Source organism: Poecilia mexicana, unplaced genomic scaffold (genome assembly GCF_051168715.1).
Source record: "Poecilia mexicana isolate PSO_F unplaced genomic scaffold, ASM5116871v1 scaffold_19, whole genome shotgun sequence".
Classification (NCBI taxonomy): domain Eukaryota; kingdom Metazoa; phylum Chordata; class Actinopteri; order Cyprinodontiformes; family Poeciliidae; genus Poecilia; species Poecilia mexicana.
The window spans coordinates 12,021,888-12,089,914 of record NW_028263388.1 but is presented as its reverse complement, the minus strand read 5'-3'; the positions used below and the strand labels follow the sequence as shown (position 1 = coordinate 12,089,914).

The following is a 68,027-nucleotide window of genomic DNA, read 5'->3' as shown; positions in this document are numbered from 1 at the left end:
AGCAGAAGATCAAGGTGACGCTCGAGTGATATTTACTTAAAGCAGCACATCTTCATTAAACCACCAAGTCACAGTCAGATACGCAATAGTATTACACAGTTTTGAATGTTTTCTGTTGATTTCAATAAAACAAGTAAAAAGACCATAAAAGACTATGATAAACATTTGCATTTTATAATGCAAATGTTTTGATATTTCCTGTATTTCTTTATACCAGGTTTGACAACTATGTAAACCCGTTTTCTGCTTCTTCTAGAGCATCCATTGGCAAATATTTTCCGTTCCAAATCAAAAACATATCTCTGGCAACATGTCTGACCCTAAAAGTTTCATTTGTTACTGTTGTCCACGTCCGCTGCCAATAGTTGTATTACCAGGCATTTTCTGCAAAATAATTTGTTGGCGTTTCATGGTGGCAGTCGTGATCTTTGCCTTGGAAACCACTGATTTACAGGAGTGAATTTGGAGCAATAAGATCCTACTCTACCTCCTAAAATCTCTTTAACACTCACCTCTTCCAAGAACAATTCGTCACCTAACACCTTCAGCACGCTAATTCCCACTTACTCCGCGCTTCTCTACCTGCACAGTTTCCACACGGATTATTTTCAGTCACTGTAAAAATAAACTACACGCCCGGCTTATTTTGCAGCCTAGAAAGTATATTTATTCAATTCTACTTTAAACCAATGAGCATTGGCAATAAAAACAAATCATTTTATATTAACCAAAATAGGAAACTGAAAGAACAGCTAATTTTGTGTGGGATAAAATACTAACTACCATAGGAAGGTTTTCTATTTTCTGCTAGCTAAATTAAGAAATGCTTTAAGCTTCCTAAAAAAAAAAATTAAAAATCAAATGTTATATCTGCCAAAGCAGCAGTGAATTTATAACATAAAGCATGATGGTTTACCTTGGCAAAGTTACATTGACCATTCCTGTTGGCAGAATCTCCAGTGACTTTCCCCAGAATTTATTCTTCCACCTTTGATCTGTTGACACAAGGCAACGCATTTATACACATGTGAAGGAACAACGTTTTATAAACAGATGTTAACAGAACGGTTACCTTGCCAAAACGTGAAGTTTTCTGACTCAGCATGGCAGGCTGAGATGGGTGGGTGGTGGCATACCTGGTACAACAGGAAGAAGTGATTAAAAAAAAAAAAAAAAACTTTGACAAATACAACATATACACAAATCTCACTTGTTAGCTTTTTTTTAAGGGGTGAAATTAAACTGCAGCCGGCTGAAGAATTCATATTAATCTGCTGCAAGTTTTTAAGGCAATAAATCATTTTAAGTGAACCAATAGGACTTGGTTAGACAAAGCAGACAAATAAAACCATGGGTTAGACATTTTAATGTCCAATCATAATTGTATTAAATCTGCTGCAGAGTTCAAATATCCCTTTTAAATCCTTATGTGGAAAAGAAGACGCAGCTACCTGCTCACTGACGAAGCGGAAACCTCGATCATCTCTGACGCACTCGAAGGTTTCTCCCAAAACTGGATTAAAGGGCTTGTAGCGGTTCCTGAACGTTGCAGTGGAATAACCAGAAATAGCAAAGGCAGCGACGTAAACCTGGATTTGTGAAAACAAAAAGGAATTAGGCTCCTTTAATTTTTTTTCAAAGATAAATTTGAAAATGACTACCAGTACATTTATTTCAACTAACTGAAAAGGAAAGAGACTTCTTTCCTTTCTTTCTTTTAAATAAAGTCAAGGTTAGATGGTCATTTTGTTTTACAACTGGTGCAAGATAAAATCATCTAAAATAGACCAACGCATTGCTAATACAAGCTATCCCTTAATGCCATGACAAGTCATATTGAACTATGAAACACAGAACTATTCATTTTGTTATAATTTCTTCTTTGTAACATTGACACATTCAACTCATGATCTTGAGAAAGATGGACAAGATGATTTTGTCAGCTAATATTAACACTTACACATGTTTATTTTTTATTTTTTGCACACAATCATCCTGCGTACGGCCTTACCATCCTCTGGTATGGGTCTGGTGTGTTGCTGGCCGTGTCCAGCAGCTCGCTGTACTCCAGCTCTTCACACAGCCTCTGCAGCAGGTTAACTGGCTCATTGAGAGCTGCTGGCATGGAGACCCGAGCCAAGTCTTTACCTGAGGAAAAAAGGGACAGATGCCTCAAAAAAACATCACGTCAGTTGTAGTTTTTTTCCTCTTTGCACTAGTAAGCGCTACTTGCCTATGTTATTGTAGAGAATAGCCATGAGGCCGACGTGGCTGTTGTCAGGGCAGGGAGCCGGCAGAGTCGTTCGGCGGCCGGTGCTCTTGGGAACAACATTGTTTGGAGTCCTGGAAATACTCGCTCGGTACTTCCTGGTCGTCGACGCTGCGCGGTGTGAGAAAATATTAATTAATGTTGATCTCACATTTAGTTTTTTCGTTTTATTTTTATTTTTTTTTTGAGGCTCTGAAACAGAGGGGTAGGATCTGTGCTAGAAAAACACAATGAAACGTGAATATATTTTTGTTTTACTGTGATGGAAAGCGTTCAGATCTCTGGTTATGTTCTTAACAAAGTAGTGGCTCATATGATGATTTCATAGTAGGATAACCTTGAGTAATGAAAATAACTAGTTTTACGATGCCATTTGCTCTTGTTTTCTGGTTTTATTTTTCACTTTCATTTCCCCACTGAAGTACAATAAAGGTTATTTTTTATTACGCTCTGTTTGTTAATTATTTTGAATACACTGACATTAGCAAAAAGAGGCATCTGCTACATGCAGTAGTTCTTAAATGCTTATTGTAAACAATATACCTTTCTAAGAATTGGGACCATAGCACACTTATATTAGCTGGGTAATTAGTTGAGCTCATCAATTTGTAGCTTGCCAATGTACTTTTAAAACCATGTTATTGGTTGATGATGATCAAATGATTCTTTAAGGGTTGTCCCACTATCAGGCCCTTGGGGACGAGGGTAACGGCAGAGGTAACGTTAGTTCAAAATGTTCAGCCGTACTCACCGTGTCCCTCCTCTGGTTCTGAATTACTGGTGCTTCCGTCGCTGAGCCCGGACTCATCAGACACCTCAGAAGAGCTGCCACAGAGGACGTCGTCGTTGGCATCGAAATACTCTGCCGCCGAATCCGTTACTGAAGGAGGCCCGTGAGACGGCGCAGGCTGATGACGATAGACGGAGAAGCAAGAAGGAGCTCTAAAACCGGTCCTCGAAACAAGTAAGGCAGGAAAACACGGCAGAAGGTGTTTATCGTACCACAGCTAACGTGTTAGACTGGTGGAGGTTGTTGGCTTCCCAGGCTTCTTGCAGTTTTTGCCTCTCCAGGGACAGAGTTTCATGCACCGACTTCAGGGAAGAAAGCACTGAAGATGCAGACAAGAATAATTTAGAAACACATAACATTTCAGTGGATAATACTAGAGTATTTTCCATGGACTTTCTCTGGCCACCATTGAACATGTTGAGCCTTAAATAAGTCCTTCCATGTCTTCAATTTGTTAATCTCGGTGAAAGCTGAAGATTAACATTCGTGGTGCTGTTTGCATCTGTTTGTCTGACCTTGAGTTGACATGGCGCAGATGTCCTGCTGAATTTTCTTGCCCTCGGGTGATAAGATAGTGGGAGGGGCCACCTGGGAGTAGACATAATCGGGGATAGAGGGCACTGACACGCCGAGGTGGGACGAGCTGCTCAGGTGACTGGAGGACAGCTGTGAGGTGGACAGGAGAGGACACGTTATGGTAGAAATACTGGTTAATTTAACAGTTCGCCTGTTGTCTGTCAGTTTGTGCCTGGTGCTTCGATCCGTTATCCTGCACAGAAAGTGTGTGCTTGAACCCACATGCACCCTGACAGACAGCTGGAAAGAATCTGGGCTCTGTGTCAAACTGGGCTCACATAGTATTTGTCCACTTGTATTGCGCATCTGAAGCCAAACGATATTTGCATGAAGGTTTCTGACTCATGAAAGCTTCTAATGTTCACAATCAAGAACATTTTAAGGTTTTCCTAGTTTTTAATCCAAAAAAACATTAATTTTACCGGGACTTTATGTGAAAGACCAATACAAAACAGAACAGACGGAAAATGATGCATGGTTTCCAAAATCAAGACAAAAATCTAGAAAGTGTGGTGTGCATTTGTGTTTATCCCCTCAAGACAAGCTATGCTAAACCAAGCTAGCTGAGTATTTGGTATAAATATTACTTGAAGCGTAACCTCCAGATAGATCTTACAGCAATAAAGCATCAATACATTTGAGCTAAAATTATACTTTTATTGCAAAACATTGACTAGAAGGTGCAACTAGAAGCAGAGCAAGGCATGTAAACAAAACATTTCTCCCACTAACTCTGGTGATTGTGACACTTTTGTGACAATTAGTTGAGCCTAATTGGATCGGTGTATTCATTTTACAGTTTTGTTTTATATCAAATTGTTGAATTAGTTATTTATTCAAAATCAAATAGGATTTACATGAGCAGCTATTATTGGTTGTCTTTTGCAGGTCAGCATTCTTTAAAGAACAATATGAAACATTTTGGTGTCTGTTGTGTTTTTAAGCCAAATCCACCAAATTACAGTGAAGTGATTTCATTGTATGAATGAGTATGATATGGAAATGCATCGCATTTGTACATCTACCTCAAATTTAAGTTAAAAAAAATTATTTGTGTTGCATTTTGATCCAGTTACATTCAATTCTGCAGCTATTACTTTACAGATCAGGCAGATTGATAATCTGCCTGTCGGCAACTCACCGACTTGGAAATCCCCCGAACAGGCTTTGAAATGAATAAAAGAAAGTTTCAAACAAATACAATCAAAATCCAGACACCCAAAATTGTAAACATATATACATGTTAAAGTGGTGCATAAAGAGAAAGAGAGAGTGAATTTACAGACCATTCTTACCATTCCCAGGGCCTCCACTCTGGATAGTGTGCGAGAGTGACCCCAAATCTTTCCTGCCTTTGTCTTCTTTGGCTTCTCAAGTGACAGATTCTGTTTAAAGAAAAAAAAAGATTGGATAGTGCTCTATGTCTTAATTAAACCTTAATTACAGCAGCTGTATAGATCAAGTGGTCAGCCTTTGAATACCTGTGTGCTGATGATGCGTTGCAGGTCTCCGTTAGTGAAATTCTGGCCCACCTCCATGGCCTGAAGCCTCAGAATTAAACGGTTCAGCTCTGACAGGTCCAGATTACAGCGATTTAACTCTGAAACAAATGGTTCTGTTCAGTCAGTTCTAAATTATGATTCCGACTTCAATAAATATGTCTTCAGTAAGACTTCTACTGTAACTTATTTATGTATGTATTGTAATCTCCATTTATTTATTTTTTTTAATCCCATATTTAAGGTGAATCCGATATGGAACGGATTCACTTGATCCCCTTTCTAATCAAGAAAGTATCTTTTTCCTTCATAGTTAAAGTTTGATGTTTTATTTTCAATTGTGGTAAGTAATAATAAAAAAATCTGAAACAAATGGTTTTTTTTTAGTTAGTCTTTAGGTTGCGCAGTGCTAAATAAGTTTTATTCATAAAGGGTGAAAGCAGCCTTGGTTTGTAACGGTTGATGACCTCTGGTCTTTGGTCTTTTCTAGCTGACTGTGCGTAAAATACCTTGAACACATGTGTCTGGATTGTGGCTGTGCCGCAGCCAGGCCGACACCTTGGAGTTCACAGCAGTGTTGGCTGACGGTAGGACCCCCGATCCTCCCGCTGAATTTTCAACTCCTGCCAAACTCTGGTACCACAAAAACGGACACAAAAGAAAGTGAAAAGCAGCAAACGTAGGACTCGTTTTTAACCTCCCGGAGAGAAGGCGCTGTTCGGGTTGATTCTAGCGATTTCATAGTCACCACGTCTCCATTTCTGTGAGCTTGTCCGGTCTGAGTCGCGTTGGACAGCGTCTGCAGGAGGCCACCGTGAGCGTGAGTTGTCTCGTTCTTTTTGTACAGGCGGTGTGCTTGCAGCTTCGTCACCCAAATGTAGAAGAGATCGTGGCTTTTTGCCTTGAACATAAAAAGAAGTCTTTTGTCTTTTAGCTTGGACCGCACTCTGCTGTTTTTGTTTAAAACCAAGCAGCAACAATTTAATGGCCATGCTTACCTTGATGTGATAGAGGATGTCCCCAGCGTCCAAGTCGATCCGATTAGATTTTTTGTTTATCGACATAACGGCATGACTAACATCTAGTGAACCCTGGACTCGACCCTTGGAGACCTGATGGGGAAAAAAGATTTAAGTGTTTTCAAATCCTGTAGCATAAAACTTCCTTATTTTCTAGTGTTCAAGTTAGTACTGGCATAAATTTTAAACTGTGCAAAGGCAGATGTCAGAAAGGAAACATGTGAATGAATGTGAGAAGAAATGTGAAGATAATTGTGACAAAAAAAACACAACAAAAACTAAATTTTCTCCTTCTCATATTTGTTTTTAGCTTTGAAGCAAAATCCAATAAAGATAACTATGTTAGACGTGTACCAGACAGGCGTAACATTATAACCACTTACATAAAAGTGTGTTGGTCTCCCGTCTTTGCTGTCAGATATTAATGAGGATTATCTTTAGCTTGATACCAACATTTCAAAACATGTGCAAGGAAATCAAGTTTGGTGCCTCCATAATATATTTAACCTTTGGCGATCAAAACCAAAGTAACCTTGCGGTCAGAGCACCTTCTTCCACGTGGTGGTTGCGTCTCCTGCACACTGCAAACATGACTTCTTATTTCTTTCTTTAACAAAGAGGTTTCTTATGGCCATTTGTATGATACAAAAAAAATCCCACCAGATTTGAAAAGAGCATGTGACTAGTTGTCATGTCGACAGATTAAATTAAACACTAATTTGTAATTCGAGAGGGTCAGATTAGAGGGTTCTGGATTCTTGTATTTGTTGAAAACCGTGGATCATTTTCCTTCCACTTCGAAATCATGCACAACTTTGCGTTGGACTATCGCACAAAATCCCGATAAAATATGTTGCGGTCTGGTTGATATGATGTGGCAAAAGGTAAACAAGTTCAAGGTTCGTGAATATTTTTTGGCTAAACACTGTATTGTCAGTATTTAAAGGCTTAAATGTTCACTTACATCTTGTTGGTTTTTGGAGTACCGTAAGATTCCTGCTTCCAGAACAAAATATCTCTGTAAAATAAGGAAAATCTCAGATAAAGCATAATAGTGAGGATAGTGAGACTGTATAATTATTACATTTATTTGCCCCTCACCTTGTGCCAGCCTTTCAGAGGCCACTTCCTCCTCTTGAGAAGATACCCCTCACACATTCCTGGAGGACTCATATCCTGAGGACACTCACTTCCTGCTTGCATCTCTACTTGAAGGTCATCAATTACTTCCCAGTCTTTGATAACCTGTTGACACGTAAAACAGGAAAATCACTTGAGATTGTGTGTTTTTAGTTCAGGAAGGATCCGATTCTCCTGGGATAAACGCACAATTTCTGCAATTGTTCCAACAGTTTTATTTATTTTATTTGTATTCTGCACGAAGACTGAAACTGACCTGTGACTGACCTGTCTGGAGTGACGAGACGACAGAGTGCTGCTGCTCTGAGAGAGGGCCGGCTTGTTCCACGGCGGTGACGTCTTCTCCAGACCACTCGCCAGCGATTGGCTGCGATTGAGTGAAGGTCCATTCAAGTCCATGTCCGTCCTCACGCTCCTCTTGACCTCACGCTCCTCTGTGTGTTTAGAAAGACCCTCCACAATCTGCTGAAAGCCTCCTGTGGTCAGAAAAAGTGAAGTAGAAATAGAGAAAGGATTAACTTCTTTAAAAAAAAATTGTCTTGTTGCAGGCATGACAAAAAGGGAGAAAATCCAACATGAAATTTGGAGATTGTTTAGAAAGGAAAATCTGAAATCTGTTCCCATGCTTGAATTACTCTGACATCCTTAAATAAAGTATGATGTAACCAATTGCTTAAGAAGTCATAACATTAATATATGAAGTTTTTGTCATGCATTCGAAAAACTGTGTGAGTTGGAAAACAACCTGAGCAAACACAGTAAAACACAGAAGCGGCAGCATAACAGCAACCAAATGTGGCTTAAAAAATATTTATTCCTAAGATTTTCATCAGTAAAGAATTGGGAAACTCATGTATTACCCTCACCCCTTTGTGTGAGTCACTCACATAAAACCAAATAAAAAAATACATTGCGCTTTGGGATTGTAAAGTGACAAAATGTAAGGGTGAAGGCCTATTTATCCAAGGCACTCATGAATTTCAAGCATTAGCTTTTTTTTACAGATAACAGTGTCTAAAGAAACAATATTTTTCCCTAAAAAAAAAATCACATTTTGCAGCAAATTAAATGTACGAAGCCAGTTGCGGATGGCGGTGGCCGGTTGTTAATCTGGTGTTGTATGTGACACGATGGTAGAGACTGCCTGCAAGAGGAAGATTAACCTTTGTCTAATTAGATTTTCAGAAGATGCTTTTAGCTACTTGGAGCAATTCGATCTCCGCCCAAAGAACTCTGACACAACAATAAAAATGAACCTTTGCATCGAAAGACGGCAACAAACCATTTCACAAGGTAGCTTGGTTGAAATTTCTTTAAATCGTGCAATAAGTTGCAAACTTTTAAAAAAATTGCATTTTAAAACAAATCTATTCTAATTCTAATCCTTTGTAGGTTCATGTTTTATTTATTTAATGTATTTGTATGAAGAGCTAACTGCTAGTTATCCAAGGCAATTATTATGCATATTTATGCATTTTAAATGATTTAGATAGATTTCAGGACATCTTTGTAGATTTTTGTCAGTTTTGTGTATTTCTGTGTTGATTTTGTTTTGTTTTGTTTTGTTTTGTTTTGTTTTGTTTTGTTTTGTTTTGTTTTGTTTTGTTTTGTTTTGTTTTGTTGGGGTGTTTTTGAGGTGGGGGGTTTGTTGGAGAAGAAAGTGGAGAATACAAGGCAACTTCGGACGTGTTATGTAAGGGCAGAAGGATGACCACAGTAACTGACCTCAGTAATGAAAGCATCACGGGGCGGAAACAGGATGAAAGGATTTGGAGGATTCTGAGCTCACTTACTCAAGAGGAAGAGCAAGAAATACACTCTGTTTAATGTTTTATTATTATTATTATTTGTTGTTCTCTAGAAAATTTCATATAAACAATAGCTCAATTATGGTTATTTATTTGGAAATTTAAAATAATAATAATTTCTAGTTTTGTAGAGCTCTCTGACAACATTCAATGAGTGAACTAACATCATGTCTTATAAGAGGAGGCATTTTTTCCCCCTGCTGACCATCAGGAGCTGATATTTGTAATGTGGAAGTCATGGCCAAGAAGTCATCCAAGGTGGAGATGGCCTACTGCCAGAGGGTGGGGTTAAAAGGCTCAGGTTATGACAGCTATAATCTCTTTCTTGAAATACAGACTGAGACAACTTCTCTCGTTATTAATCCGTGTTCATGAATTACTCTGGAAAATTCAGTCCGACTAGTTTCGCAGATTTTGCAAACGTCAAAAAATTACGTTGCTGATTTGGTCAGGCCGCGTTTAAATGTTCCGTCTGTGTTTATTTCTTTGATCTATTTGTGCGTTTTGGTTTTTCTATTCATAAAAGTTGAAAGTTAAATGTCTTCCGAGATGAGAGAGTATTTGTTCTTGTGCGTATATAATTTTGACAAATAAAAACTTCAAAATGTACTCCAACGGACTGATCAAATATCTGAAGAGGACAATAAAGCAGGTGTAGCCAAACATAAACTAATGATTATTATTATCATTATTTAGAGAAGTCGGCTTAATTTGCCTCCTCTCCTCGGATGAAGACCTATTAAAATGTCACTGAAGAGGTGAACGCTTGGATCTGTTCAGATTAGCGCTATGGTGACCTGCTGTTCCCTCTTATGGTGTTTTGTATATCAAAAGCGTATTTTTAAAATATATTTTCGAAGGTGCTTACCTGAGTTTCACGTCCGACTCTCATCATCAGATGCTTTCATCCAGAAATACAAAAAGAAAAAAAAACCCCGATCTAATCAGTTAATTAGAAATCTGGAATAAACCATAGCTTGAAGTAGGAAGGGAGAAAAAAAAAAGACCTGTCTGAAAATGTTCAAATAAAGAAGTCAAAATACATGTTGAATCCACAGATTACCGACGATTCTGGCCACATAATCTGGCAGGCCGTGCCCTCTCTGCAGGCGGGGGGACGCGGGTTGCGTCCAAATCCAAGCAGGACTGCGCGCGGCAGGGAGCGCGCGCCGTACCCAACGTGTCCTGAGCATTATCCGTATTAGCTGGTATTACAGCGACTGTCTGAAAGGGACGTAGGAGAGCAGAAATGCGGCTCCGCTCACTCTGCACAGCCAGTTTACACAGCATGAAGCCACAGGAATGAGTTGGATCATGGATTGGATTTATGGAAGTTATCCGTCATTTTTAACGCGCAATTACGCGTTAAAAATGCCAAAGCAGAGCGATTTCCTATATACAGGTGCTGGTCATAAAATTAGAATATTGTGATAAAGTTCATTATTTTCCATAATGTCATGATAAAAATTAAATTGTCATATATTTTAGATTCATTGCACACCAACTGAAATATTTCAGGTCTTTTATTGTTTTAATTTTGATGATTTTGGCAAACAGCTCATGAAAACCCAAAATCCCTGTCTCAAAAAATTAGAATATTATGAAAAGGTTCTCTGAACGAGCAATAAAAATAATCATCTGAATCAACAAAGTAACTCTAAACACCTGAAAAAGATTCCTGAGGCCTTTAAAAACTCCCAGCCTGGTTCGTTACTCAAAACCGCAATCATGGGTCAGACTGCTGACCTGACTGCTGTCCAGAAGGCCATCACTGACATCCTCAAGCAAGAGGGTGAGAAACAGAAAGAAATTTCTGAACGAATCGGCTGTTTGCAGAGTGTTATATCAAGGCACCTCAGTGGGAAGTCAGTAGGAAGGAAAAAGTGTGGCAGAAAACGCTGCACAACGAGAAGAGGTGACCGGACCCTGAGGAAGATTGTGGAGAAGGGCCGATTCCAGACCTTGGGGGAAGCAGTGGACTGAGTCTGGAGTAGAAACATCCAGAGCCACTGTGCACAGGCGTGTGCAGGAAATGGGCTACAGGTGCCGCATTCCCCAGGTCAAAGGTCAAGCCACTTTTGAACCAGAAACAGCGACAGAAGCGCCTGACCTGGGCTACAGAGAAGCAGCACTTTGGACCACTGTTGTTCAGTGGTCCAAAGTACTTTTTTCGGATGAAAGCAAACTTTGCATGTCATTCGGAAATCAAAGTGCCAGACTCTGGAGGAAGACTGGGGAGAAGGAAATGCCAAAATGCCAGAAGTCCAGTGTCAAGTACCCACAGTCAGTGATGGTCTGGGTGCCATGTCAGCTGCTGGTGTTGGTCCACTGGGTTTTATCAAGGGCAGGATCAATGCAGCAGCTATCAGAAGATTTTGGAGCACTTCATGCTTCCATCTGCTGAAAAGTTTTATGGAGATGAAAATTTAATTTGGTCTGGAATCGGCCCTTCTCCACAATCTTCCTCAGGGTCCGGTCACCTCTTCTCGTTGTGCAGCGTTTTCTGCCACACTTTTTCCTTCCTACTGACTTCCCACTGAGGTGCCTTGATATAACACTCTGCAAACAGCCGATTCGTTCAGAAATTTCTTTCTGTTTCTCACCCTCTTGCTTGAGGATGTCAGTGATGGCCTTCTGGACAGCAGTCAGGTCAGCAGTCTGACCCATGATTGCGGTTTTGAGTAATGAACCAGGCTGGGAGTTTTTAAAAGCCTCAGGAATCTTTTTCAGGTGTTTAGAGTTACTTTGTTGATTCAGATGATTATTTTTATTGCTCGTTCAGAGAACCTTTTCATAATATTCTAATTTTTTGAGACAGGGATTTTGGGTTTTCATGAGCTGTTTGCCAAAATCATCAAAATTAAAACAATAAAAGACCTGAAATATTTCAGTTGGTGTGCAATGAATCTAAAATATATGACAATTTAATTTTTATCATGACATTATGGAAAATAATGAACTTTATCACAATATTCTAATTTTATGACCAGCACCTGTACACTCAGTTCTTCATTTTTGGTGCATCTCTTACATTTATTTATGTTAAATGTGATTGTGCCTCACAGCAAATGAAAACCCAAAATTGAGATTTCCTAAGGCCATAAAATAAAGTATTTTTAATATACTAAATATATGTAATGATCCTGATTTGACCTACACAATCAGAATAATGTCTTCTGACTTGACAATTGTCCAGAAGACACATAGAGGGTGAGACAAAAAAAAAAAAAAAAAAAAAAAACAGGTGGTAGCTAAAGACGTTCATAGAGTTCAAAAATAATAATGGAAAGTCATGCATGGGGAAAAAAGTTGCAGAAAAAAAATGTAACAAGGGCACGGCCACAGCCTTGAGAGAACTGTGGAAGGCCATTCAAGAGTCAGGGGAGATTCACAAGGACTGGACTATAGCTGGATTAAGAGCTTCAAGAGCCTCCACACACACAAAGAAGTCATGATTATTTTACTTCAGTTCATATAAAAATACTGTCTATTTTTTTGGTAACACTTTATTTGGCAGGGTGTGCATAAGACTGACATGACACTGTCATAAACATGAATAACATCTGTCATGATGATGAAAGAGTTTTCATGAATGTCTATAACTGTTGTCATGAAGTGTCATTTGGTAAATAATGACACTTAATGCAAAGTTGCATTAAAATTTGCATTAAAAGTGTCAACTTTGCATTATTTAGTAAAAAATGGCACTTTTCATGTAAAGTTGCATTAAAACTTGCATGAAAAGTCCATTAAAATTGTCAACTTTGCATTAAAAGTGTCATCATTTAATGAATGACGCTTCACGACAACAGTCGTAAACATTCATGAAAACTCCCCCAGCTTCATAACAGGTGTTATGCCATGTTTATGACAGTGTCATGTCAGTCTTATGCAGACCCCGTCAAATAAAGTGTTACCATTTTTTTTAACCATTGGGTGTTACTTAATAATTACTCTAAGACCAGATCCTGATAATTAAACTGACCCAGATTAAAGTCAGTGTTTATTTTGGTGGAAGCAGATTGTTTTAATGTTTTACATTAAATCTCCATCTGGTGGAAAGCATCTGTAATGAATGTTATGAAATAACATTTAAAAACAATCCTGCTAATTCACACCTTTTGGGATTAGGAATATGGCACATAAATAACATTGCAAAGCTAAATTTAAACGAATTTTGATTTTGAGCATATCCCTTTTATTTACATACAAACAACCTAACATTAAGAGCTAAATTTACATTTTTGAAGCACTGTCTTTCAAAAATTCCACCGTGAGGCTGAAGCCATTCACGCAGCCGCGACTCGACTCCCAACAGCACTGCTACCCCGAAGTCCGGCACCAAACAGCTGCCGTTTCAGTTCCTCCTCATTCTAACTAGAAGTAAATCTGCAAGGCAAAAGTCCAGTGGTGTTTCTGTGAAGATCTATGAGGCTTCCTCCGCTTTAGGCGTTGCCTCGGCGCCGCCATCCGGGCTCTGCTGTTTGATGTACTGCTGCAGCAGGGCGGAGAGATGAGCCGGGTGGTGCTGCAGCATGAAGGCTGTGCGGGACGTCAGCATAGTCAGCCCGCTGACCAGCTCGCCCTGGACGACGGTCAGCGATGGCAGTTTGGAGTATCTGACCACGCCCTGTGCACTCAGCAGTGTGTTGTCTATGCAGGCGCCTGCGGAGAGATGAGAAGATGATGTGGTTTAGAAGGGAGGCCGTGGTGCTGAAGTTGGTCTGCAACAAAATTCAGGAATTCGACAAAAATGCCGTCGTTTGTAGTTAATGCTCCTCTAAGACCTACAGTGAGGGGCTTGATTCACTAAAAAAAAGTCTATGAAATGTACTAACTTCCTCTTATTTCAGATTGACGATAATTGTGTTTCAAAGCTTAAATGCTGTGAAATAATCAGAAGTTATTTCTCATTTAGAACATCAATTTCAAATCCAAGCTTTAATTCCTGGTAGAAGCTTTGTGATACGTTAATATTTCCACACGAAAAAAAAATATTTTCATAACAATGCCATCTATTTTGCAGATAGCATCATCTCCTTTTATGTTTATTATGGAGTAGCAGTGAAGACCTCTCAATTTACTTGAAGGCATATTAATCTTGATGAATGTAAACATTTGACTTTGCAGAAAATAAAAACATTTTTTTATTCTCATTTTGGCATTCAGCAAACAGAAACCGTTTTGGTGACTGATCTAAATGTGTATTTTAATAACATTTAATGTAAATATGTAATTTCAATTGTTGTCCCCATACAAACTAAACATTTTTGAAGATAATACAATTTCAAAAGACAGAAAGCCCTTTTTGGAAGTGGCCATTTCTCCTACTTCTACTTTCTTGTCAGGATATATCCTATCGTGGATGTCCATCAAAACATACAGCAAGGCAGTTCTTTGGAAGCACTTATAAAAAAACATACCTAAGAGTGTCATCTGTGGGCTGACCCTGAGAGCAGACAACATCTCTTTCACCTTCGGCTCTTTGCTCACGAAGAGAACGGTGGGGCCGATGAACAGAGGAGCCATGTTGCTATAAACTGAGTTACTCAGGAACGACAGCATTACCTGGGGAAAAAAAAAGAAAAGAAAAGCTGAAAAAAGTCAAAACATTCAGACTGGTAAATGTGAATCACATTTTCCTGAAAGAAACATATTTACAGTTTTCTTTCTGTGGTATGAATGCTACTTTTGCTTCATTTTTCTCCAAACGTCTGTACAAAAGTGCAAAAGTGTGCTGCAAGTTCTTTGATACAGTCAGTATCAAAACTGCTAAAACTATCCACTTTAAACATCACAGCGAGATGTTAAACTCCTTAACGCTGTTTTAATCAATACAAAGTATCAAAGCGAATCTATGACGTACCAGTCACGGTGACTAAGAGGAATCCTAGTTACCTGGTTGGGGAAAAACTTAATTTTGATGTCGTGTTTGCCAAGTCTGTGTCTGAGCATCAGCATGTCATCAACTCCACAGGGGTTTGTCTGGACCACAGCGATCATTTTGCACTCCTCAAACACTTCCTCCAACTTCTTCTTCAGGAGTAAAATAAACTCATTATCCTGCAGGAAACAAAGATAAGAAATTTAGCAGAGGAAACTGCAAAAGATTGGGTCGTAAAAAAGGAATAAATTCAGAGATTCTACCCATCAGTCGGTCAGAGACAAGAATTAGACAACTTATCCTTTACTTTTGCTCAAATACAGAAAATCTGCATCATTAAGACTAAGAACTCAGACTATTTGACTATTTTCAGTGAATAAATGTGTCTAATATAAACTGTAGCATAGTACCACATGTACAAACAACATCCTCTTTAATGTCGCAGGTAATTCTAGATAGAAATTCAGTGAATAAAAAAAATTATTCCATCCAGGTCTTAAAGTAGATTGGCATACTGTTATAAAGAATATTCTCCAACATGCCTAATGACAGTTTATAAATAAATTTCTCCAATTTCATTAAAACCAAGTGTCGTTGTTGCCTCAATTCAGCTGCAGCTGCCGTCGGGGTCTCACCTCCTGGACGTGCTTTTTTTCGGACGTATAAGCCCCCGGGGGAATGGTCCTCGCTGGGGGAATGTACCGTGTGACAGCAATGAGCTTCTGTTTGAGAAAATGAAGGGGTTTTTTGTGACGGGTCACAGCCTTGGACCCGTGCCGGACGCTCTGAATCAGAGGCAGCCACCCTGAAAGCCACGGAGCTGGTTAGAAGACTGCCACAACACCGGAGATGCAAAGTTAGCATCGGCTAGCCACGCTGCAAATCTGCCACCGTTTAACTAAAAGGTGGCAGACACTAATAACAACAGACACTTAGATTAGCAGTAAAAATACATTTCTAACACTTAATGGGTTAAGTCTGTTTTTTAAAAAGCAATTTAAGGTGTTTTTACCCTGGTTTCGTTGTAACTTCAAACACAAGGTCGCCGACATCTTTAACAGGAAATACGTCATTTAGAATGCGACAGAGGAAGAACTGTTGCGTTCAATTTCACGTCAGTAAAAATAAAATCTTCCCTATTATAACTCTGACTCGAGCTAGAACTAGTTAAATCTCAACACGGACCATAAACATTTATAATTGTGACTAATAATGACCCAAACTAAATTCTAAACATATTTTTTATATTTCGAATAAAAACATAAAAAGAAATTCAGAAGAAATTTTGCAGAATTTCTTCTGAAACTGTCAGCTTTTCATAAGCGAATTCTATTTACATTCTTTTTATGTTTATAAACATTAGCTTGCAAAAGTGTTTTATAAAAAATAAAAGTAATTTAATAATTTATTTTCTTAAGTGTTTCGAGTATTAAAATGAAAAGTGAATAATTTTTTCAAACAAAAAGGCATACAGTGACTTTTTAGCATTACTTTAATGAATGAGTTGCAGAGTTGTGTTAGAAAAGAGAGTAGAGGTTTCAGACTAAAGTAGGCAAAATGTGTTTCCCGTCCTTCCTGAAAAAGATCACTTTGCTCACCTTCTTTGAAAAAGGTGAGCAATTTATCCTTTTAATTCTATTTTTTCTTTTCAAACCATTAATCAACCCCCATTTCTATATCTCAATTATTCTACGTTTCTTTTGTGTCAGTAGATGTATTCATGTCAATACAGTAAAAAATATATATATATTTTGCCCAATACAGAACAGGCCATGGCAAACAAGAAAACCCATGTCATTTGAACGCCTCACAACGTATTGACGTGTTTTTTTTTCCTTCGGTTTACTTTATGCATTTAAACCACATTATATTTATGTCCTACCTAAATTAGGACTGAAGACATTTTTTTATATATATATCCACATTATTTTACAAAAAATAATGTAAAATGATGTGCAGAAAAGCTGCACGTTTGCATAATCCCTTACGTAAAGGTTACGTCAGAGTAGTTTTGACAAGCATGAGGCGCATACTCAGTGTGAGTTTATTGAGACATTTTAGCCCGTTTGGTAGAAATTACCCTTCTCGTACTAGCCTGTCTGTTGGGGCGCGGGGCGCTTTTGCACTAAATTTTTGCAGTAAAACGACAAGTGACGGCAACACCATGGATTTGAGCAATATGAGGAAGAAATATAGAGGGGATGAAGAGGTGAGCAGCATTCTAAGCAGAAACATTATGTATTGTGTTGAGCAAATCAAGGCAGAAGTCACAGTCTGGAGGTGCAAGGTCACAAAGCAACTACTTTGCATCGTGCTAAATTTGTAGTGAGAAAACTGGAAACAAGTACACCTGCAAGGATTGTATGTCTCAATTCGTAAAGCTCCCTCGATGCTTTAGACTTTGACCTATGCCCAGTGCCATCTACTGTTTAATGAAAAAGCAGATCCCAAATGGGTCAGCCATAAGAGAAGTGACTCTTTTGGTCGACTCTAAACAGTGAAAATGACTCATTTGATTTGCATGATGCACATATTGTTAAAACAAATGTTGATCCTGGAGACATTAGGTTGGTTCAACTGTGAACAAATTAAGGATTCTTGCAAAGCATCCTTAATTCCACATTCATTCATTCATTCATTCATCCTTAATTCCACATTCATCTAACTTGACATGTTCCTACCAGTGGAACCAGTGGTGTTTAAGTACCTACATATCATCCATCACTAGTGTTTTTTCAGGTGTCTTTTGTTTTTTTAAGTCTTTCAGGAGAGGAAGACTTAAACGGACAACAGGAAGTCAAAATGCTGCGCAACAAAATTTATGTTTTTTTTTTTCTTTATTACTGTTAAACCTGTCTTTCACGGATTTGCTGGATTTGAGAGTGTTTTGGAGATCTTACCATTTAGGTCCACACTCTCTTACATTCAGGGACTGTCAACATTGCAAAAGACATCTTAGACCTTCGGCTCTAAAATAATTTGGCCTTTGCTTTAACAGTAAGAGACCGGTGTCTGTAAAGCACATTGGAGCGTAATATAAATCAGTGGTTTTCAGTCCTCAGGACCTAGTGACCTTCATGTTTTAAATTTTCTCTGCTCCACCACATCAGAATCGAATGAGTCCGTTACCTCATCAAAATAACTGCTGCAGAAGCACACCCATTTATTTAGATAAGGCGTGTGGAAGCTCAAAACACCTAAAACATGCAGGACAATGTGTTCTGGGGACCAGGATTGAAAACCATTGATATAAATAGTCGTACCACTCATGACAGGAAGGTAATCAGACATGATATACTGATTGGTCCATCTGTAATAAGAACATATCTGTTTTCTTTCTAAAATTGCTTCCACTTTACACTGTTTTTGTGAAAGAGGGGCTTCCTTTGAATCAAGGTTTACAAATATTTTAAAAAATAATGGCAATATAGTGCAAAATTTTAACTGTCTTTAATATCTTATATTGCCAAATGACTACCTTTGTACTTTTTCTGACTTCAACTCTGAAGGCCTCTGGTACTACTAATGGCTGAGCTTGAGCCAGCTTCACTCAGTAACAAGGTCCACAACACAGTCTGTTGTCTGCATAACCTAGAGCTTACATATGGTTCCTTTGCTGGCTGCGAAAAGAATTGGATTTTTGAATTTCTCACTTATCTGATCACAAGTCAGGCCTGATCAAACTAGAAATTCTGAATGACCCGATTTCTCTCTGTGTGTGACATTTTCTAAAATGTGCTTCCTTGTTTGTTTGTTTTTTGGAGGGGGGTTTTGAGCTGCCTAAATGAGTTATTTTTTATGCAGTGCTTTGAGGAGAGTCAACTTGGATCTTTGGATCCCATCAAGCAGTTTGGAAACTGGTTTGATGAAGCAACAAAGTGCCCTGAAATTGGAGAGCCCAATGCTATGTGCATCGCCACAGCCTCCAAGTAGGCAACCCTACCGTCTCCCAGCGACTTTAAAACTTTAAAGACTAATACCTTCTGTAATTGTGTCTCATCGCCTCTGTGTGACCAGGGATGGACGTCCATCTGCGCGTATGGTCCTCCTGAAAGGTTACAGCCACGAAGGTTTCCGCTTCTTCACAAACTACGAGAGCAGAAAGGGCAAAGAGTTGGTATGCAGCTGTGTTGTTAATCCTTATAAAGCCAAAAATTGAATAAAACTCAACTGGCCCCAAAATTAATTTCTCTTCTGTAAACTCATGATGTTTTCTTGCTGAGCAGTTTGCTAACGTGCTAATCTAATGCTAGCATGCTTTTTTCGGTTTTGATTTGGCCCATTATAAATTTGGTTTTTCACATAATTCAGTCTGTCATATGAAGACAAAACTTTCAGAAAAAACATCTTTTCTTGCATCATGAATGCAGCATATTGTTTTAAATGCTGCACAGTTTAATAATAATGTTATAACTGCACTTTGAACATTATTGAACTTTCTTTTCACAGTAGAAATGGTAGAAATAGATGAATTAGAAATTTGCATTTCAAATTAATCTATTCAGTGATTTGAATTTCTTAAGTGATTTTTTTTTGTAGACTTTAGTATAACATTCAAACAAATTAGGTAATTTGAACTACTAATTATTTTTTCACAGGGTTTTTTATTTCACTTCATTTAATGTTGATTTAAGATGCATATTTTCTGGTTCCGACTGACTTTTCGTTGGCAGGAGAGCAATCCATACGCATGCCTGGTTTTTTACTGGGAACCACTTCACAGACAGGTAAGAGGCACTCTAAAATAACTCTCTCACATATTCTGCTTCCCAGTTTTCCCAGCCACTGGTGGTCAGTTTATTGTCATTTTAATTCAAAGATTCGTATTGAGGGCTCAGTGGAGAGGATCCCCTACCAGAACTCCTGTGATTATTTCCACTCACGGCCGAAGGGCAGTCAGATCGGGGCCGTCGTGAGCCGACAGAGTACACCGGTCCCTAACAGAGACGTGAGCGATGAGAGAGCCGCTCTGTGTTTTAGCTCATGCATGTATGTAAAACATCTGTAGGCTGATCTTGAGTACTTTTTCAGTATTTGAGGCAGAAAAATGCTGAACTGGAGGAGAAGTACAAGGACACAGATGTGCCGATGCCAGACTACTGGTGAGAATATTTTTTTTTTAATGACTATTTCCAAATAATGAAAATAATTAACAAAGTTAATTATCTAAATGCACCAATTAATCAGTGGACTAATCAGTGAGCAACAGGTTGAAAACTGAAAAGTTAGAATTAACCAACAGCATGTACTTTGGTACAACCTGCAGCATACTTACTCTCCTTAACGTGTTTATAGACTTTTGTAGAAAGGAAATGCACATTGGCAAGTCAGGCCATAAAAAGCTTTACTGGTTATTTATTTACAAGGGAAAAAAAACTTCATTTTCGTTTTTATTCCACCATTCAATAAACCTAAATAAGGAACATGTTATCCGGATTAAATGAAAAGGTAACTTGGAAGACTATCAACTAAGACGCTTTCGACTGCGTGGAAGGAAAGCTTCATCAGATTCCTTATTCTCATTATACAAAAAACTAAAATGAAATTATGTTATGTTCCAATTAGCGCAATAAAAACTGATAAAAGTGGTTCTACAAAATATTATCTTCCTTCCATTTCAGCACTATGTGCTGTTTTGTGTAGGTCTATCAAAAAGATACTGACGTCTGTGGTTGTAATGTGGCAAAATGTGGAAAAACTTCAAAGGGCGCGAATCTGTTTGCAAGGTGCTATTCATAAAAAGTAACTTTGCAAAAGTCCCCGTTTGAACCGCCCGCAAGAAGCGTATCAGCATGATCTTTGCGGTGTTCCCCCTTCACACTCCAACTGCGCCCTGTGATCTTTCAGGGGCGGCTACATGGTCAAGCCTCACGCGATTGAGTTCTGGCAGGGTCAGACCAACAGACTCCACGACCGCATCGTTTTCACCAAGGTGAAGGACGGAGAGAAACGGGGGGAGTTCCAGCACGAAGCCGAGGGAGGCTGGGTGTACCAGCGACTCTCTCCGTAAGAGCCCGCCTCCACAGACGCTCCGTCCAGAACACCGTGAACTTAAAAAGTAGCCAACGTCTAAAGGTACTGGTGGGAAACCATTTGATGTTTGTTAAATCTGTGTCGACCGTGCCCGTAAGACTCTTTGACTCGAACCATCTGAACCTGCAACGCGAAACCTCATGTTTTCTTTTGGCTTTAAAAAGAAACGAGGAAAGTTTGCCTCCTCAGGCACAAATGAGTCGCAGCTGGTTGCTTCCTCAAACTTCAGTGTCTTCACTTCTTAAAAAGAGCACAGTTGTCTTTCGAGTTCAAATTCAGCTTACGGGCTTTTGCTAAAGTATTCACACCCCTCCTGTCTTCAACATTGTCTCCTGTTAAACGTTTGGTGGAATTATTTAGGCTTTTATGCGATAGGGAAACCCAACGAAGTGCATATCGTGAGGTAAATGTTTACAGGTAAAGATTTTAGAAATGTTTTGTGCGTATCTTTTCGGTCCCGGTTGAAGATAACCATAGCAACCATCATTTTTTTCAGAGATGGTTTAATTTTGGCCTTAATGGAGCAGCTCATCTTCATGTTTCTCTGACCCAAATCCCAAATAAAATACAGTGAAGTTTGTGGATATAATGTGGCAAAATATGAAGAAGTTGAAGTGGTGTGAATACTTTTTCCAGGTTCTGTAGCTAATGTCATGATTTCTGTCTAGAATAATATTTTGTAATGACAGAGAGAAAACTGTTTTGAAGTAGATTTCTGATTTCAGTTTTATGTTTTCTTGAAAAGATAATTTCTAAAATGGGAGTTTGCAACGGTTTTCCAGATCCATAATCATGTTGTTTTTTTAGATACATGATCAAACATGTAATAATGCCGTTAAAAAGCCTACAAACAGACATGACTAAAAAAATGTGACCTGTCTTTAAAATAAAACAGCGTTCACATTCGGTCTATTAAAGTGAGGGATAAAGTAATTGTTGCAGATTATATTTGCCTTTTAATGTTGAGATTAAAAGTGCCAATGCTGTCAGCTATTGTCTCAGCTATTATGTTATTGTGTGTCTTGTACTAATTGATAACCATTCATTGTTAAATCTGAAACTGTAATAAAAGTTTAATTTTGAACAAAAGCCTGAGTGTGTTCGACCAGCAGGTGGCAGTAGAGTCATTATTAAAGGAAGAAAAAAAACAATACCCATACATCTGAGAAAAGATAAGAGCACAAAATGCTCAAATGTCCATTTAGATCCACATTTAGTTCATGAAGATGCTTTAGCAGAGCTGCATTATTAAATGGAGAGCAGCAGTCAAGAGCTGAGTGTGAGTTACTAGTGTCTGCTTACCATGGCCAGGTCAACGAAACCTACCAGCAACTGCTGAGGGGGAAACAGCAAGCTGCTTTATAACATGACACAGAGATCTCACCAAGATCAGCTTGCTAACAGCAGCAGCCATCAGAGTGTTTCCTCCTGAGTATATTAATGATCTTGCATCCAGAAAGGCACCTTTTGCATAGGAAGGACACAATGAAATTGTTTTACTTTAATAAACATTGACATAATGAAATTATTTCAGCAAAAAGTATCTCTACCAGAAAGCTGGTAGCTGGTATGTTTCTTTAGCTTTTCACATGTTTGTTGATTTGTAAAATTGCGCCTGAAAAAGTTTATTACGGTGGTATTAATTTCATCGATTAAATCAACACTCTGAGCCAGTTAACCGTTGGATCTTAAAGCTCTTATTTTGTAAGTTTCTGTTGCTAGCAGTGAAAACTTGCTAATGTCGATTTGTATATTTTGAAAGTGGATTATGTAGAGACTGAAAAGGTTTTAAGCTATTACTTTTTTAACTTCCTGCAGTAGGTTGCTGTGCTACTTGACTAATGGTAGCAAGTGTGCAAACAAAACAAATGGAGATTATTTTTTAGATTAGCTCTATTCTATTTATTGTCCCACTGTGGTTGGGGAAAATAAATCAATTAAAAGGAACAAACAATCACAACTGTTGTTTTATACTGCAATATGTTTTGAAGTTTCATTAGCATGTAGCTGTGGTAGTTTGCCAGATCTAGCTAGCACTTAAACAGGAAAATTGTGGTGGTCAGCATTGAGCCACGAAGTTTAATCTGTGTCTTATTTGGCACACGTTAAACTGGAGTCTGCCTACAATCAGTGGATTATTTTCTATAATTTACCAACAGAGAAATAATCAAGACAATGAGGCTAAAGTCTAGATTTTACTCAACCACTGAAAGCCCAGTTGACACATAATGACATTGTCCTATCTATAACAATTCACTAGAATAAGTCCTCACTGTCTTTTGATCCCTAACCAAATTCTCATTCTGCCACAAATCATCTAATGTCCTCTGAGAAACTTAAAAGCATAAAAACATTTCCAATCAATCTTGAGTTAATTTTTCATTTTACCTCATGCTGTCACTTAAACAGGAGCACTTTTGGTTCCAGCTGTAATATTTTAATTTCTATCCTCCTCTGATAAAGAAAGCAATACTAAATGAGTAGTAATAATAGTCTCTACTTAAAAATGGTCCATTTGATGCAGCTGGTATCTTTCTGCATCATTCACACTGTCAACACAAATGACAAGCAGAGACTTAAATTCAGCTGCTTTGTATTTGTCTACCTTCTTTTTTTAGTAAAAATCAAATACATTTTTAAAATAGGACTCGTTGCATTTTTAAAACCATTTACTTTTCTAACTTCTCGTAGCACCTGGCTGTGCTATGAAAAGCATTCATGGTGTATGTGGAACTCTTCTCAGGTCAAAGGCACAAAATGGAGGTTTAGTGCACATCTGTCTAATAATCTCATCAATTTTCTGATTCAGAAAAATAAGGGAAAAAACATTTTAGTGTCATTTTCTCTGAAACAGTATTATAAATTATACAACTTGTTTAATTATTCAGCTTGTCCCTTGTAAGAAAATGTGGCTGTTGTTTTCTATTACCAATAAATACCAATGCAAATAACTTTTTCTAGTGCTTTGTCAGTGTATGTGAAATAAAATTTGATTAAAAAAAATGTTGAAACAATTTATTTTAAGTTATAATTTAATGTTACCCCCAAAAATCTTTACAACAGTCATTTACAAAATTTATAAACTTGCATTTGATTAATAAAAAACATTCTAAACAATTATTTTTCCAGCACAGTAAAAATGGATAAAAAGCCCTTCACAAGTTGATAAATCATTTTCTCAGAGTTTTTATTACTTATTTTAGATATTTACCTAGAAAACAATAGTTAATACCAGGTAAATACCTTCTGGGGCTACTGTGAACATTTAATCATTTTTCTGACATTCCGTATTTTAATCAAGTTTTGCATGTTTTTTCATTAAATTCAAGCAAATGGACTGTATCTTTTGATAAAAGGTCCTTTTTAAATCATTAAAATACATCATTGTTACACAAGACGAAGGAGATTAAGCTTAAGCTACTTCATTTCAGCTCTTACTTTAAAAAAACACACCAGTGCAAACATTAAAAAAAATGCTTAAGAACATTTGGACAGTTGTTTTTAGAATTCAACATTTACAATAATGAGAGAAATGTTTCCAGAACCGGTCCATGATTCAGTTTGTGAATAAATTAACGTCGATTTCAAGATACCGCCTGTTTGTTTTAGTTACTGTTGCCACTTGGATGCGGTACGGTGTGGCAGTAGCCCTTTGTCTGAGTGATTTATGACACCTTTATGATCATGTAGATGCAGTTTGCTATTTGTCCGCCTTGTTTTTATGATTTTCACTACTGAGGTTGTGCTCTGCGAACAGACTAGGGTTTTCTGCCAGCGTGGATCGGACTTTCTTCTTTTCTTTGAAGCGACCGGAGTGGGACACTTTGACGTGACGGCCTTTGGTGGCAGATTTATCCACAATCTTCTCCAGCCTCGCGTTGAACTGGCTGTCCATATTGTCTGAAGAGATGCCTGCTTGGTCTTTGTTCTCATTGTTGCATCCGTGCTCTGCTGGGATTTCATACAAAACCTTAGGTTCAGATTTCTTCTTGCGTGAGAAGGTCAGCTTCCACCAGCTTGAGTCAGCCATAGCACCACGGAGTCTGGAGGGACGGCCCTGCAAGAAGCACGACACACCGTTAAGACGGCCGTCAGCGTTCAGTTAAAGCTGCTTCTTTCTTTAACGCTGTTGTGACAACCAAAAGATAATGAAAGAGAATTATACTACTAGACATTTCAATGACTTCATGTTTCTTTCTGGAAATTGAGTTAACATCATTTGTAATCACAGAAGTATTCAAAGTTGAAGATATTGAAACTTTTTACGGCCAGAATGAGTGAACAGATTCTAGTTTATCAGCCATTTTTGGAACAATACAGTAAACACAAACTGCTATGTGCAAAATGTCTAAAGCACCTGCAGATAAAGAAGTGGCGGTTCAATCCGTACATTAGTGGATTTAACTGCCAGCTACACCAAACATGCCACCAGCACTTTCGAAGTATACAGTAGCTGGTCTTGCACATTTTATTGTTGAAGTGAAACATTTTTCATAAGATAAGAATAATAAAACAGATCACTAAGAATCCCTTCTGAATCAATACCACATGACAGTTTCATACTGTTAATTTCCCAGCTTCCTATTGTTGGTGTTAACATATGTAAAAATAAAAAAAAGGAAAATGAGATGCTTTTAATTGTTTTATTTTTTTTTTCTTCTTTTTGTTTTCTGTAAATTTTCCATTAATGCTGCATGTCAGTGGCAAACCAGTACTTTCCTAACTATGCACAGCAGCAAATCGTGGTGTATCATTAACACTAACTTGTGTGTAAACAAGAAAAACGAGTGGTAAACTGTATTTTTTTTTCTTTTCTCCTCTGGTAACATACTTTAAAAATAATCGTAATCCCAAAATGTTTGACTCGGATAATTTAAAATGCAACAAATTGTAGCAGCTTGCTGCTGTTATGCTAATGTTATCATGAGTAAATAGAAAAAGTGTAGCTGAGCTAGCTCTATTTTTTTCCTTTTTTCCTCTATTAGGCTGCCAGATAATGTAGCATTCAAGTAAAAAAAAAAGATTTGCTGGTTGGTCATGTTTGTCATTTTTGCTTAAATGTGTGTGTACAAGCAATAGACCAATAATAAGGACAATACAAACAAAAAGTATCTATATCATTGAAACTCTGGCCTCCACTTTCTGAACTATCGGCTTCTAATAAAAGTGGAGCCAGAAGAGTTTGACTATTTTACGCTGAATTGCTTAATACATTGAAGAATAGCTAGAAAATGGTTTAAAGACTTTAAACACCACTTCTGTTGCAGCTCAGTTTAATTGTTTTCCATGTCGATCAGTTCAAAAGTACAAATAACAATGTGCTCCCATTGTGTACACAGCGTTCTGCTCAACAGGCCCTTTCTTAGAAAGCTGACCATAGCTATTATTGCCCTCTTTCACCTGCTGCTCATCTCTTTGGTTGGAGTCGCGGCGATACCGGACACCTTGGCCTCAGCTGATAAATTAATGATTATCCGAACAGGATCCTCTGTTACTCCCGTGTGATCTGATACGAAAATGCTTCTCACTGATCAAGAAACAAGCTGCCAGTCTTTGACTTGCAGAGCAGAAACTTATGTAAGGACGTGCTGCTACTGTTGTAACATCACAATTGTCTGAATTAAGTGTCTTGTCGGTATACATGTATGGTTCTGTGATTTATCTTCATATGAATTTACTCTGTTTTTGCTTTTCCGTCACACTTGAATGGCTCAGGCTATAAAACACACTCTAATAACAAAGATAGCAGGAGTATAAATCCAAAATAAACAAGCTTCAAATGATTATTTCATTTTTCAAGGAGCAAAATTCAAACCAACCTGGTCTTGCATTAAAAACTAATCCACTGTTAAATCGTGGCTTAACAGCAATAAACCACTTTTTTTTTTAACGTTTAAATAATTTTCTCTGACCATACCCAGTTCTGATTGCTCTTAGACGTGTGGAACTAAGAAATCACTCATCTGGCATGAAGAAAGCATGTGAAAAAAAAGTGGACACACCAAGTGCGTTCTCAAGAAATTAATGAATAAATGAATAAGTTGCTGTTATCTGTTAGTCTGTAAAAGTGTAGAAAAGCCTTTTCCACAGGGCTAACGCTTCATTAAACTAAAGTGAAAGATGTTTTCCACAAAATTACTTCAAGAGGGCATCAACAACTCATCCAGGAGGAGACAAAAGTCCCCAAAACAACTTGTAAAGTAGTGCAAATCTCACTTTGTTCTTGAATCCAACATGATTCCAGAATAAGTTAAAAGCCTGGGTAAAAATTAGGAAATCCCTTGTAAAAATAAGAATTTCTGTAAAAGTGAATGTTACACTGTCAAACATGATGGTGGCAGTGTGATGGTCAGGGACTGCTTTGCTGCTTCAGGATCACTTAATGTGTTGATTCTACTCCAGTCACGAGATCGTGACACTAAAATCAAGTGCATTTGGTTTTATACATTTAGACAATGACCTGAAGCACACCAGCAAGTCTACAAAAAGTGAAGCCAGTTTTTTTCAGTGGTCTAGTCGAAGTCTGGACTTAAATCCAACTGAAACGGAGAGACCTGACCTTAAACACACCATTCATGCTTAAGACTCTTCAATGTAGTTTTTTTAAGGCAAGAGTGAGTCAGAATTCCTCCACACTGATCACGATTGGAGTTCACTTGGGTCTTTTTTCCCCCCTAAATAGATTAAATTTTCTTTTGAAAATTGCTTTTTGTATTTGCTCACATTATCTTTGTTCTGTATGAGTTTTGTTTGATGATGTGAAAAATAGAAGATATCTTGGAGGGGGACAAACACTCGCCCACCGCACTGTAGATACACAGGAAACAATAACCTCCACAATCCACCATTGCCTGGTAACCAGACAGCTAAAATAAATAACTGTTCAACAAAAACAATCATTAACTGGGTAATCTGAGTGGATGGATCATAAACTGGTTTATGGAGCACTGTTTTGAAATGGCCCTGCCTATAAAAAGCCTCGCACTGTTTGGTTGCTGTTTTCTTTTCACAAAGTCCTGTCTTGAAGGTTTTCTTGAATAGTTGTTTTAATCAACCTTATGTATTAATTTCCTTATTGATTTTTAGGTAGGTTTATAGGATGCATCAAGAGTACTGAACAGTATGTCAGGTTGCCTATTACATCAAAAGAACCGTATGTTTTTGCAGAGCTTGTCTGACTCTGTGAAGAAGTAAGAATGGCTGAGCATTGCTTCATTTGCATTAAATCTGGAGGTGTGTGAATAACAAAGGAGTTTACTAAAACTTTGCTGCAAAGCATCAAAAAAAGGTTAAAAAAATAATAATAAAAAAGAAGTGATCCATGCTTCACGTTTTTGTGCCTGTCATATTTCCCTCATAACTCACAAAGGCACGAGTTGCAGCATTTTTAAATTCACTGATTGGTGTTTGTTTAAAGGTGAAAAGTTTTAAGAAACCAAGTCACGTTCAGGCAGTGATAGATTATTATTTACTTCCATTTTTACATAAAACAAAAACAGTTCAGCAGTTTTTATATGAAAAATAGAAATCATCAAAGTTGGAAGAGTTCAAACTGAGGAATATCTTGGGCATATTTAAAATTTTAGTGAATAATTATATTTAGCAACTTCAACGACTTCAAACTTTTGGTTTGAAGTTGTTGATGTACATATATATATATCACTTTAGTTTAATGAAGCTTTAGCCCTGTGGAAAAGGCTTTTCTACACTTTTACAGACAGACTAACAGATAACAGCAACTTATTCATTTATTCATTAATTTCTTGAGAACGCACTTGGTGTGTCGACTTTTTTTTTCACATGCGTTCTATATATATATATATATATATATATATATATATTTATTTATTTATTTATTTATTTATTTATGTATATCTAAAATTTTTATGTTCAGTGTGGAAAAATCATTTTTCAAAAGAAAACTATTTTCTGCAACAATGCCTTCTCTTGGATAATGTTTGATGAAATTTGCTACATGACAATCCGACAGTCGTCCTCAAATGAACTCCCTTTTATTAAAAAGTGACTTTTTAAAGTAAAACATGAGTGACTTTAGGCTGCAAAGATTAAAAAAAAAAAAATAAAGCAGAAAATGTTGTGTTTGGGTTTTATTCATTCTAAATGTTTCTCCATCTTATTTGATACGTTCACTTCTGTTCACCCGGTCCGGTTCTGGTTTGCCAACATGAAGAAGTCTGAGCTGCTCCTCAAAGAATGAACTTCTGTCTGAAAGGCTAAACCTGATAAATACTTCAGCTCCTGATCAATCAGATCGGCACTGGACCCCAATCCAGTGTTTCTCATGTCGTACGTGAGAATTTCAGCCTTTCCTGTCAGCTTGACTAACTATTGGTTACAATAATAAACTGAAGTTATTAATTAGAGGCATCCTAATTGAACAAACGAAAAAGACCTGTCCATCTCATCTCAGCGCATTAAAGACATTTAACAGCCACTTGGAGCTCATCCCTCATTCCTGGAGAGATGTTGCTATAGCAATGACTTTAATTGCCTAGGAAACAACAAATGTGCAAAAACGAATGAACTTACGACGCTCTTCATCTTGTGTAAGAGACCTTGTAAGGCAGCTCTGGAAATAAATAAATCCCCTCGTTCAAAATGGAAAGCTTTTACAATATGGTGGAGCTGATTTAGGGAAGAAAGAGCAATTCATCTTATCAGTAACATAAAGGATAATTAATAATAATAAATCTACCATTCTGTCAGTTTAGGCAGAGTGCCTTTGTCCTGTGTCTGAGTACACCCGAAACTGGGCTGACTATGAAATCTGAAAGTTGTTTGGAAGCTGTGCAGATTGTAGCCCCGGCTTTATGAGTTTCATAAGCGCAACAATGTCCCTTTCATGAGCGCTTAAAGGAAGCAAAGAGGCGTACAAATCTCTCTTTGGTGTGGTCATTTTTATCATGAAGCACCTATGCAAATAAAGAGCCTGTGCCCTTTCACAGAAACTCTCATCTGACTCTTATCTGGATCATGTGACACTCGGCACCTGGCACGGAAAGTCAAATCGCCTGAGGGGTAAAATAATTCAGATTTCATTTTTGGACCTGGAGATAAAACTTCTGATTTGCAGCTCAGCGCTGCACCTGTCTGGGCCTCATTTCGCAGTCCGACCCGGTGTTGCATAATAACGTCGGCGTTCAGTTTGAGGCACTCACGTAACAGATAGTCGTAAACTAAGAGAGGCTTGGCCATAATTCTGTAATCTCTATTGTAGTTGTTAAAAAGACGCCTGGCAGCATTTTCTTTTACTTTCTGTTGAGCATTTTCTGCACGTTTCTTTCAGCGAGTCTTGTTTGACTTATGTGTGACCTTTGAGACAAAACGTCCTGTTGACTTGAGCCCCCTCCGCCCTCCACCTCTGCCGCTCATTTTTAATAAGTTACCGTATGTTCTGCTGTGTGTGTGTGTGTGTGTGTGTGTGTGTGTGTGTGTGTGTGTGTGTGTGTGTGTGTGTGTGTGTGCGTGTGTGCGTGTGTGTGTGTGTGTGTGTGTGTGTGCGGCTGAGCAGATTTTTCCAGAGGTCTCAGCAGGGGGAGAAAAAGGGGAGCAAATTTGGAAATGACTAACCAGCAGCGCCACGTTGGAGCAGCAGAGACGGAGACACGGGGGGCCTCCAAGGGCCTCCGAGGGCCTCCTCCGCTGCTTTCACAACGAAGCAGGCTCACTTCTGGTTCTCAAGTTTTGTCTGGTGAAAAAACACACCCCTGACTCATGGCAGAAAAGTTGATAAAGGAGGGGATTTCATTTTTTTTTTTTCTCTGCTTATCGCAAAGTGTATTTGTGATAATAAACGGAGACGTTTCTTTTACGGCGGCAAAGTCCAAAGTATCATCTTCGCTTTTATGGCTAATCTTGTGACAACCGAGGTAGGCGTCGCTCTTGCTCAGTTTCAACTCTTCATCGTGTTAAATCCTAATATTACTCGATATGTTTGGTTTCCACCAAGTAAGGCTTGAATCTCTAAATGTAAATTTGCCGTCAATCAAATATTTGGGCCTGAAAAAAAAAAACAATACTCAGAGAAATAGAAATAAAATCTAATTTTAACAGCAGCCAAAAGATAACTTACATTGTTTTGTAAAGCAACCCTAAAGTATTTTTCTTCCAAAACCCTCATGTTATTTTATCACTGAATGCTTAACATTATTAGTTTTACAGCAGTAAAAAAAAGTAAAGAAAATTCCTAAAACTAAATAAAATAAAAAATAAAAAAAACAATTGAAAACTTAAATTACATTTTCTTCAATATTTCATTTTATTTTGAACGGCTGAACTTTACAGTCTTACAGTTTACATAATTGGAACCATTATCGGTTTTGGTGCTTTCGTTTATGTAACCGAAACCTCCTCTAACAGTACATCGCAGACTTCTTACCGTCGCTCGTTGCAGACATGAGTCGGGTTTCATGCGGACTCGTTCTCTTACCTGGGGGGACGACGAGCTGCCTGCCTGAAGGAGAGTGTCTCAGATATGGAGGTGTCCCACCATGCTGGTGACGGTCTGTCTTCTTGCTGCAGCTTTTGCGACTCTCCTGTCTCGTCTCCTCAGGTGATCGTGAGCAGGTGCATCATCTCTCCCCCTCTCCCTTTCTCTCCAGCCTTTTTTTCTCTCGTGTCTTCCACTTAAGAACACACCCTTCTCAAACACACATAAACCTAAGCCCCTCCTAGCTGAGAGAGCACAGCAATGTTGTAACATTGTCACCAAGCGACCTTCAGTGTTGCAGGGTGCAATGAAAACCTTTTTTTAGTCTCACTTTTAACGGGAATAGTGTTTTATGTGAAGGAGGTGGCTGTCAGCGGGATAAACACTGATTTATCTCCGTTTCAGGGTGATTATGAGCTGGAAATTGGAGCAAAGTGAGACGGACGCAGAGCTGTTTTGCATGGCTTTGTGTAAAATCACAGTGAGTGGATGTCTTGGTGACCATTCAAATGAGCTGAAGTCAGGCCGCATGGCTCAGAGTCTCTGCTAAATGTGGCCGTAGGGATTTAAACATCATCTTTCCATGGCTGCCTGACGTCAAAAGACAACTGCAGTAGTTAATGTTAATCATCTGATTAACTAACGCAAAAATGTACGTAAGAGTGCGTCATTTTTTGTCTCAGACTTAGATGTTTTAGATCATGAAGCAAATCTTGATATGACACAAAGATAACCTGAATTAGATGCAAAACTGAGTTTTCAAATAATAATTTTATTTACTCAGGAGGCAAAAATAAAAATAAAAAATATTCAAACCCACCTGGTCACAGGAGTGGTCAGAAAACAGGTGATCTAATCTCCGAGAACTCAGTAGCAAGCGAGGGAAACTTACATCAGTCCACATGGGTGCAAGTATTATCAAAGTAGTTAAGTAGTTATTTATCTTGATAAAGAAGATATAATATCTACTTCTTGGACACCACACCTCTTTCTAATGCCACCGTGAGCAACTGCCCATGTGGCCCATATCAAAAACTGCCACTGCCTGGTCCTATATGAAAAAGTATATATGTATATTTGTTTTACATATTTGAGTCTCATGATAGGCTGTTCTTCTGAAATGTTTTTTTTTTTATTTCGGATGTAACAGGATGGACATCTTGCAATAGATTCTGTTTTGCTCTAATTAGTTCACAGAATAAAAAACATTTACATGAGAAACATGTCTAAGTTGTTTTTGGTCAACAGTGGTTTTCACCTTGGAACACTCTTGTGGATGCCATTGTTGTTCAGTCTCTTGCTTGTTGCTCCACATTGACCTCTGACCTTAACTAAGGCAAGAGAGATCTTCTGGGCTTTGGGTTTTATGGGTTATTTTGTGACCTGCTGGACGTGTTCTTGTTGATGTGTGCTTGGAATAATTTTGTAGGCCAGACTCTTCTGGCCTACTCTGCTGCTTGTTTTCTCCATTTTCTGGTTAACACCTCTCACTGTCACCAGAGTCCCAAAGCCTTGGTGATGTCTCCGCAACCCTTTCCGAACTGATGTCCAAACTAATGTCTGTCAGTGACTTTGCTTCTAATCTATTTTTCTTGAATTGCAGGGCCAAATTGTGCTGCTTTTAAAAATATTTTAGCCAACTTTAAGTTGCTGTAAGTTCTGAATCAATTTCTCGATTCTACAGGTTTGGCAGTAATCACAACTGTGCCAGGCTATTTAATAAACCATTCTTTCCAAAAAAAAAAAAATGCAGCTAATGTGTATAAAACAATCTACCACTGATTTTCTGTCCATGTAGCAGTGAAATGTAACTTCTACATTTAAGTTATTAAAAGTTTTAGTTTGTTAGTTTTTTGGGGTTTCTTTTTGCTTGCGGCTTTTATTTTCAATTTTTTCTATGAAGTGGCTTGTGTACACATGATGGTGTACAATTTTAAAACTTTAAAAAATACCTGACCTTCACGTCATTTAAATTTAAGCATTAGTGAAAGCCGATGGAAGCCTATATCTGCCACTCTGATGTAAAATTAACTTGTCTCATAATTGAGATAACTAAGTCATAATATATGAGATACAAACAAACAAACACACTTTTTTTCCTCAAAGTAACAGAATTAGGCTTCTACATCACCTGAAACATTTAGACTAACAAAGCAGCTGATTAATTTTAATATAAAATGTTTTTTTTAAGAATATTAAACAGATATTTGTCTCCATCTAGTGCTAGGTTTTAAGTATTGCGGTCAAGCGGTTTCAATATATCCACCTATCAGCTGCGGCCGTCAGTATACTTCAACATCATTGGTTAATTTTTGACAGCTAACAAACGTCGCCGTCTCTGATTGGTGAAGCTTCTCCTAACGTGTCATATCAACACTGAAATCCTGTTGAGTTTCGTAAAAATTCCAGATATTAATGTTTAAACATTATGAAATAGTGACATTCTAGAAGAGTTTTCGTTTTGAACAATCGGAGAAACAATGGAGGTGAGTTAAAAAAAGCACTTTCTCAGAGTCGACTCTTAATAGTAGCCTGTTAGCTAACACGTCAGCTAGTTATAATACATCCAAAGTCCAGGGATTAACTGAAAGAATATAACCTTTTCCTGAAGATTTATGGTGCATTGTTCTTTACATTTTGCTTATCAGTCCTGCTGCAGAGATGACAATGAAAAGGTAAAAAGTGCTGATGATTTGGTTGTTGTTTTTTTCTTTCCACCAGAATATCCAAAATCTCCCCATCGACATACAGACCAGCAAGCTGTTAGGTGAGACATCCCACGGACAGCGCTCTGTGGAAGTCATTTATTATTATTTTCTTCATACTTTCCTATCTTTTAAAGTGTACGCCATGAACTTTATGAGACTTTCTTAAGTCCTGACATTTTTTTTTTAATTTGGCTGCTTTTTCGTCTAATTTCAGTCCAGAACCTGTGTTTGTAGTTCAAATAATTCATTTTCAGTAAAGAAAAAATTAGAATTTTCTAGGTCTAAATAAGTTTGAAAAGACCAAATTTCCATGCTGTATTCCCTATCCCTTTGTATTATAATTGTAATTATTCATGCATCCGTATGTGCAGAAAGCCATTGATTTCGTCAGTCACCTATCTGTCTGTCCATCCATCCAAAAGTACTAAAACCCAACCATTCCACCAGTTTTTGAAGTTTGCAAACTTCATCACTCAAAGTTGATTGTTGCTTTCTCATGACAAGTTCTTTCTCATTACTAGTTTTTTATTAGAGTTTATATCTCAAACAATACAATGTTGCCCCAGGACTGAATTGAAAACAAGTCACTTTAAAGACTCAAAATGTTTTCAAAGTTTATTTTTCCCCTTCAAACCAACTGTGAAATATTTTTTAAAAGTCTGAAGGTTTGAATGCAAAGACTGTCAACAAGTGCTGGTTTATGTGTATTTTGTTGCAGGAATAAATCCAGCAGTAAATATGCCGTTTAACTATAACTTCTGTATGTGACTAGTATGACGCTAGATTCTTTGACATAAATAATTTGAAATATTTGTGTTTTCAGACTGGCTTGTGGATCGGCGTCACTGCAACATAAAGTGGCAGAGTACGGTGAAAACAATCAGAGAAAAGATCAACGCTGCCATTCAGGACATGCCCGAAAACGAGGAGATCAAGCAGCTTCTCTCTGGATCCCGTAGGTTTCTTATGGATGCCTCCAGACTTTCCCTTTTTCCCTCTGTCACCAACGACATGCAGTTGCTGTAAAGAAACTTTCTTTCAGACAAAAAAATTACAGTGCTAGATTTATATTGTAATTTAGGAAATGAGGAGGAGGAAGTTGAGTAAAAAAAAGAAGCATTTCTTTGCTTGAGGAAGCTAAGAATAACTGCTTTTAACAAAAACTAATTTGAAACACTAAAATTCTGGCTGCATTTAGATGGAGATTGTAATTTCTGCTGCAGTTCTAACCAGATTTTTTTTTTTCCCTCAGCACATTCTTCTCAAAAACCATCATCATATTTACCTACTTTGTGTTAGGAAGTCATGCTGTAATTTTACAAGTCTTATTTTTCTCTGTATAATCAATTAATCTTTTGCATGACGCTATTGTAACTTCAAAAAATACCGTCTGTCACAACACTCAAACTCAATAGCTCCCTCTGTAGTTTTCTCAAAACACGTCATCCATATATGGTGTTCGCTTCATGAGAGGTGCGGCTACATAAGCTTATGTTGTCCAAGGAGATATTCACATTTGTTATTGTCTTTGAAAAATCTGGAAAGGCAGATTATGATTTTTACAATATCTCATAATTTCAATATTCAAAGATTTTATTACTCTAAATTGTGGTATTTACCCTTTAAACACTCAAACAGAAGGCATAGATTTAAGAGCTCCTACCATAAAGCATGAAAGCTATCTGTTTGCCTGTTTTTGTACGTCCCTAATAAATCCCTGTTCCTTTTTTTATGTGTTTCCACAAACAGACATCCACTACTTTCACTGTTTGAGAATAGTGGAGATACTAAAGGGAACTGAGGCTTCATCAAAGAACATCTTTGGCAGATATTCTTCTCAGAGAATGAAGGTAAAACGACTCAAACGACCTGCTGCTGTCAAACTTTTGCTTTATTGCATAGTGATATTTATTTGTCATAAAAAATTAAAACTTTGGTCTGTTTGGCTTACAGGACTGGCAGGAGATTGTGTCGCTCTATGAAGCAGATAATGTTTATTTAGGTGAGTGCATTTCAAAAAATAAAATCTGTTGTCTTTAGTGCAGAAGTTTTGCTTAGTTTGAAAACGGCAGACAGTTTTTTAAGCGCACATGTCGAGCTGCATGGAGATGAAAAAGCTTTAAAGATGCATCGGTAGCTTTGCTGATTTCTAAAACCTGTGCCACGTGTTCCAGCGGAGGTGGCCAGCTTGCTGATCCGAAACGTGAGCTACGAAGGGCCGGCTCTGCGGAAGCAGATCGCCAAAGCTAAGCAGCTGCAGCAGGAGCTCGGCAGGCGGGAGGTGGAGTGCCAGAGCTCAGCAGCCGAACTGAGGGAACGCTACTATGCTGCCTGCAAGCAGTATGGCATCACTGTGAGTGCAAGGATGAACAATGTTCATATATTAATTCAGTGCTAACAAGTCTTGTAATTATTATGGTACACATTTTTTTTTTTTATGTGTCTTTTCTGTCAGGGGGAAAATGTTCAGCGAGAGCTTCAGGCTCTAGTGAAAGACTTGCCTACAGTCCTGGAGGAGGTGGGGAGGGATGCAGCAAAGTTAGAGGAGCAAATCCAGCTTTATGCTGCATTCACAAATTTCGTGTGTGACTGGTGGGTATATCATCGAGATGCAATCAGTTTACAACTCGCTTTGTGCAAAAATCTTGAGTCATCTCTTCGGGATTTTGAGGAGCTTTTTTTTTCTTCTTCTTCTTTCCAGACTACCTATAAAATAGCCTTGATCAATAATTATTCAGGTTTTCTGAAGATTGTCAGAGTTTGTCTTTGGATATTCTGCTTGCTGTTTCACTCTTGTATTATGAGCTTGCATGTTGTTGCTCGAAGGTCCGAACCGGTCCTGCCCATGCTGACGTTCTGCCAGAAATCGGGGAACGTGACGTTTTATGAGTGGAGGACGGGGAAAGTCCCCAGTCTTGTTGAACGGCCGGCGGTGGAGGAAGCCCCTTCCGATGCAGCGACAGAGGACACGGTTGGTTTCATCGATATCATTTTACAGAGTCGTGTGTTTTATCTGACATTATCACAGTGTTAGCTGTTTTTGTCTTAGGGAATTTTTAATTTTCTCTGTCATAGTTGAGTGAATTTTTTTCTTTTTGGTCCAAACGAAGTTAAAACGTTACTTTTCCACGTTTATATTGTAACGTCCCGTCATTAACCTATTACATTAATAACTGCTTCAGATTGATTGGGGAGATTTTGGTAGTAAACCATCAGATGATCTGGGCGTGACCGCCGGCATCACAGTGGAGGAAGGAATCGATTGGGGAATCTCTCTGGAGCCGACATCTGAGGTCAGACAAACAAGCATAAGCTGAGTGATTTTTAGGTTTAGCACATGATTACTCTGCAGGCTGCGCTGAGTCATCATGTGTACAATAACAGAACTGTCCACACTTTGTAAAAATACATGAAAAACACCAATTCATTCTTTATTGCCGCAGCTTGATCTCACTGTGACAGGTTTTTTGTTACTGATGGGAAGAATCAATACCATGTGAAGGAGTTTGTTATTTTTATGAGTACCAGAACTATTGTCAGTCGTGCTGCTAAGCTTTGTAGAAAAAAGAACATTTCATTATCTTTCTTTAGAAATGAAAGAGATCCCAGTTGTTTGGCTGTTAATGAAGACAGATTAAGCTTTTCGCTACACGTGAACACGTCAGTGACTGTTCTGGTCTGCTTCATCAGAAAAGCGGTGCAGGCGGCATCGACTGGGGTGACAGAGAACCAGCCCCACTTGAAATAGAAATTGTCGATACAGGCACGGACTGTAAGTTTGTTCTTAAATGACGACCACGATGAAAACGCAGGAAATAAGTTGCAAGAACCAGAAAACAAAATGTGTTTTCCTTCAGGTCCCGAGGGCGTGGCGCGGGGTGACGATGCTCTGAGCATACTGGAAAACTCCCAGTCACGCAGCCAGTTCATTGATGAGCTCATGGAGGTAAAACAGTATTCTGTCGTCCACAGCTAAATCAAACTAATGAGCTCGCTGCCGGTCTTCAGTGTCGTCTTTAAATGTGTTTTTAATCAGTGATTCTTCAGCTTCTAGGAAGGTCTTTTAATGGTCGACTTTGGCTGAGTTTAGTTTTTCACACTTTCCAAATTTTTATTTGTCAAATATAAAAAAGTTAAAACAATCATTTTAATTGATTTCAAAATTATGCTCTTCTTTCAACTGATTCTTTATTCCACAATGATGCATAGCACTTATTCTAAGTGGGTCGACGACATAAGTTCCTAATAAAGGTATTTTTGGTTCAAATGTGAAAGTATTTAGAAAAAGTTCAAGGCGTAAGGATATGTTTGCAGTCTAATCTCAAGGTGAATCATCAGCGTTTTCTCCCTGATGATTCTTTTTATTTTAGTATTTTACTATGTTTCGCTCTGGTTTTGTGTGCTGCTGCAGCTCGAGGCGTTCCTCACCCAGCGGGTCACCGAGATGGCGGAGGAGGGCGACATGGTGGCCATGAGTCAGTTTCAGCTGGCTCCTTCTATCATCCAGAGACAAACCCGAGAACACGTCCGAGAACTGCTGTCCCAGGTGCAAGAGCTTCTGGGCCGGCTCACCTCGCTCCGCATGCAGCACCTGTTCATGATCCAGGCCTCACCGAGGTACGATGATCAACATCAGATAGGGTTTTGGGTTTTTTTTTTTTTTTGGGGGGGGGGGGCGGGGGGGGTTCCAGATAACTGAATAGAGCCAACCAAGTGAGGTTTGCCTAAATTTGAGCTCTGGCTGATTGAAGCTGTCTTACAGTCTTCTTTTAACATGATTTCACTTGGGCTGCTGGGATGGCTAAACTAAAATGAAGTCAGCTAAAAGTAATGTCAACAGCTGCAAGTTGTGAAAACTGAATCTGAAACGAAAGCTCACGCTGTATCTCTGGGTCATAACATTTATTTCCTTGTGCTTTTTGTTAAACGCGTTCAGGTATGTTGAACGTGTGTCAGAAATGCTGAGGCAGAAGCTGAAGCAGGCAGACATCCTGGTGCTGAAAGCTGCCACCATGGTTGAGCGGAGAGAGGAAGCGCTTCAGGAGCAGTCCAGACTGGAGCCTTGTGTTGACCTGCTGGCAGGACGCACCCGGGAACTCCAGAAACTGGTATGAGATTACTTTCCCCATTTATTTATGCTCACAGGGTGTCGGTGCTTTCCCAGGGGGGAGGCCACGGAAAGTCACAGATCCTCGTTCAAGTAAACGAACGAGATAAACGGTAAACTGCAGTAAAATGAATACGCCTTCAAGCTTCTCTGTAATCTGTTGGTTGTTTTGTTTCTGCAGATTGAAGCCGACATTTCAAAGAGATACAACAACAGACCAGTCAACCTTATGGGGGTGAATATTTAGTGAACCCTGCAGATGTATTATGTTCTGATCTGCTAAGAGGAATAAACAATATTTAACTTAAACTTCTGTGGTTTTGTATTTTGTAAATTGTCAAAACAATTAAAGAATTGCTTAAATAAATAAACACGACTATAGTTTTTTTTTTTTTTTGCTGTTATTGTAACCAAGATTTTCAGTGGAAGCAGTAGAGCAACTTAGATGCAGTGTGATATCATGTGGTGTTACAGACAACAGCTACGGTAATCTCAGTTAAAGCAGGGATGAATGGGCACATCTTAGTAAATAAATATCATACAAAAGTTTGTTTTCTTTCACTAATTTGCTTCAGAAAGTGAAAATCTATCATTTATTCCACATAAATTTATATATTTTTTTATTTATACATTCCTTCCATAGAACTTTCCATTTGTGACGAGCCAGCTCCTTTTGTGATGACCTTTTATGGCCTACCTTATACACACTCATGTTCCCATGATGAAGACAGTCAGGCTAATATTCTGGCTTTGGATTTTTTTGCGTTTTTGCATGTTCTCTCCATGCATTCATGAGTTCCCTTCAGGGCCTCCAGCTTCCTGCCATGGTACTGTCATGTGCCTGTTAGGTTACTTGGTCTCTGATATTCCCTTAAGCATTTGAATAGCCTGGAGCTCTATCCAGGACAATCTAGTTATCACCCAAAGGACTGCGGGAATACCCTGACCCTGCAAGTGCAAACACTGAATGGATTTGAGGTTTTACATCAACAGTAAGCCATATTCCTCTAAATTAATTGGAATAAACATTGGAAATATGAACTAGTTGATGCATATTAACTATGTTTACTGTATCAACTACTTATGAGAGATACAGTAAACATCCACAGCAAATTTGAACGTTTACTGAGCACATTATGATTATTGAGATTGATTTCTGTGGTGCCAATTTACATTGTTTTGTAGCTTTCACTTTCACTCGGTACATTATTGCTTTGTAAAAGGTTGTTTTTTTTTCTTAATACAAATGCATGTTGACCACGAGTGGACGCTTAAAAAAAATCATTGAACCTTTTTGATTTTTTCCTGGTTTAATATTTTTTAAATACTATATTATGATATCATAGTTACACAAACGAGGTTATATTTAGTTGTTTAATAGTTCTTTTACAAACTAAACCAGACTTTGATAACACTGGGGGCGGAGGGGATTTTCCGTCAGCTGATGAAAGCTTACCACTAGAATGTTCTACGCATGCTCCGTGTGTACGCGTGTTTTGGGCTAGGCTAGCCGCGGTAGCAAGTGATTTTGCAAGTCATGGTGGGCCATTCAGTAAGGATAGCAACTCAGTGGAACTTGTAGTGACTAGCGGATTAAATCACTGATCTGGTGTGTTAGTCGACATGTGGGCATGAAGACACGGTTACAAAATCTTCATGCGTAAGTATACAATTTAACGGTTTTAACAAATTATCACGTTGACCGATACATGGGCTTCATTGTTTAACGACACAACATAACGAAGCGACACATTATTATAATAGTATTTGTGTATCAGAAGCCGGGTGTAATTTGTTTTCAATATCAATTCATTTTAAAATTACTTAAATTAGTTTGCTGTAAACTAGCTCATAAGGCTAACGCTGTGTAATTTTTGACTTCCCGTATCACTGTCGCGTCGTTCACTAAACCCCGCCTACAACGTATTCTTATTGGTCTGGACTCGCTGGAGTCATGTTACATCATAGTAGTTGAGGCCGTTGAATGGCTGAACTGTCATGTCACTCATATTTTCCCCACTTGTTGCTAGGGAGATTGTTTGACACTAGCTAGGGAGAAAGTAAATATTAGCAGAGGCACCTGCCACTTTCTGGCGAAAGAGAAATTGAAGTAAAGCAGCGAAAGGTTTTAAAACAGTTACTTTATGTAGCGTCAGAAGGAGCTTATAGACGTGTGTTAGCGGTGGCTGGTCGTGAATCAGTGGGCATCTACCAGCTGGAAGGACAAAGATAGGCGCAGCTGTGCTGGAGGAGGAGGGAGGGACCCCGCCGGCCACCCAGCGTCGCCGTTGGTGGGTGTCAGAGCCAGTCGAGCTAGCTATCTGGACTCCCTCGTTCACCTTCAGCAGCAGCCAGAAGAAGTAGTTGTCCTGTCAAGGGTGGGGTGAAGCCTGAATCTCTGTGTTCATCTTATCTTTTCTGCCGAATGTCTTAAAATGAAGATCAACAGCGTGGTGCGATCCGACATCAGTCCTCCTGTTCTGTTAGGATGAAGTGGTTAGCAAGTCCTGTTCTTTCTTTCTTCTCCTATAATGTGTTTAATGCAAGTGTGGGTAGGTAAGATGTCTTAAGTGTTTGAAAGCTGAGTGATTGGAGTGTGTGGACTGATGCAACAAGGAATTAAAACGTTAACAAGCTTTACAATGTATAGATCTACAATTTAGGCCTTAAAAAGTCTTTAATATGTCTAGGTTTTTCAGCACATCTCTTAAATTAGTTAGCTAATTTAAGAGTTAGTTTTGCTCCTACATTGGTTTTGTTTTATGGTATTGAGAAATGCTTTAATTTCTTAATATTGGCGTTTTCACAATAGAAAATTTTGAGTGTATTTTTACAGAGTACCAGGATGCTTAAATATTGACATGTTAGTTATTTTTGAAATTACTTTTTTTCTACAGCAAATCAGTTGATTTTTGGCATAAATATTCCTCCTTAAAAATTCTTAGTCTAGATTTTCTATAATAAGAGTGGCATTAAATTCATCTGTCAAATGTGTATGTTAATTCACCCTTTACTACTTCCATATTGTTGTCCTTGCATTTTTTTTTTCGCCTTTAACTTGATTGCAGTAGGTCTGGAATGCTATAATTGTTTTATGCTGTGACAAAACTACAAGGCTTTTAGTTTTAGTTTGAGCAAACCATTAGCCACATTACATGACTTTAGTGTCTGTAACTCAACTAATGTCACTGATTAGCAAAAGGAAACAATCAGCAAAAACACTTTTATATGAAGGACCAATCACTTTTTTTAAGTGAACCCAGTATTTGCCACCAAGAAAGTAAGGATGGTGTGATATATTTACATTTTAATTTCACTAATGAAGACAAAATTTAAACATTGGAAATCAGTTTTCTTTCATGCAGAAAGAACACTGTGCCCTGAAAATGTTGCTTAAAGGAATAAAACGTAATGAAATGGTATTCTCGATATGATTCCTTCAGGTTATTATCCAAAATTCTTGAAAATTCAAATAGCAAATACAAAGTTGTTTTTTAAGCCTGTTCAGTGATCACCAGCTGGGTGATTGAAGCACAAACAGCAGCTGCAGACATGTTGATAAGTGACACCCTGCCTTTAAAAAGTCCTATGTTGTACATGTTAGATTATAATTCATAATTATTTTTTGTCTTAGAATTGTTTGTTCATTTATTGCTCCACCTTATTAAAGGAGAATTGCTTGAGTGGCTTTGATTTATTCATTTTGGGGTAGTTCTGACTGAAGAATTTTATGCTTTGACTAAACCAAACCTCTCAGACCTTCAACCTTCCCTCTGAAACCGTCGAGTTTCGGCCTCATAGACGACCTTTTTGTAATTTGAATGGGTGGTGAAATGAAAACCTTATGTTCACTAAAGTTGTATATAATTTTTCTAAGTTAACCTTTGTTTTTTTCTTTTGTTGTTGTTGTTTATTTAAATTTATGCAAATTTAAGTTACATGGGTAATTTTGCAGAAATTCTATAAAATGTAATTTCTTCTATTTGGCAGGAATGGGGAGATGATAACTCTTTGAAGAAACTCTACTGAGAAGTGGAAACCTTATCTTGGAACCTGAGCCCTTTTTAAATTATCTCTCAAAGACGCTTTTGCCTTCCTTAACCACTTCTATGTTCTTGTATCAGTTTTCATCCCTTAGTTTTAGCAGAGAGTTATTGATTACAAGTGGTCGCCCCCGTTTTTGTTTTACTTTTTTACTTTCATTTTTTTGTTCCTTTGTAAAGAAATGCTTTACCTGAAAAAGTACTTCACAGAGGGCCTGATTCAGTTCACCATCCTTCTGAGTCTCATTGGGGTGCGGGTGGACGTCGACACGTATCTAAGCAATCAGTTGCCCCCGTTAAGAGAGATCATCCTGGGGCCCAGCTCAGCCTACACACAGACCCAGTTCCACAACCTGCGCAACACGCTGGACGGCTATGGGATCCATCCAAAGAGTGTGGACCTGGACCAGTTCTTCACGACCCGGCGGCTGCTGAACGAGGTGCGCCAGCTGGATCGCCTGTCCGTGCCCAGTACCGAGCTGAACACCTGGCTAGTGCATCGCGACTCTGAGACGGCGGTGTCCGCAGGCGGTCAGTCCAGCCCCGGCATAACCCTGGACAATGGGGCCGGCCTAGAGGACATTAACAACATCGACGCTACCCCGGCCATGAGGGGAGGCGGCGGAGCACCTGAATCCACGTACGACCTGAACGCAGCGGACAGCAGCCTGGGAGCCGTGGCCCCAGACGGAAACCAGGAGCAGGGCAGCAGAGGCGGAAATGACGACCTCACCAAAGAGGTACGACGCCATGGTTACGCGTTTTATGGTTAGACTCAAGAGGATATTTTTGTTTGTTTCTTTTTTTTAATTTAGAGATATTTGTGCTGTCTTGTGAGGCATTCAAGTTAAATTGTTGCCTTCAATTGACACAGTAACAATTATGGTCAAAAGTCAACAAAAACCCGAAATTCAGTTTCCAAGAGCATGAAAATTTTATGTAAGCGCAATAAAATTTAACGGTGTGGAAATGAAAATGTAGGCCTAATGAGATGTAGTAACGCAGTGGACCAACACAGCAGAGGACACCCCAGATCCTGACCGGCTGCAGAAATATCCCACTGGACGTCAGTCAGCATTCTGTGGCTCTCCCTTCTCCCTTTGATTTCCAAATTGTCTGGATTTTTGTCCGTCATTTCCCACTCACTGCATGTCCTCCTTCCACTACATTTTCCATTTATGTACTTGTAGCTAACTCTTCTTTGTGAATCGTGTCAATGACAGTCGGCTGGACCGTATTCAGTTCAATGCTCTTCCCCGTGATTTTGGTGATGTAAAAAACACCTTTTTTGAGAAACACAATTTTGGGTTTTCATTCACTGCGAGAGACAACCATAAAATTTGACACAAATAAGACATGTTGAAACAGATCATTTGGTATTGATATTGATTGATGACCTAAAATAACCATTTTCATATTTTAGCTTTTGAGTTGTGCCTGTAAGTACAGGATGATACGGATTTTAAAAACTTATAAAGTAGCATGATTGTTTATTTTTGTCAGTTTTGGTTTATAAAATGTTGCATCTTTTGTGATTTACAAAAAAAACCTAAAAATATAAGCTGATACTTAACATCAGTTTTTTCTCTACCTTCCAGATTTCCTGGCTGTTTTTTTTAATTATTATTATTTTTTTAATCTATTTCAAGTCAAACCAGTGGTGTCGCATTCAGCTGTTGGTGACGTTTGCATCCTTACGGGGCAACTTTAGCATTCAGTCCAGTTAATTTAGCTCTAAATCTTTAAATTTCCAGCTTTTTTTAATTTACTTGTCTCACTGTGCTTCATTGTTTTTGTTCCCCATTCAAACACAGTGATACAGTAAAACATTCATGTTACACATAGCTGAAGATTTCTGTTTATTCTTTTGCTGGATCACAAGAATAACCACCGTGCAAAAATGTTTATATCATGGTTGAACCATCTGATTCGTGTTACGTGACCTGCCCTTTGAAGAACTCGTCAGCACTGAAAAACACATTTTATTTGAAAAAAAAAAAAATATATGGAAAAGTAGGTCATTTACAGCTTGATCTAATAACGAAAATAGTGACACAACCAAAATCTGTTCAAATCCTCTGATCATAGTTTCACTGGTGCGCAGAACAGTTTTTAAGAGTTTTCTTTGTTTCTGTTTTAGGACATTGACTTGATTGACATCCTATGGCGACAGGACATCGACCTTGGAGCAGGAAGAGAAGTGTTCAGCTACAGCAACCGTCAGAAGGACACGGAGGAGGAGAAGCCCAGCCCACAGGACAGCAAAGATGCCAACGATGAACAAGAGAGCTGGAGAAATGGGATAAACTTACAGGGGTCCCAGCCGGTGGACGGAGAGACCGGAGAGAGCATTCCTGAGCAGGTACGTTAAGACACGGCAAAAACAACAAAAAACGAGTAAAGCATTGATGGATAGGATATTTGTCGGTTGAGTGTGAGTTTTTAGTAAATGTGGAACCGTCTTTAAAGAAGTTCTTTCAATATTTGTTGTTTTTCTTTTCTTTTTTTTTTTTAAATCTTTGGTGACTGACAACTGGCGTTCGTTTCTGAATTTTTGTTGGACTTCTGTACCAGATATTGCAGAAGGTTTGATACTCCCACTCATATTTTGTCACGTTACAACTACCTAACGTGATTCTACACTTGCTCTCTGGTTGTGAAAAACCAATCTGCATTTGGACCAAAGTTGATGTTGTTTGCGGGGTCAAGCGTTTTAAAAGTGACACGTCCCCTCCAACAACTGTTTGGCATGAATGTTGCTAAAATTAGGCTGGGCTTGGTGTGAGATTCCCACAGCATGATGAACTGGAGTAAAAATACCAAAGATCAGAGGATAAAAAAAATGTTTTAAAACAAAATGGATAACAGGGTTCATTTTGAATCATTTGTAATTTGCTTCTTTTCTTTCCAAAAGGGGCAGTTATGAGAGAGACGCTTTTTTTTAACGTAAAAGTGCAGAAGCACTAATGTAGCACACCTGTCTGTGTTTTATTGTTGTTAGCCGCCAGTTCTTGGCTCACAGACTTCACTGTCACTGCAGGAGTGCTTGAGGCTGTTGGAGGCCACGTTCCCTTTTGGAGAAGAAGCCGAGGTAACGACGTAACGTCTGCAGCTGAATTTAAGTTCTGTGAAACGCTCCATTGTAACGTCAAACGTATTTTTCTCTATTACCGTCTACGCATGCTTTGATTAGTTTCCTGTCCCGGTCGGTAACCAGGAAGCGTCCATTTCCAATGAGGAAGTTCCCTCCACCTCCCAGGGCCTCGCTCTGGCTCCACAGATGCCCGCAGCAGAGCCACAGTTGGACCTGGAGCAGCAGTGGCAGGACATCATGGCCATCATGGAGCTGCAGGTAGGCTGCGTTTGGCTGTTTTTAGGATTAATGAGATTTAGTGTCTTTGATTTTAAATAAAAAAAATCAGCGCTGTAATGACGGGTTGATTGGAGACGAGTCTAGCTTTTTATTACTAGAAATAAAAAATAAAAAAAATACACTACACATTTTGCCTATACATTGGGTTGTATAAGTTACAACCCGATGTAACTCCGCTAGATTGACACGGCAAGAGCGACTTTCTGTTGTTGTCGTCGAGCTTAGACTAAAAAACAAAAACAATCGACGCAAAAAAAACAAAACAGTGTCTTATAATTGATAGATCACTTTTTCACAAAAATCTGAACATTTTGTACATTTCAGTCATTTGTTAAAAATTCATTATTTAGCTGAGAAAATCAGAAAATCACTTTTCTGTTGTTTCTGTCTGAAGGCGATGGACATGAACAACAGCACCTCCAACAGCGGGAACGCCAGCAGCGGCACGGCGGAGCCGACCGCTGCCGGGACCTTCGGGCTCTCTGAGCGTGCCACGCCCATCAACCAGGACGTCAGCCTCCACCAGGCCTCCCTGCCCAGCTGCAGCCAGGACTTCCCGCAGATCTTCAGCCCTCAGCTGGACTCGGTCGGCGTGGCGCCTCGGACCGGCATGCTCAGGCTCTCCTCTGGCAACTCCACCAACATCAACTCTACGTTCGGAGCGACCAACCTGACGGGGGTCTTCCTGCCGCCCATCAACAGCTCCAGCAGCAACGTCACTTCTGCGCCGAGCCTGCCGGACCCCTTCACCACCCTCCTGGAGGAGTCCATGCTGGATGAAATCAGCCTGCTGGACCTGGCCATGGAGGAGGGCTTCAGCCAGGCTCAGGCATCCCAGCTGGAGGAAGAGCTCGACTCGGACTCCGGCCTCTCGCTGGACTCCAGCCGCAGTCCGGCCTCGCCGAGCAGCTCTGAGACCTCCTGCTCCTCGGCAGCCTCTTCGTCCTCCACCTCCGCCAACTTCTCCGAGGAGGGCGCCGTGGGGTACAGCACCGACTCCGAGGCGGCCGCCGCGGAGACGGAGGAGGGCGCGGTGGGCGGCTACCAGCCCGAGTACAGCAAGCTCTGCCGCATGAGCTTCCAGGACCTCTCCCAGTTCAACGGCCTCCCTCAGCTGGACGGCATCAGCCACAACCACACCTACAACGTGCCGCTCTCCTCCAGCTTCCCTGAGCGCCCGGACCTCCTCCTGTCGGCCGGGAAGAAGGCGAGCCGCGACAAGAAGCTGCAGCCCTCCCAGGACCTGCTCGACAAGCACTCGAGCCGCGACGAGCGCCGCGCCCGCGCCATGAAGATCCCCTTCTCCAACGAGAAGATCGTCAACCTCCCCGTGGAGGAGTTCAACGAGCTGCTGGCCAAGCACCACCTGAGCGAGGCCCAGCTCGCCCTCATCCGCGACATCCGCCGGCGCGGCAAGAACAAGATGGCCGCCCAGAACTGCCGCAAGCGCAAGCTGGAGACCATCATCAACCTGGAGCAGGGCGTGCAGGACCTGCGGCGCGACAAGGCCCGCCTGCTAAAGGAGAAGATGGAGTTCATCCGCTCCATCCGGCAGCTGAAGCAGAAGATGCAGAGCCTGTGCCAGGAGGTTTTCAGTCAGCTGCGGGACGAGGAGGGCCGGCCCTTTTCCCCCAGCGAGTACTGCCTGCAGTACGGCGCCGACGGCAGCGTGCTGATCGCGCCCCGCGGCGGGGCGGCCGCCGCCGCGCAGCAGCCGAGCAGAAAACCCGAGAAAAAACAGAAAGACAAAAAGAAGTGAGCGCAGAGAGACTGCTGGTTATTCTATCACTTTTGCTAAATCAGTCCGATTTGTGCAAGATGCAAGAGAGATGCCTTTTTTTTCCTTTAAGAAGATTCTGTTGAAGAGAAACGGCATTTACTCCTCTTCCTCCCTGGGTTAGTTTCTCCTCTTTCATTCTCTTCCTGCGTTTTTTCCTAGAAACAACTCTGAAGCGGAATAGCTCTTGGCTCGAGGACCGGCGTTTCATTATTTAGACCAGAAAAAGGGGAGGAATTTGAAGGACAAAAACTGAGCTACTAGAAGAATAAATAGCTGCTCTCGTTCCTTTTGCACCAAACCACTAGGGATGGAGGCGTGTCGGGTGGAAGAATGGACCGACGTCGGGAGAGCTAAGCTAACATGCATGGTTGGGAATACCTGTGGATTTAAAGGGTTCAAAGGACTATCAGCTCACCTCCCACCCTGGAGACTTTTAGGAATTGCTTTTAAGTTGTATATCTTAAGGCAAAGATCAGCACCTGAAGTTGTGAGACGAGAAACCAAAGGCTAAAGGAAGTACATTGTCTTAGAATGCCATTAACACCTATACTAACCAAAGGTTATAGGGGCGCACCTGATCACCTGAATCCGTACAAGTCCAAAATGCTCAAACGCTGCACTCTTACTCTGTAGGTTTGTACCGCAAGGTCTAGTTTTTTTGAGTCGATTTCTGGGTGGCACCTAAACGTAGAAGGCCCTTAAAAACGCCGGGGTTTGACGTGCGGGAGTCGGATGATTTGGACGAGAAGTCCGAGGCGGAGAGTTGGAGAGCTGGCCCCACGAGGTCCTGCAGGAGGAGCCGAGAGATATTTCTGGGACGAGGCGCACCGCGTTGCAAAATGTATCAAGTTCCTTATGAATTATACATAGCACTGTAATTTGTCTTTTAAAAGGCTTGGCTTTGGTATGCATTTTGCCGTTTCTGTCGCTCTTCCCTTGCTGCAGGTTTAAATACAGGGGCTGCATTTAGGAAGGCTCTTATTAACTGTTTATAATGTGTAGAATAAGCAGGGTTATAGGTCTAGCCTTTTTTTTTTCCCCCCTCTCCTACCGTCTGTGTTAAAACCTTTCACATCAAGCTGTACTGTACCATTTCATCCGACTTCGGCTGACAGATTATTACATTTATAGGCGCAGCTCCATCAATTAAAATGGATTTTAAAAGGACATTTTCTTCAGTAATTAAATTTCAATCATAAATTATACAGATTTGCTACATACATAGTGGGATATTTCAACCATTTATTTCTTTTAACTGTTAGTTTTGATGATTATGATTTACAACAAATGAAAACAAAAATCCCGAACCTTAAATAATTTGAATATTTTATAAGAACAATTACATTTTGCAATTCATAAGTCTTATGTCAGGATCTGGTTATAGGCAACAGCCATTGGTTAGATTGTGCTGATGATCTAAATAAGGAGCAGTGAAGTATCCAAGCATAATTGATAGAAAGTTTAGTGGAAGGAAAAACTGAAATTGAAAACGGTGCGCAATATACAGAGTTAACGCAGCAGAAGGTTGTAGTCAACGGTGGGAGAGCCACCACACACACACACACACACACACACACACACATACACATACATACATATACATATCTAGGACTGAACCAGAAGCCATGTCACAAGTGTTTTCATTAGGCTCAGGAGAAGTGGTCAAATTGAGTCAAATAATTTGAAGAAACTGAACATGAAGGTTTTCATTAGCTGTAAGGTGCAGTCATCTGAAGTCACAGAAGTAAACAGTTGAAATAAATCACTGAAGTTCATTGGTAATTTGAACGTTTTGACTTGACAAACATTTTGACGGTCATCGTTATTTTTTTTTTTTCTCCCCACCTCGATGCCCCATTTTGAGCATTAAAACAAAGCAGGTTCGGTTGGCATCGTTTTGCTGTGCCCCGTTTATTTTTAAGTTATTTGCAGATTTTCCACATCCGAAATGAACTTGAAGCAAATATTTAACTGCTGTGAAGCCGGGTAGTTGGCTTTAGTCCTACAGATCCTGCGTTTTGAGTGCTTTTTTTTTTTTTGGTTTTTTTTTAAGAAGAGATGTGAGGTAAAAAGATAAATGTGACGGTGTGTGTTGAGGCCACTTAGAAATTCGAATGCCTTCATTTAAAACTCATGATCTTCACTTTAAAAGGATTTTGAGAACATGGAGGGAGGGAATGTTCTCAAAGTAGAAGTGCTATTACTCGTCTGTTTGAATGAAGTCTGTCGGTGCGCGTGTTGTGTGAAAATATAAAAAAAAAAAAAAAAAGTGGGCCTATCGCTGCGGCTAGCAGTTGGGAAAAAATATTTACAAGAGGCTAAGCAGAACTCGCAACACTGAGATGATGTCCGAATTAAAAAATATATGTTCAAAAGGAGAAATGTCTGTCATTAAATGTGATATTAAGGCATGAATCTCTGGTTAACATTCACTCTAATGTAACCCAGTGCAACACCAACTATTAAGTAATGCTACTACTTAGTGCACTTTTTTTCTCTCTATTTTTTTTTTTTTGTCTGTCTTGTTCTGTAAATATTTTCCCGTTTGTCTTTTTTTTCTGTAGTTTGTCTAATGTCTCCATAACGGTCGCACTCTCTGCTTTGAGTCTGGATTGTAGTTCCCAGTTTTCGGATGTTTGCTGGCAATCAAGAATTGTTTTTATTGATTAATAAAGTGTTTTTATTTTCACCTGTGACTCATGTTCTAATCATGCTTGACTGAAAGATGCTTTTTCACATCGGCAGGTGTCGACGTTATTCTGTGGAGGTTCCACAGCAGTTTTAAATGTGAGTTATTACTGCGAGAGTCCTAAATTAATATGTTGGGGGTGGGGGGGAAAGATGTATAGATAATTGGATACACCATGTGCCCGGTACAATTTATTCTGCACATGGTGTGACTTTGCACACAATGACTGAAATAAGTCATTAAAAAATTATATACTGTTGTAACAACTTACATATACCTATTAAATCTATTCAGAATCTATGTTCATTATTTTTTATTGATTTTTCCTTTAAGCATCTGATACGTTTAAACAATTAGCAATAATTTCATACTAACTGCATTTCTGTTCACTTCTACTTAAACAATATATTCTTGCTTATGACTTATTAACTCACTCTGGCACTTCAGGATATGGATCTCACCCCGCAAACGTTAAAGTGATTGGAAAGAGTCTTGTAACAAAAATTGGTTTTATTTTCCAAAAGTGACGAGTAAAACAAAGAAAGACACTAGAAAGATTACAATGAACAAATTATTCACAGAATGATTTGTAAGCTTACACCAAACAATATGGAGCAAAGCAGCTAAAGGTGTGTTTCGACTACGCAACCCAGAACAGCCCCCCCGAAATATTTTCTGGAAAGTTTTACGAGGTGTAAATCACATTGCTAACGCAGAGGGGTCACCGCTCTGCTTGCACAAGTTTTCATAAAATAATAAAACTGGAAGATGCACTGCAACGAATAATAATCCCGCGTTGTCTGATTTGTTCAACTCCCACTTGCTTACAAACGAATTTCAAATGGTGGCAACAGAGTATTGACACTGAAATTAGAGAAATACAGCTCTAATCTCAGGCCGTTTCATTGCTTTTATCGTTTAAAAACAACTCGTGTCAGAAAAAAAAAAAAAAAGTTCATAGGTAATAACCCTAAAACCAATTAATTTAACAGAATTTGGTTGGCTCTCTTTGAGTGGTTACACGCTGAAAGAGAACTAAATGTATGTAAGCAGTGTAAAACTGACATTCGACATGAGCGACTGGGTTTGAATCACAAATATTCCACTCACCACTGTTGAATAATTTCATGTAAACATGAGCTGTTAAGAGATTTAAACTGGGAGGCGGCTGGATGCTGGAAATATTCAACAACAAAAAAAGAAATGCTAAGTATCTTCCCATCACTTAGCCACTCCGGGATGGCTCAGGTCAGTACGTAGCTGTATTTATTCACTACCATGTGTGTTTTATGTGGTACGTTTTCACTTGTGTATATTTATATGGACCCCAGTTGTTACAAAGAAAACAATGAGGGTACCCCAGACAACTACCCAGGTTCCTGCAGTCAATACACACCTTTAAATGACCCCCAAAAAATCATTAAAAAAAATAAAATAAAAGAAACTCAGATTGTAAACAAGTAGAACACCAAATAAGGTCACATCACTAATCACGTTACTATATTATTCTTTTTTTTTTTTTTTTCAGTCAGATTGAAATCCAAAATGAGGAAAACCTGTCTGGTTTGGCTCTTTTTCATCCCAAAACTTTTTAAAAAATAAAAGAGATTGTACTCAATTTTTAAACTCGGTATATTGTAACCGATATGCACCTAAAAAGATTTTTTTTTTTAAATGAATTCAGGCAAATTTGCATTTGTTTACATAGTGGAAAAACAAACCAGTAATCAAACCCACAGTGGTTGTCTTGGAAACTGGGAAAAGCAAAACAACCCAACATCAACTGCTGTCGGTTTTGAACGGTATCTTTCAAAAATACTGGTGATCAATTACAGTGAAAACGTCCACCTCGGCACCAAACGTAGCGCTCCGTAAGCACACAACGGGGGGGGGGGAAAGAAAGCATGATACACAGACCGGAAACGATATCCGAAGCAAAAACGACTGGAATGTTTGCTGAAAATTAACTGCTGCGTTGCTTTGTTTCCTTTGCTCTGGCTTTTCAGGCAAATCTGAAGCGTATATATTTAGATTACATCCACATAAAAAGGAGAATCAGATGAGTGAAACTACACCAAAAACGACAAATGAGTCCACAAGGTCTTGCTGGTCTTTTTCTCTCTCTCTCAAAATCACACTGGAGTTCAAAAGGTTCTTCTTCCCCAGCCCTGCTACCTCGTCCGCCTTAGTTCTTGTCGTCTTTCTTCTCGTCCTCCGAGGGATACGAGTGCCAGGTGAGCCTCTCTTCGTAGAAGGAGATCACCACCTGAGGACACTTCACGTTGGCCTCTTTTGCCGGCACCAGGTCGGCTTCGTCGGAGTGTTTCCTGTAAAACCCGCAGACTGAGTTAACTGATGTTGTGAAGACAAACAAGTTTTACAGTGTGATTAAAAGCATTTTCCCCACTCAAGAGATTTCTGATGGTTTTTGATTTTTATTTATTTTTTTAAAGGGTCAGGCTGGTCACCTTTGCCTTTAATAATTGAAATCCTTTGCAAACAGTTTTTCTTGTATTTGCTCAAGTTATCTTTGTTCAACATTCAAATTTGACACCAAAAAAAACAAAAAAAAAAAGAGAGCAAAACCAAAAGAAATCTGTCAGGGGTGTAAATACTTTCTCACAGCAGTGTCAGTTTTCTTCTAAAATGTCGCAGTTTGCTTTGACAAACCATTTCATAAGGAACATGAGTTCTCCTGTAGAGTCTGTGGCGCCGATGATCCTTTCTGGCTCCAGGCCTCGAGCGAAGCCTCTCAACTTCTCATTCTGCCGGTCGAACAGAACAAATTCAGTCCATGAACGTAGCTTCAGTCCAATACCAAGACAACCTTTTTTTTTTTTTTTTTAGAAAAAATGTAAACTACTTCAAATACTTTGTTATTGAATTTGTTTTTGTCACTGTACATAGTGTTTAGGTTTTTTCTTAAAAATTAATAATAATAATAATAAAAAAATAGTGGATTCTTGCAAAAGTAAAACACTTGTTGTTCATGTGTTTATGGTTTCCGCAAATGTTCCCTTTATATATACACACACACACACACTCATAAACTACATTTTCTATCATCTGATTAGATAGACTGTAAGGAAATGTGGCTTATCCTTATGGTGCTTTGAACAGGGTTAACACTTGGTCAAATCTTGAACAAGTCATTCGGTTCAAATGGTGATCAGAATGAACACAAATGAAGCGGAATATAAAACCTTTAGAAAAAGGTTTTTATGGGAAATGATGTGATTGGTTGAAATTATACATAGAAATTAAGCATTTTTATGAGTCCTAAGCAGAAACTGAAAATTTGACTTCAGACTACTCATTCCCTAACACTTTTCACGTAATACATGTTTTTCTCTGGTTGGCCTCCATTTATACACGCTAATAGGCATCAAACATCTTTTAGACTTTTTTTTTTATTCATTAAAACCAATATAATATTAACACTGCTAAACCAAAGTAGAACAGGACACTTGACAACTCACGTCCTCCTTCTTCTTCTTCGATTTGCTTTCGTCTCCGTCTGCCTCTCCAGGCGCTTTTCTCTTTCCCTCGTTTGCCGATTTCTGTTTCTGCAGATATTCTGCTATCAGATCCGGACAGTCCAGGTTTTCTTCTGGCTCCCAAGTGTTATCCTCACTGCCGAATTAAGGAGATGAGCAGGAATACAGTTATCACCTCGGAGACATAGATATGTTTATTTTTTTTGTGCTTGATCTTTCAAATTACTTAAAAAATTTGTTACATGCTTTTTTTTCTTCTTTTTTTGTTAACAATCCCATGTTTTTCGTAAACAACATATCTGTCTGAGCTTCAGATTAACATCCCAGACATGATTTGCTTATTTATTTAAAGAAGCAAAACTGCAATCTATTTTTTTTTTTTTTGGTTTGAAGGTTTTATTCCAAGAAAGCTGTTGTAGTGCTGGTTCAGAACCGGCACAGCAGCTGGTTCTAAGAAAAAATAAAAAATGAAAAAATAAAAAACCGGCTCCAAACAAACCTTTGGAGCCGGTTTGTTTCTCCACATTTAAAGAGCCGTGACACAGAAATGTCATTACATCACCACAAGAGTCTCTTCCAGTCAATCTTCCTGGTGTTTCACTGCAAATTTAGTCTCAAATTTATTCTCACTGCACCTCGAGGCTCAAAACGTGCACATATTTTAGAAAACTTTTTTTTTTTTTAATTCAATATGTTATTGAAACCTGGCCAAGGTGAAAACATCACACCACGCTCACATGCACGGGGTATCAAATAGAAAATTCACTCCAAAGCATCTGAACTGATTTTGTTCTGTTTTCTCATTACAACCTCATATTTTTAATGAGGTTGTTTTTTTGTTTTTTTTTGCTTTACATCTAAATCTTAGACAAAATGCTCATTCGTACTTACTTGGAGAACCCTTTCCACTTGAGAAGGTACTCCACCTTGCCTTTCACCACCCGCCGATTCAGGACTTTTTCCACCACGTACTCTTCTTCCTCCTCTTCTTCCTCTACCACTTCATCCGCCTTCTTCTCCTTCTCGGGTGTCGTTATTGTAGCCTCTGCCAGATCATAAACAGGGTTGTTTGAAACACAACACTTTTTTTCCCCCAGCTCAAATCTGAAACATTGCTACGGTTTGAAGGTGTTGTGATGAAAATTAAGATGGTTGCTTTTTTTTTTCTTTTTTTTTTTAAATCAGGGACAGAAATGGCAGAGAACACGTCTTTGTACAATTGTTCTTTAACAATAATCAAATGCAGAAATTTATATGACGTATAAAACCTTCGGTAACGGTAGCGCCATCGCTAGAAGGCTCTGGAGTCTGGCTCATGCTCATCAGGTAGACCTGAAGACTGACAGGTGCCTGGTCAAACACAGAGGACAGAAAAAAAATCAATATAACTATACGGAGAGATAATTTTTTGGGGAAAAAGAATTGTCCTTTTTCCCAGAATTCTCGCTTTAATCTTCTCACTTTATATCTCAAAGTTATTACTTTATTGCTTAAAATTCTCACTTTGGTCATTATTGCTGTGCAGATGAGAACCTGGAAGCAACCAGCTCCACTGTCAGAGCAGTGCAATAAAAGTGCAGAATGGAGGACCATATCGGATTTACGTGTCCAATCAAAGTCAGATTTTTTTTTTTTTAATTAGTGGCCCTAATCTTCTTCCATATGCATGCATGCGTTTTCCGTGTTACTAAAAAGTAGCTAATGTGATCTGACTTCGGCAGAGCTTCCTGCGTCTCACCGACTTCCATCCTCAGCAATGGGAGGTGTGCAACACCTGGTGGCGACAGGAGCCGAGGTGCTCCGCTACAAAGCCTACTGGAGCATGCATGAGAACATACTAAGCATGCAACCATTGTTATTTATGGAGAACAACGAGAAAAGCCTCTTCTGGTTCGGATTTCAGGCGGACTCCCCCCACACCCTCACTTTAAGGAGCAGAGGGAGGAATCCTCGCTGAACAAAAAGCCAAGAGACCCCCTCCCTGCCCCCCTTTCCCCTGTTGTCTCCTCCATGTTGCTTTTCGCGGCAGCCGCTAAATGAAGCATTCCTATCGATGGCTGCTAGCTGTAAAGAGTACTTTTACCTAAATAAGGCGCCACGCAGCGGCTGATAACTTGTTTTCAAGCAGATGCGTGGGGGTAAAGACCAATTCACACATGCAACCCGAACAGGCGGCTCGGTAACGCTGAAAAAGCCCAGGCTGAGGTGCACAATCAAATGAAGCGACAAAAGGAAGAGAACTCACCGATTAGCTGTAATTTAAGCGGTGATTTAAAAGTCCCGCAACTTGACTGCAGCTGTGTTACAATAGTACAGAAAAATCACGGCTGCCTGTATCGATTTGTTGTGGAAACGCCGAGCTGCTAGCTTGATCACAACAGAGCGTGCTGCTGTTTCCGCCCCTCCGTCTGGAATGGAAAAAGAAAAAAATGGTTTTGTTCAGAGCAAGGCGCGAGCCGAGGTTCACCGACTGTTAACGCACGCGGATTTACCCACCCGCAGAGCTGGCGCCGCCCCCGTCACATCCAGATGTTCTGTAGATCTGCCACTGAGGCGGACTGGATGGACACCGCGGCCTTCGCTGGACGATCCATATCTTGATGCCAGTAAAGAAAAGAGCCAAAAATTAAAAAAATATATACATATATGAAAAAAATAAATAAATAAACAAAATTAAAAATTTGAACATATAAGATATTGTCAATGTTTAAATGTTTCTTTGGTTTTATTGTTACTTATTTGTACTTATGGTGCATTCTATGTACAGAGGAGATGGAATTTCCAAGTTCCAAGATGGTAAAAATAACACAACAGGAACGTCTGTAAAAGTCAGAATCCAGTCTAATGTAGATTTCTTACTAACCGTGACTATCAAAGTTCAACATGATGCTGGCTGTGCATACAAAACAGAGTACAGAGGTCTGGTACTTTTGCATCTCACAAAAGAAGTTGGAGTTTTCAATAATTATTCTTTAAAGCTTTTGTATTGAATTGTTATTGTTATTATGGAAGCCCATTTCCTCTCATAAGACTTACCTATTATAGCCAAGATGGCTTAGAATTTATTTTTGAGATTATTAATGTAGCATATAGTGCTTTGTAAAAAGCACTATATGCATCTAACAATCTTTAGATTGTTAGATGCAATCTAAAGATTGCATCTATAGTCAATCTAACAATCTTTTCACTTTTAATTTTTTTTTATTTTTTTTCTTTTTTTCTTTTTTCTTTTTTACAAAGGTCACATTTTTAGGGGAAAAATACAACTAATAATCTGAAAATTGTGCTATGGGTTTCTATTCAGACTTCCTCACTCTAATACTCATGCATAAAATCCAGTGGAATCACGTTGTCCAGCTGTATTTTGATTACTTTATAAATGCAGCTGATCTGTGAGCAAACATTGACGAACAAATAAAATCATGAAAACCAAGGAACATAGCAGACAAGTCAGGGATACAGTTGAGGAGAAGTTTAAAATCTGAGTTAAATTATACCTCAAAACTTTGAACTATCATCTCTACAAATCTGGCTTTCATGTAAAATTGGCCAGAACAAAACCCATAAGAAGCGCCACTTACAATCCTCACAATGTGGCCACTCACAATATGGCCGACCCAAGGCCCTCCCTCGGTCGAGCGTACTAGCGTAATCTCCCTAACGCGGTGACGTATAGGACGTATCGACGCCCGTGACTTGTGACTTGCGAAATGGAGAAAGAAACCGAGAACAAGGCTCAGCCTTCTGGTTTTGTTCCTTCATCAAACACAAATATCGATCAGCGAGGCAGTGTTGACAACAGCGGACTGGATAGAAAAGAAGAAGCCACGGGAGACTTTGTGAAAGTAAGTAGCTGTTGGTTAGCTGAAACTTTAGCCATCTTGATTACAAGCACAGTCAACCAATCAATCAGGCCTGTAAACAGAAAAACAAGAATAGTTTGTGAAGTTACAGCTGCTTTGTTCCACTCACTGTTCTTGATGTGCATTTTTTTTTAAATCACCAACAGGCTCTATAAGTTACTTAGTTTCCTCTTGTCTTAAACTGAGTTAAGGCATTGTAGTCGATTGTGGAGCAGACCCCGTCAGAATTACCAGATGAAGTATTTGTAGATGGCTTGGGGGCATTTTACAGTTTCTGTTTTGTGACATGATCTGGGGAACTTTGTATTTTTATTTATTGGAATCTTAATTTTCAGTCGCATTTCTCTAACTTCAATAATAAATCCAAATACTTAATAAAATAAAATGTCTTTATTTATAATAATTCTGTTTTTGGGGCGGGGGGGACTTGAGGGATCTCCAAAACATAGCATGCTCTGAAAGACACGTGTACCTGGAGTTAAAAAAAAATCATGACAATGAAATTACTATTAAAATTTCTGAGCTTTGGCAATTCGGTGACTAAAAGCTGTGTCAGCTTTTTGTATTAAAGAAAGGGAAACTCAAAGGAACGGGCAAAATGTTCATATTGTAGAATATGAACTCATTTGATATTTCATCAGCCATTCTATGATTGCGGTTTTGTATAAATGTATATTGCAATGACAGTTGTCACTATATTGTAGTGCTGCTAAATATCAAATTAGTAGATATTTTTTAGGTGTAAGTCCTTTACTGTTTTAAAAAAAAGTCTTTTTTTTAAAGATCCACATTAGCGACATGCTTACATAAATGCTGACAGACTAATCAATAAACCACATTTTATATGCTTTGAAAAAAATTACCTTGTTTTACACTGAGTGGAAATATTTGCAACTAGATTGATCATGCATCCTGAGATCACGTCAATATTTACATTTTACATAAAGAAAAAACTTTTTTTTGTTGTTGTAATTTTCAACAGACACTATGAGTCCAGAGCTGTGGTTGTTGTAGTGTAAAAATAATCTGAATGACGAAGCTAAGTATGCACGCTAGTGACTCAGCTGATAACTGACCAGCTTCTCCTTTGGAGGATGATTCATCAACTTACTGCAGCAGTATTGAAAATGCACGCTGTCTCTCAACCTGCTGATTTGTCTGTCTCACCTTCTGTTTGCAGTGCGGTTCTCAGTAGGATGATCAGTAATCACGAAGACGATGTGAGTAACTTCCTACTTTCTCCTCCACAGAGGAAATCTTTACCACCAGTTCTCGTTTTGGTCATTTATATGCAGGACAGCAGAAACCTTTCTTTAAATAAACGTCCGGTGGTGTGCCAAAGAATAATAAGCGTTTTGAAAGAGTACTTGGGGAACTTTTTTTTTTTTTTTTTGCAGAAGAGGCACATGCTGTTCTCAGATCTCTATCTGTCACGCAGATAAAAAAACAAAACAAAACTTAATTGCAGTTTTGTTTAATTCTAAATGTCATATCTTCTGTTTTTGTTTTTTAGGAGTTTGTTGCAGTGCGAGTCCAAGATCCCCGCATTCAGAATGAGGGTTCTTGGAATTCATACGTCGACTACAAAATATTCTTACATGTGAGTATTAACACCGATGAGTGGCCTTTCAGAGACGAGAACGCCGTCATCTGTGGAACATTTTAATTTCAGAAATTGTAGGATTTAGTTTATTCCATGCCAGGCCTCTCACAATAAATTAATTAATCGCATAATAAGTTAAAAGAAACTCAATTTCCATTTGCTTCATTTATCGATTTTTCTCTTTTCTCCCTCTTTTTAGCAAAAACTGAATGCTAAAAGTCTTCAGTTTGGTACTTTGGTCTTAACTATCCCTTCTTTTGAAAAAATAATTTTGTTTACACAGACTTCATAATTCATTTTATTTGTCGTCTCTGTTCATTTTCTTTCTTTATTTTGGATATTTCAAATATCTTCCAGTTCCAATGTTTAAATGGTTATCAGAATTTAAAGTGTATTGATCCTTCAGAATGTGTTCTTCAACTGTTATGCCATCATTGCTATTATCTCACTTTAAAATGGTCTCAAAACAACAATATTATCGTTTATCGCAATAGGTTCCGGGACAATTTATCGCCCAGCAAAATTTGTTATCGTACTGGGCCTGTTTCACTCTAAATATCGTCAACCTTTCTAACACCGCGCACCTCGGTAAAGACATTTGATCTGTTTAATGATCCTCAATGAAACACTTTCAGAATCATTACAGTAGACGTCTGCAGCGATAGTTTGAAAAACCCGTAAAACATGTTATAAACACATAAAAAAAACACACCCAATAACACTTAGGAAGTGTTTTATATCTCTGCTGAGTTAATAGCGTTTTTTTTAAACTACTTAAATCTACAAACATCAGGTATTTCTGCAGGTTAAAGTCCCCCACAGTCTGATTTTATGCCGTTCACGCAGTAGATTTGGTTCCTAACGTTTTATTTATGTCAGATGTTGTTGACGTTGTCAAGGCAGCGGCTGGCGTTGAAGAATGCTTCGTCAGCGTAAAAAGCCTCTCGCAGATGATCGTGCGGCGTGGGCGTCGACTCGTGAAATTGACCGACATCATGTGACCCCATGTGATCCCGCATCAATTTGGTTTTGGTCGAATGTTTTTGATCTGTTGTCCAGTGATTTAAATGATTCACAGAAGCTTTGTGGGAAAGTTATGTGGAGGGAAATCGCTGAGTCAGAGGTTTGACCTTACCAGCTCATAATACACTAAGATAAACTTTGCTCGACTGTCGAAACAGTCATGGAAAAAAGAATCATGGAAAAAAAAAATTTGAGCACACTCCACGCTTGTAGAATCACGTGTTGCCACGGTCACTCTCAGTAGTCACTTCCTGTCTGACTTCCTCATATTATGAGGTAATGTTGGACTAATTTAGGCTAATTTTTCTTTCAGAAGTGGCTTCAGTTCATTGATATTTGCTTCACTGCGACACGGCTCTCTCCAGGCCCTGCAGCGTTTCAGTCAGACTGAGGTCTGGACTTTGACTAAGCCGTTGCAGCGACTTGAGTCGTTGCTTCTTAAGTCGGCCTGCTGCAGATTTGTTGCCCCGTTGATGACCAGTTTGGGTCAAGCGTCGCCTCATTTCAGTTTAGTTTAGTTCAATTCACGATACGTGTCATCTCAAGACAGTAAGTTGATTTTATCGGTCAATTGAATTTGCCGTTTATTAGCTTTCGGAAAATCAAGATTTTTTTTTTCCCACACTTATCAGACAACTGATAACTGAAACATTACGCTGTATCAAAAATGAAAACATAGCTAACAAACAAAAAATCGAGTTGGTGGTTCACTTCAATCAAGAAGCTTCTGCTCCTATACATTAATCAAATAAAATAAAATAAATAACCCCAAGCAAACTGTTACGGTCCCAATGAGCAGTTGTCAGCAGTTAATAGCAGTTAGCATTAGCTAAAATGGATAGCATTAACAATGATAACAGTTAAAGACGTATGCGAAACATAGCAAAATTACACATGAAGCGGTGTGTGTTATCAAAGTTATCTAAAATATGTGTTAAAATAAAAGACTTGTAAAGAAAACAGAGCTGATGCTGATACATACCACAGCCACAGACAGCCACAGGAAAAAGGGGGAGGAGCTGTCAGTTACCGGTTACTATGGTAACCACCAACTGTCAGGCCAGCGCAACAGACCTAAAAACACCAGCAAGTTTCTGGAGAAAACAACTTGTTGACTGAACAAGACAAAGCCAAAGAATAAACAGACGCATTTTAACAAACTTCACATAAAACACTGATTGCCAAAAATAAAACTCCGTTACATGATCACACCTCTTCCACACTGCTCGACAGCTGTTTAGTTTCTGTTTAGTTTCTCTCTTGTAGTAACTCTTTCAAACTGATTTTTTCTTTAACATTTAACCTGCTAACTGAGGCCGGCAGAGTCTGAGATGGACTGGGTTGTACTTAGTTTTCCCCAACTGGATATATTTTTTGACTAGTCATGACTGCAGCTCTTTAAAAATTGTAAAAAAAAATAAAGAAGAAAACGAAGGAGCAAAGAAAATATGTTCCTCGGGACTTTCATCCCGTCTTTGATAACGTGACTAACTATCACGGGTTAAAGTGGAATCTGTCACAGAACGCCAAGGGGGGAGGGGGGCAACAGCTTGTGATGCAAACATCACGGTGGACTGTGTCACACGTTACCGGAACAAATCTGACATTTAATGAAGCTTTCCACCAGCTATGAGCTCTGTGACAGTTTTAATTAATAATGTATTTTTATTTATTCCACGTACTTAAAGCTGTTTATTCTTACAGTAAAGTTTCTCTACATATTTTCATGTTAAACATGAATAAATGTGCATTTCCTGTCATTTCTATGCAGCAGAAGTAACTAATCTGATGCACTTTGCCAAAGATATGTAGAAAATATTATTCAACTGTTATTTTTAGTTGAGATTAAACAGTCAGCTAAGCTTAAGTAAAAATCTAGTTTTTATTTTTCCATATCTATTAATCAAAAAACCAAAATCTCAACATTTTGGAACCACATTATGCGTCAACCAAACAGCACGAGTCTAAGTTTGTATAAGGTCAGGTAAAAGTTTAGCGGCCACAGCTGGCGAGATTTGAAGATATTTGCAGATAAAAACCTCCTGATTGTTGCATTTTTGTTCATCGTAGCAGTCGCGAAACACTTCCCAGCGCTCTGGGTTGATTTCACGGAGCATTTAGCGGCCTGTTCCGCGTTTATTCACGGTTTCACGCTCCTCTGTTCCGCTCTCAGACCAACAGCAAAGCCTTCACGGCCAAGACGTCCTGTGTTCGGCGGCGCTACAGCGAGTTTGAGTGGCTCAGGAAGAAGCTGCAGAAGAATGCAGGCTTGGTGTAAGTCAGTCGCTCTCTGTGTGTTTGTTGCTGTTTAAAATGAATATTGTACTGAAAGTGTGTCGTACAGAAACCTGGAGGTGGCCAGTTTAAGTAAAATGTTATTCACACTGACCTTTTTATTATTTGGTCGTATGATTTAATAAATATAAATAATGCTTGCCAATTTTCTCACTTTGGAGCTTTAACTAAGTTGTTGTGTTATTCCAAAGAGCTAATAGTGTTAATGTGACGCAATCTAAAACGGTTCCTATGGCTTTTGGGAGAGACACAGTCCCACAGCATCACAGATCCGCCACCGTGGTTAACAATTGGAATTATTTGCTTTCTCACATATTCATATCTTTTTCTTTTTTTTCTTTTTTTTTTTTCCAAGCCAAATTCACCTGACGTTTTTGCTGCTAGAATCCTGCTAGAGTTTAACAAACAGAAAAATATGTTTCCTGGCATGTCTCCCACACAGACTGGCATGCAGATGGTATCTGCTGGTTGCTATGGAAACCAAGTTTCGGTTGCTAAGAGTGAGCTTTGGAGATTTGATTTGAACTCAATCATGAAGAATGGACATGGCGTGTCTGTTTTTTTATTATTATTGTTATGATTGCATTTGTATTGAATTGTTTTGAAACAATATGGGCTCATACTTAATTGGATGTTGATTGGTTTGTAAGTTTCATTGAATCAACTTCTGTTGTTTGACTTTACTGCAGTGGTTTTACTTTGTAGGATATTTAAAATCTAAATGCTGTTATTCTTTCCAAAACAGAGACACAGTGATTCTGAGTGCGTCACTGAACTGTCGTAAAATTCTCCCGAATGTGGCTTTAAGTCTCAGACAGACCAGTTATTATTAACAGAAACATCCTAACGTGTCACTATGTCAGACGTTTGAGACGAAGTAGAAAATAATTAAGACCTTGTGTTCATCCTTCAGTCCAGTGCCGGATCTTCCTGGAAAATCCTTCTTCTTCTTCAACAATGAGGACTTTCTGGAGAAAAGGCGGAGGGGACTCCAAGTCTTCCTGGACAAGTCAGTTTCCCCGTTATTTCTGAGCACAAGTTTGTTCTGCGCGGTCGGTCCGGTCTTAACGGTCAGTCTGTCTGGGTTTCAGAGTGGTGCACACCACCGTGTGTCTGTCAGACAGCCAGCTCCACCTCTTCCTGCAGACCCAGCTGCCGGTCGGTCACATCCAGGACTGCGTCCAGGGACTGACGCCGTACTCGGTGACGGACGCCATCCTCACCTACGCCTCGTCCAACCGGGGACTGGCTCAGGCTCAGCAGGAGGACTCCGTCAGGGAGCCCGGTCTCACCGTCTCTTACGAGTCCATGGAAAGGTAGGAAGATGACTTCAAGGAACATTAAGTTCTTAAAATGTTTCGAAAACAAATGAAATTCAGGCAATAGGTTAGAGTTCGGAAAACTTAAACCGAGCTTGATGGTTGATTTTTATTTTATTTATGCCATCACATGCAAAGTAAGGGGCTTTTCTTGTTCCCTCTCCACAGTCCAGCTCCTCACCTGCCTTCCCTGCAACTGAACGCGACGCTCGGCTCCAAACCAGCGGCCGGTGGGGATCCGGACCCTCTGGAAGACATATTGGAGCTCTGTGAGCAGAAGCCGGATGAAACGCAGCGCAGGGGAAACGCCTCGATAAGGATCTCCCAGAGGAGCGACCGGCTGGAGGCCGTTGTGGAGGACGCCGGCTCCACGCGCGCTTCCTTCTACGTGGGCGAGATCCTGGATGACTCAGGGAGCCTCAGCCCCTCGGAGCACAGCTGCGTGATTCAGACTCCCGTGGAGGTGCACTCACCCATGGAGACGGGCTTTGAAGACAGTGGCGAAGACAAAACCAAAGAAAGGAAAAACTCAGAGTCTGAAATTGATGTGGCTTCTGCGACGGACAATAATATCGTGGAAGTTGTGGAAAGCCTCTCTGAGATGCCCGAAGGCCGCCTCGCAGAAATCGAAACAGGCGGCAAACGAGGCGATGAATCAAACGAGGCGCCCCTTGAGTCAGGAGCTCAGGCGGAGAGTCAGAACGTAAACGGCGAGTCAGAGGCCGATCTCAGCGACTCACGCCGACAAATCCACCGAGAGCAAACTGAAAACGAGGACAGAGGCGAGAGCGACGAGGACAGCCGCTCGCTGCTGTCCTCCAACGAGAGCATCATCCGGTGCAGCGAGGAGGAGAGTCTGGGCGAGGAGATGGACGACTCCGTGCGGGTGAAGTCGTCTCCGGACGAGGTCAAGGACCGGTCAGAGCTGGAGGGCTCCAGTCAGAACATTTTGCACATCAACGGATTTAAGGAGAACAAAACGGACGCCGAGGACTGGGAGGATAATGACCGGCAGTACACAACTCCAGAGCCTAAACCAGCCGCTTCTGGGGGAGATCTGACTGAAAACTGTGACTTTAGCATCTTGGAGAACAGCTGTCAGTCCGGAGCAGATGAAGGTGAATTTACAGCGCAGGAAGCTCCAGCCTCAATACCTTTGGAGGGATCAGAGGACGCCGAGGAGGCGTAGGTGCATCAGTGGAGCTAAACCTACTCTGGCTGCTGCGCCACCACTGAGCCAGAACCATGAGTCTTTAGTCTCTTCTGTCAAAGAAACGTCAACAAGGCACAAACAAAGAGATGTTCTGTTACATGAAACCTAAAAACACAGTGCCTTGCAATAGGATTTATGCTCTTTAAACTTTTTCATACATACACATTTATGTTTGCTGCAAACAGAAACTTCAGCATATTTCATTGGGATTATGTTGCAGACCAGGACAAAGCAGCGTCGCGTTTCACAGACACCTAAAAAAAATGCTGTATGCATTTTTATTTTGAACTTTACATTAATAGTTGTTTTAAAACTGCATAATTTACAATTCTCCACAACTTTGTCTTGGTCTGCCACCTTAAATCCCAATAAAATACATTTAAAGTTTGTAGTTGTGACAAAAGTACAAGGGGTATGAATACTTCTGTAAGGCATAAATCATCTTCACAATGTTTCGTCACAGTAAAGAAAGGGCATATTAACACAAGATCAACAGATTTAAGTTCTCTCCTCTTGTTGCTGCTGCAGCTTTTTAAAATAGCTGATCGGATAAAAAGAATTAAGAAAAAAACAAACAAGCACGTTTTTCATCAGTTTGATCAAGCTTATTTATTTATCTTGACCACCAGAGGGCACTAGACGTACAGAGTTCACAAAAAGATGCTGCTTAATTCCTATTATTTGCCGTCAACATCTTAAACACAATTTGAATGAAGGAGATACACTAGAATAATGAGATAAAGTGTTTAAAATATACTAGATTGTTTTCCCAGAGCTTTTCTGCTGTTGGTGAATTTTATTTTGAAGTTCTACACATGAAGGTGGCGTCGTTTTTAAATGGTCTTTATTTAGGGTTGTTTTTTTGTTTTTTTTAAATAACAAAGATGTTAACCAATAAATAGACTTCACATTCATCGAACCATCTGAAGAAGAGAACCTGTTTACGTTTGGGAGGAATCGCTTATTACGTTTCTTATCAGGACCCCAAGAAATGATCATTTAAACATGGGTTTTGGAGAAATATTTGGATTTTTTCCCCTTTCCCTTAATTCTAGTACACTGAATTGTAGATCCGTCATGTTTGTAAGCAGCCAAAAAAAAAAAAAAAACTGCTCCTCCTCACATTTTAAAGCTGTAAAATGTTTGCAGGAAGGCCAGAAAAAAAATATATTTGGCATCATCCCAATAATTAATAATCCCCTCCTAAATAAATATAGTCAAATTAAAAAGGTCTAGGAGTTTTATGCTGGGGATCTTTTTTCAGGGATGCTGGTAAATTTGTTTACATCTGCAGCAGTTCACCTGTGTTTACCCGAATAGCCATGTTCAGTTTCCATTTAAATTCATCTGCACTCCTCCAGTAACACTTAGTCACATTTTCTGGATGCTGGGCGTAAATGTGGGCTGCTGTAATTTCTTCCCATAGTTTTTTTTTTTTTTCCCCCCTAAATGTTCATATATGACCCCTGAATATGTGAGTCTGATGTCCCACTGGTCAAAACCTGGTGATTTGATCCGAGATCTGTTTTCACACTACCTACTGCTTCTCACGCCTGTGATTTCTGCTGCATTTTAAAGGGACCTGCAGGTGTTTTTATTTCATGTGTTTTGAAGTAAAATAAAAGAGAATGTGGATCGAAAAGGGTTATTAACCACCAGAGTGACTTTATTCATGTACGAATTCCAAGTTTATGTCAATAAATAAGTTTATTTCTATTCTATTTCTATTTCCTTTTTTAAATAATCTCCACCGGGTCTTTCTCAGAAATTGACGTTATTGTAACAATGCTGCCACCTAGTGCTGAAAAGTAAAACAGCCAAAAACTTTCAATATTTTTTAAATAGAAAGTTCATGCTGAGTATCTTGTCTAAGCAGTTTTGGTAGTTTACTACAACCTTGACTCTTCTTGGGTATGCGTTTATAAGCTAGGCAAACCTGTCTCGTGTCATTTTATCCCTTTTCTTCTCAGCAGATCTCCTCTGGTTCAGTCAGGTTGGAGTCACCAGAGCCATTTCTAGGTCTTCCCAGATTTGTTCGCTTTTTAT

At 39.3% G+C, this 68,027-nt stretch overlaps 8 protein-coding genes across 13 annotated transcripts in view; 4 read left to right on the top strand and 4 right to left on the bottom strand.

Moving 5' to 3' along the window:
• osbpl7 (oxysterol binding protein-like 7) overlaps positions 1-7,766 on the bottom strand; it is a 10,626-nt gene extending 2,860 nt beyond the window's left edge. The window contains exons 1-17 of the mRNA XM_088001100.1: positions 7,561-7,766; positions 7,255-7,398; positions 7,118-7,171; positions 6,133-6,246; positions 5,869-6,035; positions 5,644-5,765; positions 5,117-5,235; positions 4,931-5,020; positions 4,777-4,800; positions 3,575-3,725; positions 3,272-3,378; positions 3,021-3,177; positions 2,234-2,380; positions 2,012-2,148; positions 1,452-1,589; positions 1,073-1,136; positions 917-995 (exon numbers count right to left, since the gene is read on the bottom strand). Of these exons, the coding sequence (XP_087857226.1) occupies positions 917-995; positions 1,073-1,136; positions 1,452-1,589; positions 2,012-2,148; positions 2,234-2,380; positions 3,021-3,177; positions 3,272-3,378; positions 3,575-3,725; positions 4,777-4,800; positions 4,931-5,020; positions 5,117-5,235; positions 5,644-5,765; positions 5,869-6,035; positions 6,133-6,246; positions 7,118-7,171; positions 7,255-7,398; positions 7,561-7,692 (1,946 nt within the window). The 5' untranslated portion in view covers positions 7,693-7,766. The remainder of the gene's footprint in view (positions 1-916; positions 996-1,072; positions 1,137-1,451; positions 1,590-2,011; positions 2,149-2,233; positions 2,381-3,020; positions 3,178-3,271; positions 3,379-3,574; positions 3,726-4,776; positions 4,801-4,930; positions 5,021-5,116; positions 5,236-5,643; positions 5,766-5,868; positions 6,036-6,132; positions 6,247-7,117; positions 7,172-7,254; positions 7,399-7,560) is intronic.
• A 5,304-nt stretch (positions 7,767-13,070) lies between these two features.
• mrpl10 (mitochondrial ribosomal protein L10) lies at positions 13,071-16,089 on the bottom strand. The gene is made up of 5 exons (XM_014983918.2): positions 15,998-16,089; positions 15,621-15,790; positions 15,000-15,164; positions 14,525-14,669; positions 13,071-13,766 (listed from the first exon to the last, which is right to left on the bottom strand). The coding sequence occupies exons 1-5, from the start codon at positions 16,056-16,058 to the stop codon at positions 13,528-13,530; spliced, it is 780 nt and encodes a 259-aa protein (XP_014839404.2). The 5' UTR covers positions 16,059-16,089; the 3' UTR covers positions 13,071-13,527.
• Positions 16,090-16,874: 785 nt separating this feature from the next.
• pnpo (pyridoxamine 5'-phosphate oxidase) lies at positions 16,875-22,107 on the top strand. The gene is made up of 7 exons (XM_014983919.2): positions 16,875-17,194; positions 18,790-18,914; positions 19,003-19,102; positions 19,659-19,712; positions 19,805-19,933; positions 20,017-20,087; positions 20,833-22,107. Exons 1-7 carry the CDS (start codon positions 16,934-16,936, stop codon positions 20,993-20,995), a joined length of 903 nt encoding a protein of 300 aa, XP_014839405.2. The 5' UTR covers positions 16,875-16,933; the 3' UTR covers positions 20,996-22,107.
• Positions 22,108-24,032: 1,925 nt separating this feature from the next.
• prr15lb (proline rich 15 like b) lies at positions 24,033-31,667 on the bottom strand. The gene is made up of 2 exons (XM_014983920.2): positions 31,469-31,667; positions 24,033-25,075 (listed from the first exon to the last, which is right to left on the bottom strand). Exon 2 carries the CDS (start codon positions 25,046-25,048, stop codon positions 24,719-24,721), a length of 330 nt encoding a protein of 109 aa, XP_014839406.1. The 5' UTR covers positions 25,049-25,075; positions 31,469-31,667; the 3' UTR covers positions 24,033-24,718.
• A 2,128-nt stretch (positions 31,668-33,795) lies between these two features.
• On the top strand, positions 33,796-39,592 carry cdk5rap3 (CDK5 regulatory subunit associated protein 3). The gene is made up of 14 exons (XM_014983921.2): positions 33,796-33,954; positions 34,190-34,235; positions 35,000-35,131; positions 35,926-36,026; positions 36,130-36,178; positions 36,351-36,529; positions 36,632-36,768; positions 37,003-37,147; positions 37,359-37,469; positions 37,867-37,948; positions 38,034-38,122; positions 38,588-38,793; positions 39,113-39,284; positions 39,465-39,592. Exons 1-14 carry the CDS (start codon positions 33,949-33,951, stop codon positions 39,528-39,530), a joined length of 1,521 nt encoding a protein of 506 aa, XP_014839407.2. The 5' UTR covers positions 33,796-33,948; the 3' UTR covers positions 39,531-39,592.
• Positions 39,593-40,755: 1,163 nt separating this feature from the next.
• Positions 40,756-51,168, top strand: nfe2l1b (nfe2 like bZIP transcription factor 1b). Of its 5 annotated transcripts, none has more exons than XM_014983930.2 (6): positions 40,756-40,943; positions 43,274-44,066; positions 45,467-45,688; positions 46,367-46,417; positions 46,544-46,678; positions 47,094-51,168. In XM_014983930.2, the coding sequence occupies exons 2-6, from the start codon at positions 43,509-43,511 to the stop codon at positions 48,456-48,458; spliced, it is 2,331 nt and encodes a 776-aa protein (XP_014839416.2). In that variant the 5' UTR covers positions 40,756-40,943; positions 43,274-43,508; the 3' UTR covers positions 48,459-51,168. The 5 variants fall into 5 exon arrangements, with proteins under 5 accessions (XP_014839416.2, XP_014839415.2, XP_014839414.2 ...); XM_014983929.2 differs by having other exon boundaries at positions 46,520-46,678; XM_014983928.2 differs by having other exon boundaries at positions 46,328-46,417.
• A 492-nt stretch (positions 51,169-51,660) lies between these two features.
• Positions 51,661-57,106, bottom strand: cbx1b (chromobox homolog 1b (HP1 beta homolog Drosophila)). The gene is made up of 6 exons (XM_014983932.2): positions 56,911-57,106; positions 55,934-56,015; positions 55,557-55,710; positions 54,648-54,801; positions 53,839-53,933; positions 51,661-53,495 (listed from the first exon to the last, which is right to left on the bottom strand). Exons 2-6 carry the CDS (start codon positions 55,986-55,988, stop codon positions 53,354-53,356), a joined length of 600 nt encoding a protein of 199 aa, XP_014839418.1. The 5' UTR covers positions 55,989-56,015; positions 56,911-57,106; the 3' UTR covers positions 51,661-53,353.
• Positions 57,107-57,878: 772 nt separating this feature from the next.
• Positions 57,879-67,697, top strand: snx11 (sorting nexin 11). Of its 2 annotated transcripts, XM_014983937.2 has the most exons (7): positions 58,375-58,510; positions 59,709-59,748; positions 60,042-60,128; positions 63,328-63,428; positions 64,363-64,458; positions 64,541-64,765; positions 64,937-67,697. In XM_014983937.2, the coding sequence occupies exons 2-7, from the start codon at positions 59,725-59,727 to the stop codon at positions 65,955-65,957; spliced, it is 1,554 nt and encodes a 517-aa protein (XP_014839423.2). In that variant the 5' UTR covers positions 58,375-58,510; positions 59,709-59,724; the 3' UTR covers positions 65,958-67,697. The 2 variants fall into 2 exon arrangements, with proteins under 2 accessions (XP_014839422.2, XP_014839423.2); XM_014983936.2 differs by lacking the exon at positions 59,709-59,748 and having other exon boundaries at positions 57,879-58,510.
• The last annotated feature ends 330 nt before the right edge of the window (positions 67,698-68,027 follow it).

Coding starts and splice junctions, on each gene's coding strand:
- mrpl10 (XM_014983918.2), bottom strand. CDS start 16,058: ATGACGTATTTCCTGTTAAAGATGTCGGCGACCTTGTGTTTGAAGTTA. Junction 15,165..15,620: donor AAAAAAAGCACGTCCAGGAG/GTGAGACCCCGA, acceptor TGTTTCCTGCAG/GATAATGAGTTTATTTTACT. Junction 13,767..14,524: donor CCCACAGATGACACTCTTAG/GTATGTTTTTTT, acceptor ATCTCTCCGCAG/GCGCCTGCATAGACAACACA.
- nfe2l1b (XM_014983922.2), top strand. CDS start 43,509: ATGCTTTACCTGAAAAAGTACTTCACAGAGGGCCTGATTCAGTTCACC. Junction 44,067..45,466: donor ATGACGACCTCACCAAAGAG/GTACGACGCCAT, acceptor TTTCTGTTTTAG/GACATTGACTTGATTGACAT. Junction 45,689..46,327: donor GAGAGAGCATTCCTGAGCAG/GTACGTTAAGAC, acceptor TATTGTTGTTAG/CCGCCAGTTCTTGGCTCACA.
- pnpo (XM_014983919.2), top strand. CDS start 16,934: ATGATGTGCAGAAAAGCTGCACGTTTGCATAATCCCTTACGTAAAGGT. Junction 17,195..18,789: donor AATATAGAGGGGATGAAGAG/GTGAGCAGCATT, acceptor TTTTTTATGCAG/TGCTTTGAGGAGAGTCAACT. Junction 19,103..19,658: donor GCAGAAAGGGCAAAGAGTTG/GTATGCAGCTGT, acceptor TTTCGTTGGCAG/GAGAGCAATCCATACGCATG.
- prr15lb (XM_014983920.2), bottom strand. CDS start 25,048: ATGGCTGACTCAAGCTGGTGGAAGCTGACCTTCTCACGCAAGAAGAAA.
- snx11 (XM_014983936.2), top strand. CDS start 58,376: ATGGAGAAAGAAACCGAGAACAAGGCTCAGCCTTCTGGTTTTGTTCCT. Junction 58,511..60,041: donor CCACGGGAGACTTTGTGAAA/GTAAGTAGCTGT, acceptor TTTGTTTTTTAG/GAGTTTGTTGCAGTGCGAGT. Junction 63,429..64,362: donor CAGAAGAATGCAGGCTTGGT/GTAAGTCAGTCG, acceptor TTCATCCTTCAG/TCCAGTGCCGGATCTTCCTG.
- cdk5rap3 (XM_014983921.2), top strand. Junction 37,148..37,358: donor ATGCAGCGACAGAGGACACG/GTTGGTTTCATC, acceptor TAACTGCTTCAG/ATTGATTGGGGAGATTTTGG. Junction 37,470..37,866: donor CTCTGGAGCCGACATCTGAG/GTCAGACAAACA, acceptor CTGCTTCATCAG/AAAAGCGGTGCAGGCGGCAT.
- cbx1b (XM_014983932.2), bottom strand. CDS start 55,988: ATGAGCATGAGCCAGACTCCAGAGCCTTCTAGCGATGGCGCTACCGTT. Junction 54,802..55,556: donor AAGTGGAAAGGGTTCTCCAA/GTAAGTACGAAT, acceptor TTAATTCGGCAG/TGAGGATAACACTTGGGAGC. Junction 53,934..54,647: donor CGAAGAAGAAGAAGGAGGAC/GTGAGTTGTCAA, acceptor TTCGACCGGCAG/AATGAGAAGTTGAGAGGCTT.